The sequence below is a fragment of the Protomyctophum bolini genome, assembly GCF_963924005.1.
Source record: "Protomyctophum bolini genome assembly, chromosome: 2".
Taxonomy (NCBI): Eukaryota; Metazoa; Chordata; class Actinopteri; order Myctophiformes; family Myctophidae; genus Protomyctophum; species Protomyctophum bolini.
Window position 1 is genome coordinate 9,075,140 of NC_137863.1, and position 71,502 is coordinate 9,146,641.

The 71,502-nt window shown below is 42.4% G+C and overlaps 5 protein-coding genes across 6 annotated transcripts in view; all 5 read left to right on the top strand.

Annotated features, from left to right (window-relative positions):
• Positions 1-6,348: 6,348 nt before the first annotated feature.
• Positions 6,349-13,507, top strand: rae1 (ribonucleic acid export 1; the record flags this gene model as incomplete). Of its 2 annotated transcripts, XM_080793602.1 has the most annotated exons (13): positions 6,349-6,451; positions 7,298-7,405; positions 7,809-7,913; positions 8,557-8,649; positions 8,764-8,850; positions 8,942-9,028; positions 9,820-9,891; positions 10,042-10,149; positions 10,351-10,457; positions 10,615-10,690; positions 11,617-11,811; positions 11,933-12,018; positions 13,115-13,507. In XM_080793602.1, coding segments are annotated over exons 2-13 (1,107 nt in total). In that variant the 5' UTR covers positions 6,349-6,451; positions 7,298-7,315. The 2 variants fall into 2 exon arrangements, with proteins under 2 accessions (XP_080649728.1, XP_080649727.1); XM_080793601.1 differs by lacking the exon at positions 13,115-13,507 and having other exon boundaries at positions 11,933-12,022.
• A 1,842-nt stretch (positions 13,508-15,349) lies between these two features.
• On the top strand, positions 15,350-25,879 carry LOC308335387 (RNA-binding protein 38-like). The gene is made up of 4 exons (XM_080792409.1): positions 15,350-15,775; positions 17,987-18,110; positions 18,741-18,795; positions 23,897-25,879. The coding sequence occupies exons 1-4, from the start codon at positions 15,563-15,565 to the stop codon at positions 24,219-24,221; spliced, it is 717 nt and encodes a 238-aa protein (XP_080648535.1). The 5' UTR covers positions 15,350-15,562; the 3' UTR covers positions 24,222-25,879.
• Positions 25,880-42,661: 16,782 nt separating this feature from the next.
• On the top strand, positions 42,662-47,788 carry ttll3 (tubulin tyrosine ligase-like family, member 3). Its single transcript, XM_080788933.1, has 14 exons — positions 42,662-43,035; positions 43,205-43,308; positions 43,446-43,584; positions 43,690-43,745; positions 43,839-43,967; positions 44,205-44,319; positions 44,788-44,862; positions 44,952-45,147; positions 45,321-45,469; positions 45,560-45,803; positions 46,011-46,270; positions 46,399-46,493; positions 46,697-46,777; positions 47,232-47,788. Exons 3-14 carry the CDS (start codon positions 43,446-43,448, stop codon positions 47,769-47,771), a joined length of 2,079 nt encoding a protein of 692 aa, XP_080645059.1. The 5' UTR covers positions 42,662-43,035; positions 43,205-43,308; the 3' UTR covers positions 47,772-47,788.
• A 495-nt stretch (positions 47,789-48,283) lies between these two features.
• On the top strand, positions 48,284-60,221 carry LOC308332837 (cytochrome b-c1 complex subunit 1, mitochondrial-like). Its single transcript, XM_080788942.1, has 14 exons — positions 48,284-48,412; positions 50,656-50,790; positions 51,423-51,509; positions 52,404-52,533; positions 54,501-54,699; positions 55,279-55,358; positions 56,541-56,656; positions 56,822-56,965; positions 57,587-57,747; positions 57,861-57,946; positions 58,658-58,746; positions 58,854-58,929; positions 59,558-59,645; positions 59,993-60,221. Exons 1-13 carry the CDS (start codon positions 48,350-48,352, stop codon positions 59,620-59,622), a joined length of 1,431 nt encoding a protein of 476 aa, XP_080645068.1. The 5' UTR covers positions 48,284-48,349; the 3' UTR covers positions 59,623-59,645; positions 59,993-60,221.
• Positions 60,222-65,411: 5,190 nt separating this feature from the next.
• The window catches only part of LOC308324350 (bone morphogenetic protein 7-like), an 11,691-nt gene continuing 5,600 nt past the window's right edge, over positions 65,412-71,502 (top strand). The window contains exon 1 of the mRNA XM_080776392.1: positions 65,412-66,036. Coding sequence (XP_080632518.1) covers positions 65,628-66,036 — 409 coding nt within the window. The 5' untranslated portion in view covers positions 65,412-65,627. The remainder of the gene's footprint in view (positions 66,037-71,502) is intronic.

The window sequence follows — 71,502 nt, forward strand, 5'->3', positions numbered from 1 at the left end:
AGACCAATAGTTAGGGCTAGTTAGTGAAATTTGTGGCCAATCTGCAAAAGAAATGCATAGCTGTCTAGGGTCTACTATATATGACCTCTGAAATTGTTCCAACCCAACTCCCTTGGGAAACTTTGTGACAGCTGTTGAAAGAAGTTATGGGGTATACCATTAACAACCTATGCCTAGATGCAGGCAACATGTACAGTACAACATTTCTTTCTGCTTTAAGTAGCAAGTGACAGCCAACTAGGGGTTTTTCATGATTCTTGAATCCATTGCATTGCAAGCATTTGTTTTGCACGAAAAACACCCCTTAAATACGGAGGGAAAAAAAACTTGCGCTAGGAAAAAATAGGAAAACAATTAGGAAAAAAACAAAAACTCAAGCTAGGAAAAAATAGGAAAAAAATAGGAAAAAATATAAGAAAAAAAAAAAAAGCTTAGTGCGTCAGAACCTCAGGCTTAGACACAGGACTGATCAACGCACAGCCTCAACTTGCCCACTGTGATCTTCTCACTTGCGGGTCAAAGTTGTCAGTGTGGGGTGTTAGGTTAACACCTCCGGTGTCAGGTGTGTGATATCTTTTTATGGATCTTAATTATCTTACCATATAAAATATACCACAGTCCACAGCCAACTTGACCAATGTAGAATGTATACTCATTTTCATGGAAATCCAATGTGCATGTTGCTTTGTTGGCCAACTCCACATTTCACGCTGGCTTCAGGGAGCAGAGATGACTCATGCCATCTCATTTTATATCATGTAATAACACCATTAAGCAAATTTATTATTTGCACAGTTTTGAGTCTTAAATCATTCAATCAGATTTTTTTTCCCAGTTTTATCAGTATTTCCGAAAGAGGAGATCCGTGGTATTGCATTGTTCTTGTCTTAGGTCAATTTCCTCCCCATTCTTTTGTCCCGTTATCAGAGATGCCTTGTTGTGAGTGATGCACATTGACTAGACTTGGGCCCATTCATTTGTGCTTTATTGGCCACTGATGCTTGTAATGAATAAGCGTGGCTGATATCAGTGTAGGCTACTGTAGAATGAAAGAAATCACACTCTAAAGAAGGAAACGGATTGTATTATTATATTTAATAAATAACATGTGAATTCTATGAAAAACTAACATAAACACAATAAATAGAATTTGAATTTGATAGTTTCATATTTAGCATTTTGTTCAGTGATATGAATTGTCTGTTAAGTAGCATTCTTTCTAATCAATTCTCTTTTTTTTTCCCAAGAAGCAATCTGTGGAGTGCTTTATAGAATGAGGTATGAAATTATCTAATTGGAAGAACAAAACAGAGCTGAAGTCTAATGACAGGAAGGATACACTTATATGTATTTTTTGTCATTTCTGAACTCGTGTGGCGTTCTTTTCTAAACCGCTATCAATGCCACAACGTGAAAGGTTTACCCCAAAGTGAATCGCCTGGGACCCCGACCTCCAAGGTCCTAGTTATTATTTCCTCTTGCCGATGCGTGCCATCAGTTCTGCATTGGCTGCTGCCTTGGACCTTATGTCCTGGTTCTTGGCCAGGTCTATGAGAACACTGAGGATGCTGGTGGGAACGTCAAGGGACAGGGCAAAGCGTGAGCCCTGCTGAGCTCTCTTTGGGACCTGGGAGGATGGGAAGCGTGGGGCTCGCACTTGACGAAGAAGAGGGTGATATTCTGGAGGGAACAAGGAGCTCAAGATACCTCTCCGATTTAGAACGTCAACAGCCAATATGTCTCTCTTGGTGTCTTTGGCAGAGCTGCCCCTCTGGCCCTCGATAGACCAAGGCAGGAGTAGAGCCAGACACAAACATACACACATGCCTCTCATGATCCGATGTCTGTCTGCAAGGTGTGGACAATTGAGGAGACACATTAGTCATTGGCTCAAAGAGGAGAGTTCAAACATACACAAAATGCATTATGCTGCATACAACCTTAACATTACTACACATTAGAATCTCTTTCCTTGGGAATATCATTAATATTACATTTCAGTTAGTGAAATATGTATTATGCAGGATTTTCTTTTTATAAAATTGGTAGTTTTAATATATGTCAGTTAGTTAGATCATGCTGCTACTATATCACCACAATTTCAAGAAAGTATCAATAAACTGTCTAACAGATTAATCATTTAGTTTTAAATGTCTATAGCCCAGGTGATCCTGACAATATTTGCTTCCATTTAGGAATCTCTAACAAAGGAAGCATGAGTTCAAGTCTGTTGCTCTCCCCTTGTCCCCATATATGGGGACTAGGTTGGTGGAGGGTGTGTAGAGCCCAGGATCACATTAGATGATTGACACAGGGGTGAAAAATGGGTTACAAAATCGTGGGATAAAAACAAAATATATATATATATATATATTTAAAAAAAAAGGAATCTCTAACAAGTGATTGTCAGTTATTTTTCTAGGTGCATGCACCATCTGATAAAGATTTAAGAGACAAAATCAATGCTAATTGAACTTACTGTAAGTCACCAGTATGGATTGATGGTAATTGGTAACTTGACCAAAAGGCTGCTCTTTGTGCTGTGAAGCAAGGCTGGACAAGGCTTTGTCTTTGGTGATGCTGTCCTCTGATCTTCTCTGTCCTCCAGCTTTGGTCTCCTGCTATGTGTTGAGTGACTACTGTATCAAACAGCCTGATGCTCAACTGGACTTCTCTCTGTTTGTGGACCAAGACTCCCACATCCTCCTTCACGTCACACTTTCCCTCCACTCCTTTTACATCTCTACCCCCACCCACAGCCATTTCATCTCATTTCCTCTCCATTCATGCAATTTGTTTCTTTGTCTAAAAATAACATGATGTTAATTACAACATTTAACCTATTCTGATTGTACTGATTTTAAGATGACAATCTCTAAAGCATTTAGAAGTCTCCATCTAAACCTTTGGGGTGGTGGGTGAGGATCCATCGAGTCGCAGGTGCGGAGAACATATGCCAACACACAGTGATGCATTAAACATATTATGTTTATTACACACACACACACACACACACACACACACACACACACACACACACACACACACACACACACAGACACACACACACACACACACACACAGATAAATGTATACAGTAGGACAGTGGATCTATGTCTGACGTCCCTAGTAGATTATGGAAACCATGATAAGACCTACGTCTACACTCTTGCTTTTAGTTGAGCTTTTAAAATCCTTGTTGCTATTCATGTCCTCACTGTGTTGCATTACTGCTATTATTTTAATGTTGATGTTATTTTTATGTTTTATGCCTTTCATGTCATGAAAGGTGCTATACAAATAACGTTTTTTTATTTTTATTATTATTATTATTTATAATAATAATACTATGTATTAGGTATGATAAGCAATATGAGGCAGAGACAAAGATGCACTTTATTGTAAAATGTGACAAATATTAAGGACCTGCTACTTTAAAGGAGAATTCCATGCTAGAAGGCTTTCTTCCCTTTATTTGTAGTTGTTACGTCCCCACCAAAGAGGTCCAGGTGTTATTTTATGCAAAAGCTTCTTATTGGCTATTTCCCCTACCACAAGCCCTAAATGAATTGCATTGAATTGAATGGGAATTGAATGGGGCTATGGGGTGTTGTGCTAATTCACTTATTTCCATCGCTCAAAATTATAATTTCTTTGTATATATCCTCTCTTCATAATGTAAATAATATCCCAAGCGGCACACTTTACTACTTCTTTCGATGGAAATAAGCGAACTAGCATAACACCCCATAGCCCCATTCAATTCCCATTCAATGCAATGCAATTCATTGAGGGCTTATGGTAGGGAAAATAGCCAATAAGGAGTTTTTGCACAAAAAAACACCTGGACCTCTTTGGTGGGGACGTAACAACTACAAAGAAAGGTAAGAAAGATAAGAAAGCATTCTAGCATGGAATTCTCCTTTAAGTAATTTGAAAATAATGATTAGGAGCTGTACTTCAATAATTTTGATGGTGCTTCTAATAGATTGTTTGTTTCATAATTCATACACATTGCAATGGTATAAGTTGAATCATTTATTATTGTCGTGTTTGTAGTCTTACTGCTTTAACCCATTCTGAACGGGAACCCATTTTGGTGTTAGCATTATGTTATGCTTTAGCTATTGAAAAATAGCAGATCTACAAGCTCATAGCGCGCCACCGAGTGGCGCGCTACGAGCTTGTAGGTCTGCTATTTTTGAAAAATCGACGACATAGAAGACATTTTTAGAATCTGATCTCAGGTCAGAATGGGTTCATCAGACCAGTGTGTGTCCAGTGGAAAACCTCGTATGAATCTGATCTCAGGTCAGAATGGGTTAACAATATTTTAAATACTATAGTGCAATTTATTTATTTTAGCTGTTTTTTTTTTTTAAATAAACATAAACAAATCAATACATTTGATTGCAGGAGCACGAGAGGACAAGGAGGAAGGGGCTGTCAACCCCAGGAGGAAGTAAGAGCAAGACAAATGTTTCCTCATTTCCTGAGTCATTTCTACTCTGGCCCATCAAGTCATGGGGCTCATCTAACTAATGATAACCACGTACTGTTTTAACATGACTTAAACAGCCTAAACCTGAGTACTGGGCCCTCGGGGGCCCTCGAGGATGAGAAGCCATCTCAGCAGTGACCTCTGAATAACCATTTGACTGGGTTCACATGAACGTCATGCAGCCTTTTTACATCATCATACCCTGCATGAGTGAGATATGGTGTAATGTGCAGAAAATACACAATTGACCATATTAACCCTGTCTCTCCCTGGCATTCCCTATATAGAAAACAACAGAAGATCTAGGAATAGGGCTTAAGATAGGAATCGGCAGAAACTACTAGACTACAGAAGGTAATAATTCATGCCCAATGTAATTGAGCAACTATTGTAATTAAGTATTGCCCTAAGAGAGGTAGCATTGGTAGGATGATAGGTTGAGTTGAATTGCGTTGTCCTGAGCCCCAACAGCACTTTCACTGCCACGAATACAGAATGACGACATTGTAAGAATGTGTGATGATCTCACACATCATAATTATGATTCAAACTGGGTATATCCTGTTTTGTGCCCAGGGTTAATATACTGTATTTACTCATACATAAGATGTGTCAAACAAAATGACCTGAGAGAACAATAATCTTGTAGGTCTCTTCTGGTGCTTGGATTAGAGAGAATTGATCTCTTATAATTATTACATATATTATTCTATCTAGTATACATAAAAATCTTAAAACAAAAAAATGCTACACGTGGAACATGATTTGTATGTATACCGGTATAAATGTGCAGTTTTTAATTGCAAGTCACAGATTTAGCTACCAATAATTTTAAAGTATAAAGAAAGCATGTGAACACAATTAGTAGGTACAATGTGAAGTGCAGTTGTGAATAATCCTGGCATTTCACTTGAAACCGAGACTTGTACCGTACAAGTTGTACGGTACAAGTTGTACCGTGTGAAAGGTAACAGGGAAATCATACAGAGAATAACTATAGCCTACGGATCAAATGAGGCTGAGAATGTCCTTTTAAGCGAGAAAATACAATGCAAGCACTATGGTAAAGTCTGGCCTTTAGATATAAGTGCTTTATACAATGCTGGATTTTTTTTTTTCTTTACTTAATGGTGAAAAGTGGTTTGACACCAATGGTTTTGAAGTGCTGGGCTGACTCACATGGAGCAGTCTTTTAGGCTGTGAGGGGTGCTCAAGTTCAACACATGGGGAGGGGGGTCGGGGGGTCGGGGGGTCATGCTTTAGGATGGATTCAAGGGAGGGATACAAGGGCAAGTTTTCCACAAGGTGTGGTGACTGTGGTCATGTGGAGGTTAAATGTACAGTAACATTTTTTGAGCGGTGGCTCCAAGCCTCCAACACATCAGCGTCGGAGAGAGGAACAGGCACTGTCAGATCAGTGCAACTTTTGTGGAAAAAAATCCCTTGGAATCCACATGAAAGAAATGCATTCTGAGAAGGAAGACATGGCAGTGTATCCCAAGCCGTGCATATCCACGGCTTCCCAAGCTGTGCATGCCTATTCCCACTATAGGCTGAGGAAGAAATGCCACTTGACAGTTTTCAAATCAGCCTCATGGTGGCGCTACAACAGGCCAAGTTGCGACACACACACACACACACACACGCACACACGCACGCACGCACGCACGCACACACACACACACACACACACACACACGCACACACGCACACACACACACACACACACACACACACACAGTCACTTTGGGACAAATAGCAGCTTGCAGTCATGCATGCACTGCCTCCTTGTGGTCATTTGTATTATTTCATCTAATGAGCAACGAAACGTGACGTCATCCATCCGCGACAGATTATAGGACGCATGCGCCGCAGGTTTGTCGCGCCGGATAATTGTGCTATTTATCTGTTTACTATTGAGATTACTGAGATTTACGCACACATTTTGGGGTATGTATATTGCATCTAATTATAATGCTATGTATACAGTGATGTCCAGCGCTGCATAATAACGAACGTTTTGTGATAACCGCCTGTACAAGTAAACCAATCGAATGTGAGCACCGCAGCCAGCGATGCCTCATTCCGTGGGTTGTAGAGAAGATAAATAACCACACAATCCAGCAGCACTGGTTGTGAAATTGTGATGTGAGGGTCCATGTGCCATTCCAGACTAGTTCATCGTTAAAATAGCCAACGTTAGCTTGGTGTACAGTGTACAGTGAGTGTTGCGGCTTTATTTGCTTACAATGCTAGCTTGTTGACAGCACAATCACAGGCCATAACTCTCAGTCCATTGAAAGCATGTTATTATGGTGTGACAGAACCTAAGCAAATCATTGTGAGAGTCCTGCACTCAACAATTAATAACCATACCCTATACCTATAGCTTTTATCTTAAGATTCCTGACCTAATATCTGAGCTAGGTTACCTAACTGAGTTGACCCTACCCTAGATGACAGTAATCAGCTTTTAGTGTTATGAAAAAGGGGGCTATAGCCAGAATCAGTGACCCAAACTCTAGAAATAAAACGTTTTTGTTTTATTGTCTATAATTGATTGCTCGATTCATGACTAAATACAGCAACAGATTGTGGCTAGAATGTTTAAACTTTACATCCTCAAATCAAATGTAACACTTTTAACATGTGAACAAATTCTGTATTGAGCCTTTCTTTAACAACCTGACAAGACAGATGGAACAAACAATGTCTACCTCAACTAGTAATGTGTACATCATGGCCACCACTTTTACCCAGCAGATGTGGTTTTATAAGTGTCTTCCCTTGCTTTAGGTTACTGGTTGGTCCAACATGAGTTTATTTGGGGCAAGTACTGGGTTCGGAACAGGAGGAACCGGTGTCTTTGGAAGCACGACGACAGACAGCCATAATCCTATGAAGGTAAATTATGTGATTGTGAATTTACTATACTCCAAAATGGCTCGCACTTCACCAAAATGTAGACCTGCCTCGTCACCACAGTCACCCATTGTAGAAATTAACAAAAACAACATGATTTGTTGTTGATATTGTATTTTGGCGTTATTTTTATGCTATGATGATGAATTGAATACATGGAAACAAGTCCTCAGTCAGGACTTTTTTGGGTTATCCTTTTAGAGTCCAAAAGGATAACCCAAAAAGCACAAGTACAGTCGTACCCTTGGTCTAAAATTTAGACCAAGGGTACGACTGTACTTGTGCTATTTGCATGTCTATCTAATAAAGTATTCAATCAATCAAAACAGCAGTGTGGTTAGCTTGCCGTTCTCATTTATGTTTCTGACTTTGTTTTGTGCTGCAGGATGTTGAAGTGACTTCTCCACCAGATGACAGCATCAGCTGCCTGGCTTTCAGCCCTCCCACCATGCCAGGAAACTTCCTCATTGGGGGGTCATGGGCCAATGATGTGAGTGCAATGAGTTGAACACATTGAGAACTGCTGACAGACTAATTTTTGAGGGGTGCCACTGCTAGCCCCTCCAACATCTGGCTTTTGAAATGACGTCGTATGGTTGGAGAACTAAACGTTACGTCATGTGGCAGTCAATTTAGTTTTTATTGAATTTTAATCAAACATACACGTAAACGAAACGACTATGACAATTGACAATACATACAACCGAAACAAGACAAGACAATATACGTACAATACACAAAAGGGGAGATATCTGCCTCTCTTCTCTATTGATGATCATAATACAGAAGTACCTCAAACAGGTGCATCTGCTTCTACAGGTTAAACAGATTTAACTGAATTTAAACAAAATCTGGTCTTATGGTAGAGAGTAGAGACATGAGTAATCCATCTAAACCAGTTATCTGTGAAGACTTCAACTTGACCTCTGAAGCTGAATGTAATTCTCTCCATAATAAATATACTATAAATTAAATCAATCCATTCATTTATAGTTTATATAACATTTGTAAGCCACTTTTTTGACCAACTCTATGGACTTCTAATGTTTGTTTACGGCACTTTAAACAAACATTACCAGGTGCCCCTCACTGTGATTTTTTTTTTACTAGTACTGTATATCATCTTACCTTAGGTGCGATGCTGGGAGGTGCAGGACAATGGACAGACCGTCCCCAAGGCACAGCAGATGCACACTGGTCCAGTGCTAGACGTCTGTTGGAGCGATGTGAGACTTCATTGTCGTTCATCATCTGTCATCATAGCATCAAAGAAACATGAATGAATGAGCCATCCATTGCACTGTATGCAGTCTCAATGTTATGTTGTTCTGTTTGAGCAGGATGGGAGTAAAGTTTTCACAGCTTCCTGTGACAAGACAGCCAAGATGTGGGACCTGAACAGCAACCAGGCGATGCAGATTGCACAGGTTAGAGTTTTAGATGGAAGCTCAAAATAAGTGACTGTGCAAGTTCAACTTGAATTATTATGAACCAGTTTATCTGTCTTTCTCATTTTAGCATGATGGCCCAATCAAATCAATCCACTGGATCAAAGCCCCCAACTACAGCTGTATCATGACTGGCAGCTGGGACAAAACACTGAAGGTACAAGCTTCTGTCTAGTTATTACTCTGCATACAAGGAGGGAACACTGTATTATCTGTCTGTGTGTTTCTGCATCTGTAAAGTCTTAGGAAAACCAAATCCACAATAACCGTTACCTAACTATAATATAATGTAGTGTCTTGTGTACTAAGCATTTGGTTGGTTCACCATTAACCGTTAAGGTCATTACACACTGGCGAATTAGCGACGTGAATAAGCGATCTGAAAATGCGAAATATTGCATGTTGCAGTTCGCCTGCGAATCTCTGCAAAATACGACACCAGAGCGAACAAATAAAGAGCGAAAAAGGTCGCATTTTCGCACATTCGCCACTGATGTGGAAGCTTGCATGGACTTCAATTGATTTTTTTTAAATGTGAATTATTCGCACTAATATATCGCGTCGCTAATTCGCCAGTGTGTAATGACCTTTAGTGTTACAACGGTTGACCGTCACTCCTCCGGATGTATTGATTGATAGACAAGCACACCTATAAATGAATTAAAAAATAGATTTAATTGTCTGTGATGCTCCAGTGGCTCATTCCTATATTTTTGCTGATGTGTCCTGCTGCTTAGATGCACCCGTAATTGCTCCTGATGTGCTGGTTGGTGCCTTGCATGGTTTCCGCCACCATCGGTGTATGAATTTGTGTGTGAATGGGTGAATGTAATGCACATAATGCTAAACTATGTAAAGCGCCTTGGATAAAGGCGCTATATAAATGCATCATTTTACCAAACCTATTGGGTCTTCAGGGTCATGAGTGATCTGTGTTTCCTTGTTCAGTTCTGGGACACCCGCTCTCCCAACCCCATGATGTCTTTGCCAATGCCAGAGAGAAGCTACTGTGCAGATGTGGTAAGTTGAAAAGACATACAATATGTGGTATGTTTTTATTTTGAAATTTGAGCTTTTGGGTTTTGGGTGAGGGATGTGGTTTAGAAAGTATAATTAAGCTTAACATGATCCTGGCAAGTTGTCGAGTGTCATTTAATTTTTCATTTCTAGGTGTACCCCATGGCAGTGGTGGCTACAGCTGAGAGAGGACTGATTGTCTACCAGCTAGAGAACCAGCCCTCAGAGTTTCGCAGAATAGACTCTCCTCTCAAGCATCAGGTGAACAGCGGTTATTTTGTTGTCTTGTACTCTTTGCATTTCTCTGTATGTTGGCCAGCCTGTTATCCTTTTATATTAGTATAAAGCCTGATTCATTCGTTGTCCTTGAAACCATGCCAAGCACAAAGGCAATCCTTAAGACAGCTGCTGTTTATGCATGAAAGGCCTTTGACCCATGTACTGTATGCGTCCATCCTGCAGCACCGATGCGTAGCCATCTTCAAGGACAAGCAGAACAAGCCCACAGGCTTTGCCCTGGGAAGCATTGAGGGTCGAGTGGCCATCCATTATATAAGCCCTCCCAACCCGTAAGTGTCGACTTGTGATCAAATATAATGGATTTTTACATTTGTCCTCTTACATTGGTAAATTAACACTGAGAATTTTACTGTTTACAGTGTGCAGTCATTTGATCACATGATATTTGTATAGATACATTTGTACATGTCTTTCAACTCTTAACAGAGCCAAGGACAACTTCACCTTCAAGTGCCACAGGTCTAATGGAACCAACACAGCCACCCCACAGGACATCTATGCTGTAAGTGGCACTTGCATTCTGACCCCGCTGGTTATAATTTTATTTTAGGAAAAGTGACTGAAATTAGATGTGATTAAAACTTAATATTTACATCATTGACATACCTATTTTTGATCATTGTATTTGTTACTATGTAGTATGTACTTACTAAATCGCAGGATGCATTTTGAATTTATGTGTTTCTTTTGAAATATGAATATCAGAATTAAAGGGTGCATTTACTGTGTATACTGTAGTGGAATCAATCTCTGTAAGGTTGGTGTGTTACACTGAAAGGAACAGTGTAGAATAATTGATCAATTACTTATCTATTAATATGAATTTAAAGATAAGCAAAAAGTAGATGTTAACTACATGATTCAGCAGAATATTGTTGGGAGTTATTTAGTTGATGTGTACTTTTACTGTACAGGCTGCATAACACTTGGACAGTAACGTACATAGGTGTTTGAACATTCCACACTTATATGCTTATTGCATTTTCAGAAGAGACAGATGTTTTCTCATAGAGAAAACTGGTTTTTGGACTTGTGTGTGTTGTCTTTTCCTGTGTTGCTGGTTCTCGGTCAGTGAGGGGTAAACAAACAGGATTTTCCAGCTGGAGGCAGCAAATATACGTTCGCGTCGGCTCATTCGCGTTACTTGATGCAACGTTGTGCCAAGTCGCGTCTTTGAATTGACTTTGTATGTAATCAGTGGGAACGCACCTTTACATTTCACAGTTGAAGAGTAGGGAGTGTGTGTGTGTGTGTGTGTGTGTGTGTGTGCGCGCGCGCTTCTGAATCACATATAACAATACAAATGATATGTGGTCATGTAGCCTAGAATGAGCCTATTATACATTGTTTTGTCAGAACATTCAGTATGTTAAAGCAACTTGCACTTTACTATTTCATTGTATTTTAACATTCGTATCACTTGGGCAGGTAAATGCCATATCCTTCCACCCTGTCCACGGCACGCTGGCCACTGTGGGCTCTGACGGACGCTTCAGCTTTTGGGACAAAGACGCCCGCACCAAGCTGAAGACATCCGAGCAGCTAGACCAGCCTATCACCGCTTGCTGTTTCAACAGCAACGGAAACATATTCGCATATGCCTCCAGCTATGACTGGTCCAAGGTAAGAGTTATGATATAATGATTATATACAAAGGACTCATATTTCACTATTCACTACATATTTAGGTTGTAGTTGATGGAAGTCTACTCTATATTCTACTCTGTTCTATTCTATTCTCCAGGGGCATGAGTACTACAACCCCCAGAAGAAGAACTACATATTCCTTCGGAACGCTGCCGAGGAGCTCAAGCCTCGGAACAAGAAATGGTGAGAGAAGGGCAGTTGTTGTCCATGAACATGGAGACCACGGTTTGCACAGGTGGAGCTTGCCCTGCCAGTGCTTACTCAGTGCCCATGTGTTAGGCCATCCTGGAATATATGGATAATTGGTAGTAAGAAAGAATTGTGTCATGGTTCCGATTTCAGTGCTGCAGTGTAGAGCCACAGCTACAATATCATTTTCTGAGATTGTTGCCACATCTTGATAGGAGAAATGTCAAGGTTTGCAGCATGATGGCCTGTATTATGGTGCGTTCACACGAGACATATGCAAAGATCACAAGCACCATGTAATATGGTTGTTTGCTTTGGACAAATTAATACATGACAGAATTTGGCTTTGAATTTTATAACTTGTGAAGTGGTGAGGACTTGCTTTAAACAATATATTTATTGACATTCTTTTTCAATTATATAAAACATTACAGTTATAGCTCTCTTGTTAATAAAATGTCCAGAAAAAACAAAACAAAGTCTCAACAATCAAAAACAAATAAAACGGATATGGTCCCCATTTTCCTCCCCACATTACTGTGGATTATCTAATACAGGTCACCTAATGGATTGCTGTTCATAAAACGCATGGACTGTCCCCATATTTCTTGAAAGTCATCAGATTTCCCTTTAATGGCTAAAGTCAATTGTAAATCTAGTGCAAGACAATTTGACAATTCTTGGGTTGTCTGGGTTTTTCCAAAAGAGTGCAATTGTATGTTTATCCTGTAGAAGAGAGTAAGTAATTATACTCTTCTTTTTACAATTAACTTATTTAATTAGGAAATATACCCAAGATACACATTTCTGTACAAATAGGAATATCCTCTGAAATTATCTGAGATAATATACCAAGTACTTCTCCCTTCTCCACGTTGCACTTTACACATTGGGTTTGTGATCAATTTCATGGAGAATGAATACACTGTGGACTAGAGCAAATATTAGGCTATAATTGAAGGAACACTATTTTTCTATTAATTGAGCTTGATTCTTTATTTTTATTGAATGAGACATTTCAGAAATAAAATAGAAAACAAAACAACTTTGAAGCTGCTCTTTGTGACTGACTGCTCCCTCCTGTCTCTAGATTCACCATGCCGAGTTGCATCTCCTGTGAGGAAACATGGAAGACCTGCTGCTTTAGTGTGTGTAAATGCTCAAGACAGAGACTCCCTCCTTTTGTCAAACACCTGGACCAATGCCGTGACGCTGTGTTCCATGCATTGACCAATCAGAGGGGCCTACCCAACCCAGCGTTGATGACGGCTGCATGACCATTTGTCTCAGAGGTCATCGTGGAAAGGGGTGTGGGGTGCTTATTTTGTCATGAATATGGATGTTTTATTTTGCTTTTTTATCGTGTTCACTGTTCAGCTCCTTTTTGTCTACAGCTTTCCAAAGACTTTACATTCTCTGATTGCTGTTACTCTGTGGTTCCAATACTAAAATGTATATGTGAAATAAATAATAACATAATCTCTTAGGTCTTTACACGTTGGTTCCAACTTGAGGGAGTCTGTGGGTTAATAAGGAAAGCTTTGTGGTTATATGTACTTTCAGTGTTCATTGGGAATTTACTTGGGGAACCTGTGTTGTGCATGCCCTTATGTTTAATGGACCAGGGTCTCATATCACTGCTGTACATTTCTTCAGTCATGTGGGCCTCTCCTGTACATTAAATTCGTCATGGGATGAAATGGATAAACCTTGAAGAGCAACCATGATGATGACCCTGTTCTTTTGTGTGTTTTCACCCTAGTCCCCAGCAGATGGCGCATTCTCTCAGGAGTAGTGACCCTGGGCCTGCTAGTGCTAGCAACCTGTTAGAGGTGGTCAGGGGGTAGTCAGACAGGATCAAAGCAGGGCAGTTGAATTCTTCATGCCGGTATGGGCGACAGGGAAAGAGTTTGGGATTGGGGAGTTTATCAGGAGGGTATGAATAAGTCACTGTGAGAAGTGAACCAGCTCATACAGAGGAAAGTGAGAATTAAAACCCTTTTTTATTGAGGTCATTAGGGTGTCACCTCACTGTTAGCCTGGCCCTGGGTACTTAACAGTGGAACTCCAAGGAACTGAGGGTGAGAACTGGGTGGGAAGGTGTGGTTAGATCTCTGTTGGAGCTAGCAACCCAGACAGCTACTTTACAACCAGGGCATGTATCAATATTTTTTGGTAAGATTCTGCTTTAACCCTTTTAATCATTGATGAAAATGGAGTTAAGTTCAAGTGCTGTACTAAACTATACCAGTGTCCTGGTTCCAACAGAACATAAATGACTGGCTTGATGTATCTGGTTAGAAGCAAGGTTGACACAGTCTTTAAATCACTTAATTTATTTGGACTAGAATGTTCTATGCTTTGGGTCCTGAGAGACTGGTGTTATTTGACAATGTTGTGGAACTTTACTGTTAGGGTAATATGTTGCTAAGGAGGATCATGTCGTGTTTGAGTTATTTGCCTTCTCTGCGGTTCATGAATGCTAGAGCAAATAATAGTATGTTTTATGACATGATCACAGTTGAAGGCGGCCTATAAGCAACAATACGTAAAAGCTATATCAAATAGTCAGTGCTTTAATTCTGTTCAAGTCACCATCACACTTACAGACCCCCTTTCCCCCTTTCCAATTTTCATATTTTATATTTTGCATATTTTCCTACATAATGCCTCATTTGTGTATTTAAAAATGTAATATGTTATATTAGATTGTTATTAACAATCTAATATAGGTATGGTTGGTTTTGCTCACTCAATTCATAATTAATGTTCCAATTTTGGAGCTCTTGCTCATGGACTAACCAAAAAGAACTGAACCGGTTCCCATTTGGAACCAACCAGTGGAAAAGGGGCCACAGATATATATATATATATATATATTTTTTTTTTAATAAGACTCAAATCCATGTTTGCCTCGCAGACTCGCAGTAACATTTTAGCTGGTTTATCCAGCCAAAACGGTTCATATGCAGTGACGGAAAGATATAACACTTTTTTAAATGGTTTACCGTAATTGTTTTTCTATTGATTAATTTAAAACGTAGTCACCGTAGCAGACTAACTGGTGAGACAATAACTTCTTTATTGCAGTGCAATGTAACGTGCCTGAGGCGCGCTTTCTATGATACAACAGCAGAAGCTTTTCTTTGTGTCGTAAAGGACAAAAGCAGGTGCACGAGAACGCTGGTAGGCGGGGGCAGGGGAGGGGCTAAGCCCCAGTTGTCACCCAGATTCTGTGTTGATTGGCCAAGAGTCGACAGTGGGCGTGGTCAAAGTGCTGGAGTATAAAAACTTCCCGGAACATTTCTCACAGAGGCAACTGGTTTTGACGTGACAGTGCTATTTGAAGCAGCGTGATGCGTAGCTAGATGTCATCAGGTTGCCACAACTTTTAAGGACTGCAACGCAGAAGGACAAACGAAACTAGAACGCACGCTGTACTGCGCTATCTTGGTGCCTTATTGATGCTGGGAAGTTGAGTGGTTAATTTCTTTTTTTTAAAAGCAACTGGTTTTGTGTTGCGTTCCCGGGGTGACCAATGCTTCTACACCAGTTCATGAACGGAGCCCTAGAAGTCATGCATCCTAGTGCCATTCAAAAAGACACTACTTTCACCAAGATATTCGTGGGTGGCTTGCCTTACCACACGAACGATGCCTCCTTGAGAAAATACTTCGAAGCCTTCGGGGACATAGACGAGGCTGTGGTGATAACGGACAGACAGACCGGGAAATCCAGAGGATATGGCTTTGTAAGTAGCAGGGGGAAAAAAAGAAGTCACCATGATTCCACTAATGTCTGTCATAAGATTGAGACGGAGCGGGGCGCGTGCTCTCTGCTCCTCTCCTCTGTCACAACTTTGGTGTCGCCTGTATGTTTGTCAACTTGTCTTGAAAGCGCAGTAATGTTTATATATAAAATGTGGCGATTTTTTGGGGGTGGGGGGCAGCATGTGTGGACACTACACCTACAAGTTGCGATTTTGGCTAATCATGATTCAGATACTTGTAGAATTTAAATAAATCCTCCATCGAGTTCTAGTCTAATATTGCAGTAACTCACAGCCGCACGGTCTTTTGCCGTACTGGCTGTTATTTTAGCTTAATAAGGATGAGGATGAGGGATCACGGGTTGATGGACAACTAAGACTAAGAAGATTATATCTCGACATATGTCTATGCTCCCCCAAACCCCCTAAAGCGCTCCATCCACACTGGCCTGTGACTGAACAGTAGGCCTACGGCTTATCATCTTGGAGGTGTGCGCGCGTGCATGTAGACCTCAGTTCACTGCTTTATATGGTTGTGATGGTGATTTTTTTTTTTAAACTGTGGTCGACCTTGCTCACTTTCAGTCTGCCATTACATGCAACAAATAACTGATTTTTGAATGACGTCGGTTCTACCTAAAACATGTAATTGGCTACACGTGCTCTTAGAGCAGTAGTTTATTTTGCACCCTGCCTGCTGCAACACCACACCACCCCGTCAGATGGTCAGACAGTTTCCCTTTGACTCAGTTTCTCTCAATAGTGAGGACTGTCCCAGACTCGCAGGGCAAACAGAGTAGTGTCTTTGGAAGGTCTGGTTAAGTGGTTGGATAGAAAATGATAATTGAGAGGAGCACGTCTGTGACCTACATGTTGTCATCTGATCTAGAGGCAACTGTGGAGGTCACAGCATTGACCATAACTTGATTCTTGGCCATGGCTGCTCCTAATTGATGAAGGAACTGCTTGATGTCTTTACTCTCCCCACTGAGAGATGACATTTCTTTGAGACAGATAAAGAACTGTCATACTCTCTGACACAAAGAACAGAAGCATAACAAGAAATGCAAATATTTACTAGAACGTTGGAGAGATGCATCAGCCCGGGCAGGCCAAAGATGGAATGGAAAATTGTTATGTGTTTACATCCAACTAGAGAAATGAAAGACAATTGCCCTCTGTGTTTACACATAAGCTCCCCAACTCCCAAGGAAAACTGTCTCGTGAATCTAGTTGGTGTCAACGGCTGCTGAGTGGGCCTGGTGTTTCAGGTTGGACAGGCTCACAGCAATGTGGGCCTGCCTTCCTTGGGGCCAGGAAAGACTAATTCACATACTCATACTGAGGTGCTCTGCAACGTGTGCCGTACAGCCTGTCTAGAAGCAGATAGTACCACTTTTTTCATTGCTAAATAACCCACAGGGCAACCTGTTAATCCTGTTGCGGAGTGCTCCCTTCAGACAGTGGAAGTGGTTGATTGAATGTGGGGGGGGGGGGGTGCTCCAGAGACAAGGTTGCTTAAAAAAAAGACAGTATGGATTAGTAAACCACCCCCTCGGCAGTCAACACAGTTCTTGACCTCCCTTGGAATCCTTTTCTTCCGTGTTGTTCACACAACACATTGTGGTCTCATTCCTCCAACATGAAGTGGTAAACTGCCTCTGAAACAATGCAAGACATGGCTGCCAGCTTTAACAATATGTTGCACGTTAGTGACGTTACGCAGTGAACCCACTGAGTTGGCAGAATAGGGCAAGGGATTATCTAATGCCAGGAGGACACTCTTCTTAATATCTTTTCCCTAATTGGATAAGCCCCCTGTTATTCTTCTCAGATCCATATTTCAGCAGGTCTGTATGTCCATTGCTGAGCTGTCAAGTGGCTGTCTGACTGATTTGAGCTTTCATGGGTCATTTCCAACGGCTAATCATTGTTCTTTGTTTGTAGTTTCCTCTTTTATGAAAAAAGGGAGAGGAAAACCTCTAGGCGGGGGGGGGTCTTTTATGATGACATACAAATGGAGGCTGTTGTCATTTTCAAAGCGTTTTGTTCTTGTGCCTAGGGGGTCAAGGTGACCCTAGCCACAGCATGGTGCTATTCTCTTGTTGGCGCTTCTTCCTCAGCCAGTCTTGATTTGAGAGGAAATGTTTTTTTTTTTATATATGCTGATGAGCACGTCTCGCTTTCTTCCAGGTGACAATGACAGACCGAGGGGCAGCGGAGAGGGCCTGCAAGGACCCCAACCCCATCATCGATGGGAGGAAAGCCAATGTCAACCTGGCCTACCTCGGCGCCAAGCCTCGCAGCATGCAAACAGGTGTGGGAAAAAAACAGACCCACATATTCAGGCCTGATGTTGAAAATTTAAAAATGTCTTTTAAATCATGACCGTTTTCTGAAATACCTATGTTTCTATATCAGTGGTGCTCAATATTTCATGTCAAGGACCCCAAAAAGTATATGTAAAATATGTTGTTCAAAGGACCCCTCAGAAGCAAAGATTTGAGTAAAAAAAATAGCAGATCTACAAGCTCGTAGCACGGCACAAGCTCACAGCGGCGCTATGAGCTTGTAGATCTGCTATATTTCAATAGCTAAAGTATAACATAATGCTTAAAACACAAAGGGATTCCCGTCCTGAATGGGAGCTTGTAGATCTGCTATTTTTCAATAGCTAAAGTATAACATAATGCTTAAAACACCAAAAGGGATTCTTGTCCTGAATGGGTTAAATATTACCATCTCTCATTATGCATTTTTAAACAATTGTTTAGTGTGCATTTTTTAAATTAATCTACAGGAAAATAATCATTCTTGTAATTTTGTCATGTTTGAAACGAGCCCTGGTCTCTGTTGAGTCTCTGTTCGTGGCCTCTGTGCATTGTTCTGCAAACCTCCTCTGTAAATGCAAATGTGTGTCTGACTGCTGGCTTCCTCTGTCTTCCAGGCATATCTATCGGAGTACAGCCCATTCACCCAGCACTCATCCAGAGGCAGTATGGGTAAGCGAGTGGGAGTAGGCACTCCCTTGTTGTGTTCAGTTGTACTACCCTCTGTAGAGCCACTGGGCTGTCTTTTCTCTTGACAAACAAGGCCGTTGGAAAGTGCACGTCAATTTCACATCTATGTGAAACTCCACAAGTACTCTATTAACACATTTGAGCATTGCAGGGGTTGGGCAATTGTTAACATATCTGCGGTAATAAGATAAGTTAGATAGGACATTCCTGAGGTGAATGAGTATACAGACTTTTGTTTTTTACCTGTGCTGTACTGGCAAAAGGGCTGCCCACAAATGGAAGTGTTGTAGAAGTTGCTTGGATGGAGATGTGTCTCAGACTTACATGGTCTGCTGAGCAGTTAATGGCCATGTCACCACAGGAGAGAGGAGTCTAATTGATGCTTTGGCAAGCAGCAGTACTATAAACTAGGCTACAGTCTACCCGTATTCTCTGACGTCTTCCCCTTATGGTAAAGGTCCAAAGCAAAACAAACTCAGATCAACCTCAGTGGGGTGGGCGGGGGTTGGGATGAGAGGTTCAGGATAATCATTTATAATTTGTTCCTGTGGACCTGGCCCTCAGTAACAAATTATAAATGCGGATTTGGGGAGACCATAGAGTTGGATGAATCATGACATTCACAATTTGGGCATTTGGAAGATGCAAGATCAGAGTCAGCCGGCAAACCAGTCATGTGAGTAGTGGAAAAGAAAAACAATTTAGTGCTTCAAAGAACTACGATACCATGTAATTGTCAAACCTAGAATCTGTCTAAATGTCATGCTATCTAAATAACATCTTTAGCATTTGTGTTCAAGAAACCAATTTAATATCTTAAATGGCATAAAGTATGTGTATGTGGAAAAAGTTTCAACATCTGGCATCATCGAATACAACTAGCCATCTATCTAAAATATGCAACAAGAAAGGATACATGGTTCATCTCTCCAGACCTGCTGGGGGCTTATCCATTTATGTTCCAAGAGTTTAAGAGGGCACCAGGAAGTCCCTCCGTGCCCATGCTCTCGTTGCCATAGTAACAAGGGATGGCGCCAGAGCCCCGAGGGTTTGAAGGCTGCAGCAGCAGTGTGCCGCTCAGTGGCATGTGTCTGACAGGTGCTGGCTCTTATTACAGCCTTTTACACCCCTTAATCTCCCATGACCACCGCCCCAGAGAGAGAGACACAGCACCTGTCTGCCTGCCTCTGAGGTTCCTCTATGCTGGTTGACAGACACGGCCCTCACGGAGACATAAAGCACACAAATGGCCTTTCTATCAAACCCCACTCCCGCCAGAAACCCCTGCGACATGTGGCGTATGTAAGGGGGAGAGGGGGGAGGTTTTGTACAGTGGGGTTGTCGATCAGTGATAGAGCAGTGTGTCCTGTCTAGTTTGTTCTGCTCTGTGCTCAATAGTGAGAGAGCGAGGGGAAAGCATAGCTATGGTCCGTAGAAGTTGTGAACCGTGAGGGCTTGAAGGCGTCACCAATGCTAGGTGACACTTGTGTTGATGGAGGAGAAAGTAGAACGCCTATGTCTCTTAAAATTAGCATTCATCTTTCACAGTCTCTTCAACACTTTTCTCAATACAGCAGCTGTCACAGCAGCTGCCGGCAGGCAGACAGGGAAACTTGGGGCATAGAGGAGGAAGGATCCGCAGCACAGGACACTGTTTCCTGGTGCCCATGGAGGAAGGAGCTGTGTTTTCTTTAAGTCCTCTCCTAGCAGTGTTCTGTTCCTACCGGGGTGTCAGAGAGCGATTTAGACAGAGCCACTGAAAACTGACACCTCTGTGACACAAGGAGGAGGGTGGATTCAGGGGGGGGGGGCAGCTCCTGTAGAAGCATTAATGTGCTTAATGAAGCAATGGTTCTCAGGAGACATACAGGTGTCAAATAAAGTGTTCATTATAACAATCCTAGCAAAGGAGAGGTTTTTCAAACAATCTCCACAAATGTAAAAATTCCTGCAGCGGAAGTAGAGAATATTGAGCTCTTGTGCAAGCATTGTTCTTTTCCTAATCTCTTGGCTCTTTGCTAGCACCTCTCTTCACGCTTTGCTTTTGTGTTTCAGTGAGACGTAGCGCACCGAGAGGTATTTATATGATCTTCTAGCAATATTTGCCTTCAGGGTGCGATAACCGTGCAGATTCCTCGGATTAGCTCATCATACAACCACAAATGTCACAGCCACAAATGCACATCAACATTGATGATGCATAAGTATGTGCTGGTAGCTAACCAGATCAGACTGTGTTGACCACATCATCATAATCTCTGTGGTTTGAGTCCAGCTGGAATGGCAGTCTTTTGACATGTTGACAGCCAACACTCTTGATCTTTTGGTCATCATCCACATTCTCCCCACCGCCACTGTCGCACAGTCCAGCGCTACCACTGCACTGTCAGAGATCCTTAATTGACCCAGCAAGTCACCCTTGTCAATGTCGTTCCCCATTCTCTTTTCTAGCTAGGAGACATTTCTCGTTTTGATGTATTTGACAGTACAGCCATTTTGTCTGTATTTAAAATAGTAGCATGATATCTTCTATCCATTCTGTTTCTGTTCTGTTGGTCTGCTTTTGTGCCATCCACTTCTCTATTGCATGTTGGGTCACTTCATCTAAAGCCGAGGTCAAGTAAAGCTGCCTGTGGACACGGACACACACACACACACACACACACACACACACACACACTGCTAACAGCACAGAGAAAGCCAGCTCATTATACATGTATGTGAATGTAGGCTAGATGTGCCTCACAGCACTCATGTATGGTCATCTTTGAAAGCTGTGTGTGAGAGTGAATGCTTCTTTGTTAGTAGCTTGGTAGCACTGCAAGGCCAAAGTGTAGATTGTGTATGTGGGTGGGGGTTGCGTTAATTTGCTTACTAGTTGGAAGTCAGAGTAGTAGTATGTAGACTGTAGTGCTGTTCCAGTTTCAATCATATGTATATTGCCTATCTCTGCAAACTACAGAAGGCCTCTTTAACACGGCTGTATGCCCCCTTGTTTTGAGTGAAATATGTATGATTTAAATATTCCACTCCACTGCTGAAAAACCTGACTGTTTTGTCTGGGACTCACTCGGCATCATTATTTTATTCTGAACTGCTACAAAAGTGTGTGTATGCACTTGTCATAATTTATTTCCCCTGGATGTTTAATGCGACTCCCTTGCAATCACTAATGGGAGTTATTTTTCTTTCTTTTTTTATTTTATTTTTACATGTCTAACCCTTCAGTCTTTTTTAGTTATTATTCTAATCTTATTCCTGTGTCTTGCATCACACCCCTGTATTGACTGATTGATACCGGTGACCTTTTGTGTCATTGCTAACTAGTAATAATCACTATTCTCCTATCAACTCCTTCCTGTCTTGGTTACTCTGTGCTACCAGCTGACCAGTCCACCGTCCAGGGGGGATGGAAGATGCCCGCAGTGCAGGACATGTTTGGTGCTTAGTCCAGACCCAGAGGAGGGTTTGCAGAATTTGTGTGCCCCCCCCCTCCCTCTCCAAGGTGCTAGTCATGGCTTGAGAGTGCAGTGTGCTGTGATGGATTGAAGTGACTTTTATCTTTCGTGTGTGATATGAAGGGAAGAGCTTATACTGATTGTGGTGGTAACTCTTCCCTATTATGGCATGGTTTTGGGTTTGCAGTGGTGACTGTGGGTGCTGCTGGCTGGAGTTGAAGTGTGTCAGGGTGGGGTGGACGGGAGTAATTATGTGCTGGCATCCCTGTCCTTGCATGCTTCCACCTTTTGCTGTGTTGACTTAAAGGGCAACATTGCTTATTTTTAACCTGAATCCCGTCGTCCTATAATGTCTTAATTTTTCCGGTTACTTTTGGGATTAAGTTCTTGAGATACAGAATGCACTGGGAAGTATACCCTTATATGTTCACATGTCACCCTGCTTGCAATAGAACAATGTGATTCAGGTAAAAAAAAAAGTTTCCCTTTAATAACTGCCTCTCATTACATGTCAATTACAATCCTCATTTGCTTTCCTGCCCACTAATATGACAGACTGGTGATATATGGTGAAAACCTACCCTGAGAGAGGAATGTTATATTGTTTTCCCGCTGTACTGAGATGCAGCTCTATAGTGTGATTCAGGGTGACATTTGTGATGATTTCCCTGTCTTTCTGTGTGTGTGTTTGTGTGTACTACTACTACTACTGCTGCTGCTGCTGTTTGCAGTGAACAGGATTCTGTCTCTGTGGGTGTTTTCCCCCAGCTGTAGTACCATGGGTAAAGGCGCTCAAAGCAATAAAACTTACATCATCCTTTATATGGAATTGGGTCCCCTGCTCTCTGCCACCACCATCCCTCCCTCAGAGCAACAATCCCAGGAGAGGTACTCAACGTCCTGGGTAAAAATAGACCCCCCCCACACACACACACACCCACACACTTAACTCCATGGATGGAGTGGCAAAGTGAAGACAGAAGGGAGGAGAGAAATTACAGTCCCCAGACCCCCATAGCTCTAATCTGGGAGCCTGTCCGTGAGGCCCAGCAGAGACTGACACCTCGCCCCGATAAGCTCCCCTCATCACTGCTGGCTCCATCATCATAATTAGGCTTTGACAGCTAGTACGTATGAGATTTTAATTCACCAAATGCGAACTACAATTCTAAAATTTCTCGGCTGCCTTTAGCACACAGCCACACACTTCCCTTTTTTCGTGTGCGTGTGCTCCGCGACTGAAGAGTAGCAGCTGTTAAAACACTTGGATGGTGCCTGAGCTTGAAAACCTGTCAGTAACGGCTGCCTCTATCACCCCCCCCTTCCCTGCTCTCTAGGGGCCGTACCAAACAGGTTTTGTAGGTTTTTCTAACTGACAGAGAGAGTTGAGTCACTTCTCTTCCTAACCCGTTCTTTTTTTATTTACACGTTTAGTATTGCAGGGTGTGATTATGACACGGTAGATTCAAGACAAAGAAAGATTAATGCTGGTCCTGTGAGAACGTCGTCAAAGAGATGGAATCCAGGTTTTCTCTTGTTCTGCAATTTCAAAAACTAAAAACCTGTTATCTTTGTGTGTGTTTGTTTGTGTGTGTGTGTGTGTGTGTGTGTGTGTGTGTGTGTAGGTTGGCTCAGCAGTATGTCTACCCCCAAGCCTTTGTCCAGCCCAGCCTGGTGATGCCTCAGGTCTCCTCCTCCGTGTCCAGCAGCCCGTACCTGGACTACAGCGCAGCCTACAGCCAGTACGCGCAGGCCGCCTTCGAGCAGCAGTACCCGTATGCCGCCTCCCCAGCCAGCTTCCTGGGCTACAGCTATGCTCCCAGCCCAACTGCCGCCACGGGCCCAGCAGCCACTGCCGCAGCGGCCGTTCACCCCTCTGCGCCTGGCCCAGCCCAAGCCTTCCTCCATTATGCCCCTCAGCAGCACGTCCAGCCAGACCGCATGCAGTGAGGGAGCGAGGCAGGAGGGAAGGTGCTGGTAGTGCTGGGAGCGGAAAAGTAGTAGTAGTGGTGGTGATTGAGCCTTGCACCCAGGATGGGGTGAAAAGGGCCCTACAAGTTGAACCTGCTGCCATCAGCAGGGGCTTTCAGGAAAAGGGTTGGACTATTGCACTATACCATCAGGATGAGCCCCTTCCCCATTGGTTGGAGGGCAGGATGGGAAGGGTTTTTGAGGACTGTGTCAGGGTTTCAGGTTGGGAAGCTAAACAGCCTAAAATAATGTGGTTACTTCCAAGGGCTTCCAGAAGCTGACACTTTATTGTTATTTTATTATTATTATTATTATTATTATTATTATTATTGTATTAATGTTGCTGTCAATGTTTGTAAGTACCCTATTATTACCAATGTTATGTTTCTTATTTTTGTTACTTGCGTTTAGAGGGATTAGAGCCCGGAAGCGTTCCAGCATGGGGTGACATGAAAGGCACTGCTGCTTTTAGGACTTTGAAAAACAGACAGAGGTGTGCAGGAGAACCGGATGGTGAGTTGGTAGCCTCTGCCCGCTGCTCACATCATCTACACTATGTAATATGTAGGATCCCATCTACTGAAGGAACGGAGAAACTGCTCCTCATCCCCATTATCCAACTCCACACAGTGGGATGATAATGACAACTCTCATTGGGATTGTTGATATTCCAAATAAAAGGACAAAATTGAGCGTTTCAGTGGAAGACTCCCAAGACAACCCCTCCCCACACAGTTAACATTTTGAGACTGTGATGTCAGCACTACCTTTTTTTTATATTTCTTTTTCTTTTTGTAATTGAAGAGGCCTTAATAAAACATTTTTATTTTCTTATTTTTTAATCAGTGCTCCTCACACCCCAACTCTCACAGGACTTGCTTTAGATGCTTACTGTTTCAGATAAAAAAGAATAATCAGATGAGACACCATATCTGATTCCGAATGGATGTATAGATAATCATTGTGTAGTATGTGAGCGAATGGGGCCAGGTTCGCTGGTTATTGATGGTGGAAGGTAGCGGACACTGAGCTAAAAACGGCAGTGTAGGTTTTCCATTTTTATTTTGCTATTATTTCCTCTTTTCTAACTGTTAATCAGAATTTGTCACAAACTATTGCTCTGAAAAGGACATTCATGTACAGCATTTTTAAAATATTTCAGTTAAAAGTACATTTACAATATTTATGTCTAGGTATTTATAGGAGATACTAAGTTAAAAAGAAAAAGGTTTTGTTTGGTTAAATCTAGAGTGTTAATTTAACGCAGAGTTGTGAGACTCTTACGGGTCATTTGTTTTACACTTTTAGAGTTAACACTCTGGATTTTACTGTATGTTTTATAGCTGTGGAATTGAAGCCACATAACTTGCAAGAGGCATACTTGACAGATCTGCGAGCATGGTTTCTTATTCATTTCATGGACTGCGTATAGTTTATTTTCATTTTTTTTACCATGTCACCATAGGTATCTGTGGATCTGCCTGTGTGCTCGGTATCTAGATGCTCATTTGTAGGCCTCTAGTATGAGTGGCTGGAGTAGAAATGTTCTTTGGACTGCTCCAGTGAAATGTATTTTTCGGTCCCTTAAAGGAAGCCATACCAAAAAAGTAAATAAAGAATTTGTATTTAAAAAGAAATGTAGTTAAGACTTGTTCCTTGATGTAGTCTGTGGAGGAGAAATAATGCAATCCGGCTATTTAAAGAAGGGAACATTCTGTGGTGCCTGATCGCTTTGATTGAATACTTTTAACAGTACAGTCAAAGTTATGCTAAAGGTTATAATGCAAAAAGTGTTACATCTAACTCCTAGTTGTGGTCCTTGCTCAACCAGTAGTTACTGAACACATGCGTGCATGAGTTGCAACTCGCGAGGACCCGAGTTCGAAACAAAGTCCGATTCCTGTCATGTCTCGCATGTCTCCCCTCTCTGCCCTTGGATTCCTGCTGTCTATATACTCCCTCAATTAGACGGTAAATGCAAAGGTACCCTTCTCAGCTTTTCATTTATCTTTAAACCTGTTAAAACACAATGGTGCATTTGTGTGTATTGTGTCTCACAGGTCTGTGCAACTTTTCTCATAAATCCTTAGCCCCTTTAAAACTAAAACCTTTTCACAAAAGAAAATGCATTTATTTACTGCATAATGTGTATTATGTCTCACATGGCTTTGTATTTACAACACAACCAGTCTTTCCACCATGACTCTTTGGAACATGCTGCAGGGTGAGAGGGTTCAGGCGGGGGACTTCATGGCTGTGTGTGTGTTCCATGCTTGTTATCAAGCCGCCTGCCTGTGTTCAGCCGGCTGAGGGGGGAGGGGGGGAGTCAGGGGTGCGAGAGGCCCATGCTTTATCAGCCCACAACACCACCACCTGCCAGGGGCACAGGGTGTTCCCTCAGCCCAACACGCTGTTGCAGGGGAGAACGTTGTGGAAGAAGAGGAGGGACCCGTTTGTTAGTATGTGGCTTAAAGCTCAGTCAGCCAGAGCTGCCAGCAAGCAACACTTCATTTTTATGCTCTAACAAACAAACGAGCTGAGCTAGCTTGATTCCTAGTAGCGGCTTCACACGTTTGCACTTGACATCAACCAGTTTATAAAATGTGTCACATAACGTTCTGTAGCAGCGCTAGTGCTAGAGTGCTTCTTGTGTTTTGCTGTAACTGTTACTCCCTCAGAACATTTCCATCTATGACCTTGAGTTTAATAATGCTTGTTATGCTTTGTGTTTGAGTTTCAATGAAACTTAATTCCAGTAGGCAATACAATTTAATTAGCCTACTTAGAAGTTGTTTTTTTAATGGTGCTAGTCATGGAGGGTCATCAACCCTGCATTCAATGTCCCCGGGATGGCATTGATCAGTGGACTATGTGGACTATCAGTGGATAGTGTACAACAGACTATATTTGTTTGTGTGTAGATAAAGTGTCTATTTCATGTCAGGAGATGTTAGTGGTAGGTATGTGTACGTGCGTGCATAGATGTGTGTACTTTAAGTGCTATGTAGCATAACATAGAATGTTGTTATAGTTAAAATAACTTGGCATTATGTTCCTGTGTTAAAATGAAGCAGACGGAGGCTAATGGAATGGAACCGTTTTTAGCTTGCATTACTGGCTTGTGTCAACGGTTTTTATAACACACTTGTGCTGAAAGAATTGATGTCCACAGTGTTTGCTATGTTTACTGAACGTTACAAGGTCTCAGTCAGCTCTGGACTATGTATCATTTATATATCTCTCCTTTTTTTTTGTTTATCCAACTACCTCACCTCCCTGTTCTGTTGTTGCGTTCTTTCGCATACATCTATTTACACAACCTGTCTCCATGTCCCTGACACACACACTCTGCCGTGTCGTCTGCTGGTGCTGCTGTTTCTCCTCATGGGCTGGTGTTTCTCTTTCACTCCCTCCACTTTCACCAATCTTCCCTCCTCCTCTCCCAGTATCCCTCCTCAGCTGCACCCCCCGCTTCTCACCATCTCCCTGTGAATCGCAACAGAAGGGAGAAACAGAGCTGAGTGTCAGCTTGAGGAACGAGGTCATACAGGCCCAGCGGAGCATGTTATGCTTATGCTGAGTCACCATAGGCATCTCTCTCTATATACTGTGTCTATCTATCCATCTATTCTTTAGTATCTCATTCTGTTTTTCTTGATCTCTCTTTCATGTACACATGTTTCTCCTCGCACTTCTCGCCCTGCAGTGTGATTCTTGACATGGAAGGAATCTCCAGAATTATCGTCTGCTACCACCCATTTGGCACTGTATCAATAACCCAAAAAAACCATCATGGTTTCTTGGGCTGTGGCTCAGACCCCAGTTATGTCAGATGAGATCAATCCAAGTTTTAATTATTTTCTGTTCAGGCATTAATTTAGTTTCGTTTCTTATTTCCATTTGACAGGTTAGGTGTTCGATGCTGTCAGAGACACTCAAGCTTTGTTATTTGGTCCTATCTATCTGGCTCCATGTGGCCCAGTCTGCAGTGGTCCTGTCTGTTGTTTGGACCTATCTATCTGGCTCCATGTGGCCCAGTCTGCAGTGGTCCTGTCTGTTGTTTGGTCCTATCTATCTGGCTCCATGTGGCCCAGTCTGCAGTGGTCCTCCTGTCTGTTGTTTGGTCCTATCTATCTGGCTCCATGTGGCCCAGTCTGCAGTGGTCCTGTCTGTTGTTTGGTCCTATCTATCTGGCTCCATGTGGCCCAGTCTGCAGTGGTCCTGTCTGTTGTTTGGTCCTATCTATCTGGCTCCATGTGGCCCAGTCTGCACTGCAGTGGTCCTGTCTGTTGTTTGGTCCTATCTATCTGGCTCCATGTGGCCCAGTCTGCAGTGGTCCTGTCTGTTGTTTGGTCCTATATCTATCTGGCTCCATGTGGCCCAGTCTGCAGTGGTCCTGTCCTTTGTTGTTTGGACCTATCTATCTGGTTCCATGTGGTCCTGTCTGTTGTTTGGTCCTATCTATCTGGCTCCATGTGGCCCAGTCTGCAGTGGTCCTGTCTGTTGTTTGGTCCTATCTATCTGGCTCCATGTGACCCAGTCTGCAGTGGTCCTGTCTGTTGTTTGGTCCTATCTATCTGGCTCCATGTGGCCCAGTCATCAGTGGTTCTGTCTGGGCCTGGGGACTGTCGGCTGCCAGGTCAGATTGGCTCCAGATACGGGCTATATTTAAACAACAAGAAGTGGCCAGGTCTGACCCCAGTAAGCCACTAGTCCTCTCCCATGGCCCACAATTCATTCAGATAACATGGACATATCTGGAGTGGAGAGGATTAGGATGTTAAGAGTGGTTATTTTGGGGATACAGAGAGGAGATATATGTGGATGCCTTGATTTATTGTTAATGATAGTCATGAGAGATGAACAGGGTTACGGTAGCCTGAACATTAACCACATGAACCCTAGTCTCTCGAGACAGACTGTTGACTCCGTCAATAAAACAATTAGAAGGAAAATAGGGCACTGTTTTTCCTTCATTTGCTGATAGAACCTTAACATCCCTATTCTGGATATGTCATAGGGGAAAATAGCAAATATGCAAGCTCACAACGCATCACATTATATTGGAGCTTGTAGATTGGCCATTTTCAGCGAAGAGATTCGGTGTAGACAGACAAAATTAGGGGCCGAGGATAGACTCCTGGTGGACCTCGAGCAATAAAGTATATACCGGTACTATATATATAGGGTTTAAGTGGTTAAAAACCATTCTTGTGATTGGAGTTTTCTGAGCTGGTCAGGCGCCATTACTCTACAGAGATTACCGGCCAGCTAGATGTGAATACATGTAGCCTAACTGTATGAGAATGTAGGCTGAGGGTGTTGATGAAAGATTGCAGTCAGTCGATCAGTTCTTTGAGGTCTAGAAGTTCTTTGAGAAACAAGCATGAGGATGGAATTCATGAATCACAGTCAGAATGGGTTTCCAAGGCTGGGACCGGAGAGCACCAAAAACACAGACTTACTCATTATCAGCTGTGCTAATGGCCCTGCACTGCATGCCTTTCACACCTCTAACCCCCTGCTGGCGTGCACTTCCACTGTGAATTGTGATAATGAGAAAAACCAGACCAGATGTGACTATGGAAGTGATACTGTTGGCTATATGTATCAAAAGCTGTTACACTAAATGGAAGTGGAAAGTGCAGTTTATTGGTTTGCAAAGAGAGGGGAGGAGAGTGACATTGTCAGTCTGTCAGATCGTATTGATGTGTGTGTGTGTGTGTGTGTGTGTGTGTGTGTGTGTGTGTGTGTGTGTGTGGAATAATTAATTCAACCAACTCTCACTGTTATAACAACAGATCATCTCTCTCTACGAGTCTACGTCATCCTCATACAATCCCTCCAGTCATCTTGCTAGTGCTTTCCGCACCAGCAGCTGTAGTTACTTATTTTGAAAGACAGCTTAGTTTATCTCAGAAGGTTCAAGGTTGTACTACATCTTGTGTACAGGTACATAAGACGAGTAAAACTTATTTTTTCTCCATAATTCCACAAGCTTTGCTGACACAACGATCGTCGGTCGTACAGGGCTTCGATGGGGGGGAGATCACATCCGCTGATGCGTTCGGCTGTTCGCACAACCCTCTGCATTGCTTTGCGGTTGAGGTCGGTGCAGCTGCCATAATTATACCAGGCCGTGAAGCAGCCAGCCAGAATGCTCTCTGTGGTGCCTCTGTAGAAAGCTTTTAGGACTTTGGGGCCCATGCCAGCCAAGCCATGCCAGCCCATGCCAGAAGAGAAGGCTAGTTAACTAGTAGCTGTTGTCCATGTCCCGGCCTAATATGATCGGCGGTTGTCTTACCGTGTTACAGCCTGCGGAGGTGAGAACACAGAGCTCATATTCTCTACACAGAGACAAGCCCTATGCTGACTGTCCAGGTCTTTAACTTTACATCTTGAAGAATGATTTATGCTTCATCATACAACTGATCTAGCAGTGCTTACACACGGCGCACACACAGGACAAACCAGTTCACACACGTGAATCAATTTGTTCTGGGTTAGAGAGTAAGCAATGAGGAGGGGAGGAGAGCAAGAACAGGATGTTATGTTGTGATATTGGAAAAAATATATAAAAGATGTAAAAGAAAATGTGCCCTCTCCCACAGAGGACACATTTTCCCTGTGGTCCCATGTTCACCCAATATTAGAACCCTCTTGATTGAGAGAGAGAGAGAGAGAGAGAGAGAGAGAGAGAGAGAGAGAGAGAGTGCGTGCGTGCGTGCGCGCACGAGCACACGTGCTCACTCACCACAGGGGGGTTTCCTTGTCTGATTTGCTTATCTTTAAGCAACATGCTCACAACGAGGGGCAGGGCCTCCTCCTCCTCTGCCCCAAACCTAGCCTCTGAGAACTACTGTTTAGGCAAAATAGAAGGGTTGGGTGCATGGTGGTGGTTGTTTGGGGGAGGGGGGTGATGCAGGACAGGAGGAAAGGTTAACCACAGCATGACCAACCAGGACAGAGGGAGAAAGCAACGTCTGATGATTTGTGACAGCTGAGTTTCCTCTCTCAGCGGGGCTTTTATGACCACAAACTGACACATGCATACATACCACACACACACACGCACGCACACATGCACAGTCGCACACACGCACACGCACACACACACGCACGCACACATACACACACACACACACACACACACACACACGCTTCCACCCCCTCAGAGAGTCCCCGAGAGTCCAACTGTAGTCATGCACCAAATGTTGACATTGAATGTCAGACTACTGCAGAGAAGCAGAGTGTTGATGCCGGATGGATGGATGGATGGATGGATGGATGGATGGATGGATGTTCTCAGCTAAAAGATGGTCACAAAAACATGACTGTGTGTGTGTGTGTGTGTGTGTGTGTGTGTGTGTGTGTGTGTGCGCGCGCGCATGCGTGCGTGTGTTCGTTCGTGCGTGCGTATGTGCGAGAGAGAGAAAGAAAAAGAAAAAGAAAAAGAGTGAGAGACCTTTTGTCCTCACAGTGTGTGGTCACATACAAGGCAGGAGAGTGTGAGCAACAGGTGTGGAGGAGACATTTAGCACGCATAATGAACCTTGTCTCCCATTGACTTCTGAACCTTTGCTGTCATTTGTCAGCAGATGGGGACAGCTGTATAGATAATACAGCGTTTACTTCAGAAACAGTAGAGATGTGTCTTGTGTGTCATTTATGTGTGCCTAGTACAACTGTGTACAACTAGCCTACAATTTATAAACTAAGCATTTAGCATATGTTTTTATCCAGAGCAACGTGCAAGATCAAAGTTGCATGAAACCTCAGTTACCTCACCAACAAAGACTGTAAATTGTCACATAATATTGACAGACAGACAGACAGACAGAGGATGAAACAGTCAAGGATAACATTAGCAAAGAAAATAGGGTAACAACATAGAAAAGATGATCTCTGATGAGGTCAGATCAACATGGTGTCCATGAGGCCAGTTGTAGAGTTGCTGGCCGGCTCCATGTATGCAGATCTAGATGTTGATACAGTCTTCCCCATGTATGGCTATCCAGGGTTTGATGAGGTCAGTGTCATTAATTTATCAACATTGCATGGATGCACCTGGGACGTATCCTCAGTGATGCATAAAAGGTCCTCAGGGTTTCGGGTCTCGCAACATCATACCCTCACTCAGGTGATCAAGTCCCGACTTACGTCCCAGTAGCTACCCTCAATCAGTCCCATTAGGGAAAAACCAGGGCCACACAATCTGCTGCTCCAGAACTACTCTGGAACTGGGAGGTAGAACCATCCGGCCCGTGGAGGAAAACACTAAATGTCCGACCTGGCCCTCTGCGTATATGGACCGATCAGGTCACATCATTTGGTGAAGAATGTTTTTTATTAAGATGATTGATTGGAAATTGCAGGTCCGTCTGTTGAGAGCCCTAGCTACAACTAAGGAGCAACCACACGGCAGAATCAAACTGATTAGAGGACTTCAAACACACACACATCAGTCAGGAAATCACATGACACCTACAAAGGATCGCTGGATCAGAAGGGGAAGTGCCGTACTTCAATTTACTTAACAATAATGTAAATTAATTTATGACTCCTTGTTTTTACTTTGAACTTTTGGGCTTTTTGAGATCAGTGTGTAAAAGAACAAAATATCGTGACACTTACAGTATACATGTATGAAGCTGTCTCTTTCAACTTAGATGTAAAAGAGGGAAAATAATGAGATGGTAATATGTGGGAGAACAAAGGTGGTGGGAAAGGAATCACTTAGGACAGAGCTATAGTTTGACAAAATGACTCCTCTTTGGATCAAGGTTCATCACTCCAAGTGAGACAGAGGTTTACACTTGTGTTGCAGTATGAGGGCCAGCTAGGACCATGTTTTGGATAGAGATTAGAGATTATGCTGCCATGAATATGGATATTATAATCCACACAGGGATATTTGTGGACAGAAGTTCATGTGAAAGTCACTTCCTAATCTCCCACATTATCAGGACAGCACCCATTCATCCACTTCACTGCACCTTGCATCATTCTCTTTTGGTGGTTTCCTCAAACCACTCCTATTTTAGTATGTTTGTGCACTGCAAAGATAAAAATCCTGTTAAGAAATATCTCTCTCTCTCTCTCTCTCTCTCTCTCTCTCTCTCTCTCTCTCTCTCTGTTAAAGTGGCTTGCAAAGTGCGTGTGTGTGTGTGTGTGTGTGTGTGTGTGTGTGTGTGTGTGTGTGTGTGTGTGTGTGTGTGTGTGTGTGTGTGTGTGTGTGTGTGTGTGTGTGTGTGTGTGTGTGTGTGTGTGTCTGTGTCTGTGTGTACGCGTGTGTGCATGCGTGCGTGCACTTCTGTGTGGCTGTGTGTTCTGTCTTCCCAGTCGTGGAGGGAGTGATGGTCTCGCAGCAGAGCGAGGAGGATAGTCCACATGGATTCACTAGAGCAGCTCTTTATAAGGACAGGGGGGAAAACTTGCTTGCCTCTATATATAGACAGACTTTATTGGGCCTCTTGTCTCCATCCCCTCACCCCACCCCCACCCCGTGCTGCTGCTAGGAGTCTCACCAAAGCCATGTGGGAGGCCCGACTCTCCTCCAGAGCATGTCCAAGATGAGAGTAATGGCTGATAATGATCAGTGTGATAATAACAGAGTACAGTGAAAGAAAGAAAGAAAGAAAGAAAGAAAGGACGACACAGAGAGAGAGAGAGATCATGACAGAGGTGAAGAACAGTTTGTTTTCAATGTGCCTTCGCAACCAGCCAAATGACTGTATTTCATGTGGACATCATGGTGTCGTCTCCCTGTCTTACTCTGTCTGTCCCACTGCTTTCAGAGAGGACTGACGGCCCCCTGGGGTCCATCCTGTGGCCACTAGAAATGTCCTTTTCCTTCCTCTTCAGCGGTCTTCCCAGCTCTTGTCTCCTGCCCACCCTCTATCTATATATTGTGTGTGTCATGAGGAGCTAGGCCATAATTGTTGAAATTACGAGTGGGCTGTGTGTGTGTGTGTGTGTGTGTGTGTGTGTGTGTGTGTGTGTGTGTGTGTGTGTGTGTGTGTGTGTGTGTGTGTGTGTGTGTGTGTGTGTGTGTGTGTGTGTGTGTGTGTGTGTGTGTGCGTGCGTGCGTGCGCGCGTGTGTGTGCGCTCCCAACCATGCATGTACAACACCATACATAGTCTGCCTGAGTGTACGTATACCGAGACTCTTCAGCCTACAGCCACCCTCTACATAACCCTGATATATTCTCTTATCTACACAGCAACCCATATTTCTCAAGAGGTCTGACCTCTGTCTGTGTCGGCCATATTTACCATGTGTGGCGCTCTGGCATGCTCAGACCTATCATTCTCTGTTATCTACATTACCTGGTGATGCTAACAAACCCTGTGTAGTGGTGGTAACTGTAGTCAAACAGCACTGGCATCATGCCAGCATACTACAAGGCTCATTATTGGTCCAGAACCACCCTGATGTAGATTAACTTCAGATAAGGACTGGTCATGGGGTTGGCATGAGTCTTCAGGAAACACAAGAGTCATATAAACATGACGATAAACATGAGCTGACAGTTAAACTTCTATGTGTTATCACCACATCATGCCAATTTTTGTTGTGGGTCTTTTACTGTCACTGGAGCAACCGCTTTTGTCACCAGGATGTGTCTATAATATATCGCCCAGTTGGGAGATATAGAAGATCCAAAGGAAGATTCTTTGTTTAAACACAACTTTCAATTGTCAAATTTAACCACTTAACCACACTTAAACCATATATACTTTGTTGACCGGGGTCCCCCAGGGGCCTATACTTGGCCCCTTCCTTTGTTGTTCCCACTTCAAATCTCTTCACTGAAAACAAACGTGCACAGCGCGTGTTGTGTTACGCGTCACAATGTGAACTTGAGTGGCTATTTTTTGCCTATGACATGACCTAAATAGAGTACAGTATCAGTTTTGTCTAAAATGTCTGTTGTAGGGTCTTAGATGTAAAATATTTATTGTTGTATATTGACAATAATAAACATCCTACAGTCAAGCCTCAGAGGGTGCATTGCCTGTTGAAATGCTATCGCTGTCAGTGTATTGCATATATCATCTGTGACCATATATCATCTGTGACCTGCGTGGTGCAGTCATGATTAATAAAAATAACTTTTAAACATCTGTACAAACCAGTCTGGTAGGCTGAACGAAGTAGGAAAAAAGTCTGATTTGCATCTGCTGTCAAGTTCAAGAATTAAACAAGACAAGCACTCAACTGCCATGCAAATGAAATGCAAATGATATTCAAATGATGTGTGGTAAAGAAAGGGTTAGTAAGACAAAAGAACCATGAGAGCTTTTCTGTGTTTGCGATTTGATGTCTTTCACACTCACTGCACTGTAAAATCCACAAATGGGGTTTATTTAGAGGGTCAATTTTACTCTGAGTTAAATTAAGTGTTTTTATTGTTGTTAAACAGTTTTGACTAGTGATTCGTCATTACTGTGAGAGGGTTATCTAATAGTCCAATGAACAGGCTGTACACATAAATCATGGATTCACAAGATCTGGCATTTAATGATTGCCCATATTTATCCCAAATTGAATGGTCATGTGATATGCATATGAACAGCAAAGACATTATATGAAAGCAAATACGACCTGTTACATCACGAATCAGATTCGATCATATCAGTCCGCTGATCGGGGCGCCCCTCAAAGCGCAGGCCAGAGGTTTGTCTGTCCTGGAGAATTCTGACGTGTCTCTACTTTTTCAGACACTATATAGGAATCTTTCTGTCACTCTGTGACCTTGCTTGAGCACAGCTCGGGTGCACACTCTTATAATTAATGGTACCTGCTTAAAGGGTCTACTTTCCCCCATCACTAGTCTCATAAGTACAAGAGTTGCGCTGCCTGCAACTGCAATAAGTGCACGTGACTGTGAAAAGAAACCTTGAACCTCTTGCACCTTGAACTTGATATTTGAAATGAGCAAAACTGGATTGCCAGTAAAGCTGCCGTGTCATAGCATTACATCATATCATAAGACCCTTCAGAAGCATGAATTAAGAAAGAGTTATTCTATCAACGATGCTTTACCCAGTGTGTGTATACATTCTCTTGTGATTTTGACTCCACACTCTAAAGTGTTGGTCAGTCTTTTACCACAGCAGCCAACAGCAGACCACTGGGGAATGACAAACTACATTACATCACAATAGCAGAAGCAGTGTTGAAGACAATGGTTGTCTGTGAAGGAAAAGGAGCCAAGGCGTGGCCTAGCAGGACAGAGGCTTCTCACACTGGGCCGGCCGGCCGGCCACAGCAGCTGTCTCAACCTCTCTCTTTCCCCCTTCTCTCTCTCTCTCTCTGTTTCCCCCCCCCCTCTGGATCTGGAACGCAGGGACAGAGGTGGAGTAGGAGGAGAACCCAGAGAGAGAGAGAGAGAGAGAGATGGTTCATACAGTCAGCCAAACAAAGGTACAATGGACAGATGCACCCCCACTTGGAAACGATAGGGCGAGATAGACGAATGTCGATAGGTTATAGACAAGCTGCGCATGCAATGGCGTGTGCGACTGTGCACACAAACACAAATACAGTCCACCCAGCTGACAGACACAGCTATGCACTATGCGTCCGTCCACCCTTCAACCCCTGAGGGGACATTCGCACTTCAGTGCTGGGCAACACACCTGCCACGGTGTGCCTCCTGCCATAATGTTGTGCCAGAGCTAATGTTCCAGTATAAAAGAAGAACATCTCTACTGTATTTACCCAACATGCTGTTCTTCCTTAAACACCCATAAAGGTTTACAAGGCCATGATGACAGGGAGGAGTGAATAAGCTCACCTCTGAGCTGAATTTCACATTAGAGAAGAGATAGCTATGTGTGACTGCTGAGGTCAAAGTAATTGCCTTGTGGACATGACAGCTCAGAGGAGCAAAGCACCTGGGTATATAGTCAAAGAACTCTGTCTAGCATTTAAAAACAACTCACTGTGGGGCTGGGCAAACAGCGGATGAGCATCATTGAGCATGTATATGAGGCTCTGAATCAACACAAAGCCCACCTGCCCTTCAGTTTACATGAGAACAAATACAACAAAAGTGATACGCCCAGCCTTGAGGGGCCTCTGACACATGCAGTCACCTGTTCAGACTCACATAAACCTTTGGGCATTCAATGGGTCCACCTGTTATTAAAGCTTTCATAATGATGGCTGCTGGTATTATGAATTTGCTTATACAGGAGACAGATCTTCACAGAGGATGATTTACATGCCATGGTGGTTAAGCCATGGGTTTTCAGCTAGAGCATGTTACCTTCATTGTATAATTCCACACATAAGGCCACACATAAAATAAGTTAGAATTATTTCATTAGGGGTGCCCACTGGCCTAGTGGTCCAGGCGCATATACCACACAGGCTCTAATGCAGCCTGACTGACAGCGTGATTGGGTTCGAATCCCAATCCTGAATGTCACTCCACATCTCTCTCCCCGTTTCCTGTCAATTTCCACTACTATCAATAATTATAAAGGCAGAAAAAGCAGCCCCAAAATATCTTTACAAAAACTAATTATTTCAATCATTAGGGCGTCTATTTCATCAGGTGTCATCATCAGGCTCAGAGCAGACTACTGTCAGTCAGTAGCCTACTGTGCTACCATATACCAGCACAGCTTGTTTAGTCCCTCTGATCCTGTAGAAAAAGGAACAGCATGTGCTTCCAGCTATGTGACTTGATTATAGCCTAACCACCTCTTCTGTCCCTGGTGATATGCATCCCTAGATCATGGATGGCCCTGGGTGCATGATGCTGCATGGCTGCACTGGCTTCAGGCCCCATAGTTGATTGTGACTGTCAGTTAGGCTCCATATGACAGACTGACATTCCACAGTAATGCCAATCTACAAGATCACAAGGCAATTGGCATTGCAGTTGCACCATCGTACGACGAAGCATAAAACCTGACTCTAGTCTGCTTCCACAGATAGCTGGGGAGGGGATTCCCTCGTGTTATCTTTTAATAACAATCAACGTCGTCTATAAAATAACGTCATATGACTGCTCCATTATACGGAAGTCAACCATGTTCAAGTTCAACGACGGAATTACTCTATGGAATTACGGAACACTGAAATGGTGGAAACAGGCGGTTGTAGCCTATATGGATTTGGCGCCAGTTGGGACGTTAAACGGGTATTGCCTGACATCTAGTGGTCAATAGGCAAAAAAAAAGTGTTTCCCTAGAATCCCTACTCAAATCAAATAGATTAATAGAAGATACCTTACGGTTTGAATTTGATTGATTGATTGATTGATTGATTGATTGATTGATTGATTGATTGATTGATTGATTGAAACAGTATTCTGCAGAACGGGTGCATTTCAAACGAAAGCGCATGTCAATAAAAAAAACTGACTACTTCTACTACGCAAACGAAACCACACCTCAAAGTTTAAAGTGACCTTCTTTAAAAATGTCCATAACAACGGATGCAACAATAGGCCTATTATTGAAACGGAACATGCTACGCTAGTAACGCTACCCTACCCTGGCTACAAACAATTAGCCTACTCAGCCTTTTTAAAACGATTCCAATCCATTAATCCATTCTATTTCCATTTTAAGTCTTTCACCAATAAGATCTCTCGCACCCATGCGGCACCATAGATTTATAAATAACTATATGTTATGATATGTAATGAAAAAGAAGAAAATGATTTTTTTTACACGTTGTTATGGAAACGGTAAACAGACTGACTACTGAGGTGATAGCCTAGCTAATGGCTGATCTACCGTGGGAGCGCTCGCCTGGTCTAGTGCTAGCCTGGGTAAGTCTAGTGCAGCAGCGTGCCGTAGGCCTACTACCCACTGTACTGACCCACTGACTGCACTGAAGTTGTAACCGTTCATTTGGGTGAGTATAGGCGCAGCGGCAGGTGTAAGCAATTTTAGTACAGTTGTAAACAATGTTTGTTTGGTTTAATGTTTACGACGGTCGCTTAAGGTGTGTTGTTTGAGAAGTAGGCTAGTGTCAGTGTGTCAATCAGGAAGACTGAGCTATTTTCTTATCTTTGGCAGGTTGCGATTTATCGCACGTCACGTTCCCTACGATACTTTCAATCAGATGATTAACATAATAAATTGACCTTTGTATAAAAACGGCACTGTCTGGTGGTGTATAGGTGATAGGATATAGTCAGGCTATGCGAGGGGTTGTGTACACAATGTGCAGCTCTTTCTCAAGGGCATGTATTGTAAACGAAGACTAGTTGGCTGTTTAAGTAACTAACACTATAGGCTACTGTCCAGGGCAGACAGGGGTGTAGTAACGTTACAGGTGCACGAGCTGTCTCCCGCACAGCATTTTGACCCCTTTTTGACCCCATTTCATTTATTTATTTAATATATCTTATTATTGATTCATAAATACTATAGTATTACATTGAAAGATCACAGCTGAAACCTGTATTTGAACAGAGTGGAGGGAGTGATACTTATTGAAAAAGAACTCCACTAGTGTTTGTGTTCATAAATCAGTCCTATACACACTGTACATTTTTCTGTATTTATTCTCTCATTGCTGCATTACTGTATTGCACTTCTGGCTAGACGCCACCCTTCATTTAGTATTTGCATGTATACCCTGTGCAGTGACAATACATTGAATCTAATCTAATCTAAATCTAATCCTATACATCAAGAATGCTGAATTAATCATGAAGGTCACACTTACAAATTCCTGCAGGTGGTCAAATGCTTGATGCAAAGGCCATGCATTAAAGTTTCATAACCATGCTGTTTTGGACCATATGAGCTGAAGAGTTCAAGGCTTAAGCTTCAGTTACACTCAGACTCTCAGTAGTTTTGTGAACACTGACTGCAGTATATATTTATCTCATTACTGTAGAAACCCTGTCAAAATGTGTATGTTTGTATGTTGTGAGTGTGACATGTAGCCTACTGTATTAATGGAGTGGACTATCATCAGTCATTCAGGTGCACATGCGGTCAAGAATGCATGCGTCAGTGAATATCTTTCTATTTACAAGAAACATAACAATGTGCAATGTTTTTGCAAATATAGTTAGATTGCTCAATGAGCCTTAAACACTTTAGTGCATGCATGTCTAACTTCTCACTTTCAGTGTAGTATACTTCCAAAAAGCAGGGTCGAGGAAAGAAACTATAATTACAAGGACCCTTATTGTTACTGTATTTGCTGACAAATAAAGTAATGTTCTAATCTAACAGACAGTAATTCCGCTTCGCAGGCAGACTTTTGATCATTTTACTTGACTACTTTAGGAAAGGCAAGAATGATGCTGTCTAAAATGGTGACTTTGATGCATTTGTCTATACTGTGGTGTCACTGGTGTGAGTGACTGGTTTAAACAGTCCATTTATTAGATCTATCTACAAGTGCAAAACTAGATTCACTAGTTTGACCCATGACTGCTTAAATCAGCCACACCACGGTCACCAGTAGAACGCATCACTGAATTGGAGAGGGAAACTGGCCCCCGTAAAATCTTTTCTCCTTTTCTCCCTCACTGTATATGTTTCTTTTCCCTTTTTACCTCCTCTATGATGATTTCCTGTTTTGACTATATAGTTGTGTTATACGTCTCTAATTGTTTTGATCAATTGAAAATGGTGGGCCCTATTGTAAACAAGTGTAATGCTTTATGGTGTCGTCCACTCACAGTTAACAGTTGTTGTATTGAGTTGTACTTGAAATGTACTGTAATTCTGCAAACTGTTAATCAATCAATCAATCAATCAATCAATCAATCAATCAATCAATCAATCAATCAAAAGTAGACCAAGGAAGAACTGCAACCTAAATATTGCAAATTGGCCTCATGGTGGTGCTATAACATGTCACAACCACACAGCCCTGGTAACCCAGCCTGGCACACAGTTTAGTTTTTGTTGTGATGACTTGATGATGATTTGTTGTATTCATCTGATCTTTTCTCTGATCTGTCTCTAGAATTGGCCTCTGCTGGAGAGATGGGAACATTGGGAAAGCCCTCTAAGGATGAGCACAATGTAGTTATTATGGGTCAGCGACACAACGAAGCCCCCAAGAGTGTCAACAGAGACAAAAGCTTACAATCAAGTATAGTTTCTCTATATTGCTTCATTTTTGTAGTAGATACTAGCTATCTACTTCTCTATTTTACTATTTTTGATTTGCACAACAGGATGTATACATAATAGGCTATACTAGTTCTTTCCATTGGAAAGATGATTGCTCTACCAGCAAAATGTGTTAATATAGCCTACTGTATAAAATTGGTTTCACTACTTTAATCCTATATACAGCCGATCTACAAGCCCCAATGTGTTGCGATGCATTTGTGACATTTAACAAATACTTTTGAAACATTTTAACAACACAAACCTTTATGGGGGTCAGAGGCCAAATACATACACAGTATTCATTTGGCGGTCCTTGACATGAAAAAGTTTGAGAAACACAGCTCCATATTAGCCTACTATAGATATACCGTAAATCCTCTTTTAGGAACCCGGGCTATTATTTGTCTCAACCGATCCCGATACCGGGCTTTTATTGGAAGGAGGCAGCTATAAGAAGGAGGAATTTTATTTCTAATTTTCAAACTGATGATAATGAACAAATCACATTTTGGGTCAGTTAGAACACAGTAAAATGTATTGGGCTCATAGCCTATTGAAACCAAGTCCTCGTGAAATATTGAACAGTGCAGTTGCAGGTGCTCAATGGTCATTTTAACTGTTTTTCCATTATTGGCATATTGCCTATGGTAAATACCATAATAACATCAACACATCAATTTAACTTGAATAACCAATGTCATTTGAAGCTATATGATTCCCTGCTATGTCATTTGAAGCTATATGATTCCCTGTTATGTCATTTGAAGCTATATGATTCCCTGCTTTCATATGACATGAAACAAATAAAAATACAATGGCAGTCCCTCAGTCAAATCTGGTCACATTCAATATACCGGTATATAACTTCAACTGAGATAGACTACCACAGTACTGTGGTAAAGGCCTACAGTTAGGCTACTGACAAGTTCAGATGCAAATAATAACATAAAAATAAAATGTATGATAGGCTATTTCATATACCGGTAATATCAAATCAGAACAGTGCAACACTGCAGTGCTTCAACGGGAGGGAGAGAGAGAGAGAGAGAGAGAGAGAGAGAGAGACGTGTTAGAGAGAGTGTCTCTCTCTAACGCGCGCGCGAGAGAGAGAGAGACGTGTTAGAGAGAGCGTCTCTCTCTAACGCACGCGAGAGAGAGAGAGAGAGAGAGAGAGAGAGAGAGAGACGTAGAGAACGTCTGAGAGAGAGAGACTTGTTGCTAACGGTGTCCCGTTAGCGTGCGTTAGCAACAAGCTAACAGCATACCGGTGGTAGGCTACGTTCGTTCCATAAAATGAGAGATCCAAAAGGCGCATGGGGCTGCGCCAGGCTGCAAAACCCCCCATGCGCTCATCGATCTGCCGTTTATAGAACCAATACGTTCGTTGCATGAAGGGCAGATCTGTGGGGGCTCTCTCCCGAAGTTATTAACTTTGTTGTATTGTGTGCGAGCCGAGCACCGCGGCCACGGCATCTGGACAGTGGACGCCGACGTGACAGGCAGGCACAGCCAGCCAGAGCAGCGAAAGTAACAGATACGGCACTTGGGAAAAAAAAACAACACAAAAAACCCCGGCTCATAAAAGGAGGCCGGAATTTATTTACTTAATTCAACGCCATCACCGGTGATTAATAGGGGCTCGGTAATTAATAGAAAGGAGGAGTTTATTGGAGGATTTACGGTAGTATAGTCTACAAATCTACTAATTTAGATTTATCACTCTCATTCTATTGTATTTTGCTATCAATTTTCAAATGTGTTATGAACAATATTATGTTAGCCAGAAACAGTAGTATAATTTCATTGAATCACTTAATTTTCATTTTTGTATATTTGTGGGACTGTGACAGCGGGAGCTACTGAGAGCAAAGCATGTCATAGCCTTTCCGGCCGTACAGTTCTTAACCCAGAGAGGCTGAGAACAGCCAAGTCCCTGGTCGACAAAGCAGTGAAGGTAAACTATCTGCATGTACTCAGCTTGCACAGTATGTACAGCACAAGTACAGCACCACTCACTTCAGAAGGGTCTGATTTCTCTGTGTAAACCACCATTGTTCCCTAGTCTATTGCTTTCTCTCCCTCTCTCCCAAGATGCATATGATATTCTCCATCCAGGGCCCCTACCCTGTTGTGGGAGCAGCGCTGCGGGCCAGAGGCTGGGTCGAGCGCCGTATCCTACACCCCAGCCAGCATACATACCGTCACACTAACGCCAGTGATGATGACGACTGTGAGCTGGTTGAGTTAACACTTACATTTTCCATTATATATTATGTGGATATTTCACCCATCTGTCTAACCTTTCCGTTTCCTTATCTGTACTCACTTTCCATAGACAATATGGAAGATGTAGAGAAAGAGTTTGATTCCGGTGGAATGTATGACATAATGGTAAAATTTCTTGTGTTCTTTGCCGTTCTTTTGGTGGATCCACTTTATCCCATCATGATAATTAGCTTTTCTGCCTCTCTTGTCTTTCTCCAGTCTCGCATGGTGCGAAATGAAACAGTGTATTTCTATTGGACAAATCGCAGAGATGCCATCGACAACCGCATGTTACACAAGGAGCAAATTACAAACCACTTTGCAAAAGCAGGCAGCTTCACCACTAAGGTATCATTACAAGTAGGACATTGTCATTACCATGCCTGCAGGCAGGGAGTTGTAATTGCTGTGTATCTTTTTGAACAAAATAACTGGAGAAATTATGGCTGGACTTTGATTTAACTTGGTGGGAATGAGTAGTTGGCTGCCCTGTCAAAATGTCAAGGAAATTATGGAGTGGGTTTGGAGGATGGTTGTGGGTGGGAGGAAGCGAATATACTCCGTTGCCCTCTCTTTTCTTCCCAGGTGGGGTTATGTGTGAATCTAAGAAACCTGTGCTGGTTTGACTCAGCTGACCCAGAAACCTTTTTCCCACGTTGCTACAGACTAGGAGCAGAGGATGATAAACATGCTTTCATTGGTGAGAACTTCATCATCCATCATACTTCCTCATTTATCAACCATGAAACATTGAAACATTAGAAGGTGATATGATGGGTTTTTTTATGCTTTATTTCAGATAGGTGTGTAATTCAGTTTAGAGAGACAAGGGGAAAGATAGAGGAGGGACATGCGAGACAAGCCCTTGGTCAGGTTCAAACCTCATTGTCTCTGCCAGGCCAAAGGCTTGGCGAAAGAGTATGTTTTGCAAACCGTCTGCTTGTCGGTTCATTTGTCTGCGTACAGCTAATCTCCGGCACTGTTGGCCTTTTCACATTGGCCTATTATAGTGCCACCAAGAGGCCACAATAACCTACCTGACCTGGCGGAGACCTGTGCTCAGAGAAGCACCATTTCTAGTGTACTCTGATCTTGCATTTGTAAGTTGCTTGGGTTAAGAGCGCCTGCTAAATACCTAAATTGTAACTGTATAATTGTCACTTTGTAGAGGATTACAGAAGGACAGCCTGTACCAGTCTTTTGCAGTGTGTTGTGGAGAGATCGCAAAGCAAAGCAAATCAGAGTAAGAATCTCTGTCTCAAGTCTTAACTCACTGAGAGCAATTGTTTAAATATATCTCCATGGATTTGACATGTTGTTCCTCCATCTAAGATAAGAAGAAACAAAACAAGCATTGCCAAGACACACCTTTGGTTCCCTCCAAAATGATTGACTGTGCACTGAAGGTGTGCCGGAACTTCCTAGACAGTCTGGAACACAATGACATAGACATGAGCCTGGAAGCATCACAAGCACTTACACATGAGCAGTGGTCTGAGTTGATCAAAAACTACTACCTTGCTGTTCAGTAAGTATTCTGTGTTTGTGTGTGTGTGTGTGTGTGTGTGTGTGTGTGTGTGTGTGTGTGTGTGTGTGTGTGTGTGTGTGTGTGTGTGTGCGCGCGACCGTGCGTGCGTGCGTGCGTGCGTGTGTTTTCAGTATCATGCCATTTCTTTCTTTCTTTCTTTGATTCCATTCTAGTGATGGGGTGGAGATTGAGGACAGTGTTCACTTTGTGAACCGCTGCCAGGTGATGCTGTGCAGGCTGCGGGAGGTCAGCCCACAGCTGGACACCGATGGCATCCACAACGTCTGGATCATCAAACCAGGAGCCATGTCCAGGGGCAGAGGTATGAAGGACGGAAACAGCGGTATAAATACATTATAAAGCAACCATCCAAACTGAGCCTGACTGAGCTGAGTTTTATTGCTCTCTCTAGGCATTGTGTGCACCAAACGTTTGGATGAGATCCTCCAGGTGGTGGAGAGTGATCCAACCCTGATCAAGGACAGCAAATGGGTGGTGCAGAAGTACCTAGAGCGGCCCCTGCTGGTCCATGATATCAAGTTTGATGTGCGCCAATGGTTCCTGGTCACAGACTGGAACCCTCTGACCATCTGGCTCTATAAGAAGTGCTACCTCCGATTCTGCACGCAGCCTTACTCTCTAGATACACTAGACAGGTGAGACAACAACAATAACGTAACAACAGAAAAGGAGAGAAGGCGAAAGAGAGAGAACAGTATTGAAATATTAAATATAAAACTTTTTCTCCCTCATCCATTTCTCCAATCATGCCTCTCGTTCTTGTCCTTGTTGCTATACTCTCTGTTACATTATATATTTATATTTGACTCTCTGGTCTTGTCTGCTCACTCCCGTTCCATCAGCTCTGTCCACCTGTGTAATAACTCAATTCAGAAGCACCTGCAGAACTCCCAACGACGCCATCCAGATGTGCCTGCTGACAACATGTGGTCCTGTGACCAGTTCAGGACCTTTCTGTCCAGTCAGGGCAGAGCAGCTGAGTGGGGGGCCATCGTGGTCCCAGGAATGAAGAAGGCTGTAATCCATGCTCTGCAGACTGCACAAGACCTGGTGGAGTCACGCAAAAACACCTTTGAACTCTATGGCGCTGACTTCATTTTAGGTAGAATGGGATGGCGTATTCAGCTGTCAGCCAGTTTCCAATTCCAAGAACCAATTATCTCTCAAAAAGTTGTTGTTTTTCTTATAAAGGAAATGTATTACTTTTTTTTCTCCTTTCTGCTATTTTAGGCCAGGACATGTGCCCGTGGCTGATAGAGATAAACGCCAGTCCCACCATGGCCCCCTCCACCACTGTGACAGCTCGTCTGTGTGCTGCTGTACAGGTCGATGCTTTAAAGAGAGGACTAAAAGACTTTCCTTTTTAATAATGCATTCTGTTAGCTATTCAGGTTTTCTTTGCCCCCCTTTTACATTGTTTTTATGCAGATATTTTTCATTCTGTACTGTAGCACTTTGAGATTTGTTTCAAATGTAGTGCATGCATTATAAACAAAATGTATTATTATTATTATTATTATTACTACAGGAGGACACACTGAAGGTTGTTCTGGACCGCAGACAAGACAGGACAGCAAATACTGGGGAGTTTCAGCTCATATATAAGCAAGTAAGGAGGAGCTGGACTGTTCTTATGATCAGTAAAGGTTGTCACAGGTTGTCTATCCCTCTTTCCCTGGTGGCCTGGTCTCATCTTCCTCCTGGCTCACAAGCTGTGGAATGACCTCCTTGCATTGGTCAGGAGTCAGGACCACACTTAATTATTTTTGCAAATGCACTCCCTGCTTATTGACTATATTAGTGGTGTTATATAGATAGATGCTAATTATTTCGTTTTCTTGTTGGTTTGACAAAGGTTCATGCTTGCTTAACTTGCACATAGCAGAGCATTTACTAAGTGCATAAAAAATATTTAGTTAACTTTGCAACATGTATGAATACTGTATAATTATGATATATCCTTGGTAATATACTGTAGAGGAGATGTGTTTCTTGCCATTCATTATTATTTAATTCAAATGTGCACTCTTTCATTCACGCACTCTTATTTCTTTGTTATCCAGGCAGCAGTGGAAGTGCCACATTATGTCGGAATCAACTTAAATGTTGAGGGCTCCCGAATCAAATACCGACATCCTGCTCCTCCTCCAAAACCTTCCCACCCACCTGAGCATTGGCCTGTACTTCCTGCACTGAGACGCTGGGGCCCTGCCAAGGTCAAGGAGTCTTGGATAGAAAAAACAAGGTCTTTAGAGATTATAAGGCTTCAGCTGATGCCCATGGGCAAGGTCGACTCCTTCCACCTGCCAATCAGTGCCCAGGCAGCACGGTCACTGGATAGCTGGAGGAGGCCTCAAGTATTGAAACATCGGTCAGGGAAAGTTTTCCATCTCACCCCAGAAAGGCAACAACACTTTTTACCTCTGGGGCTGATAAACCCTTTTCATGAATCAGACAAGGAATCACGTTCCGCCAGTGTCTCCAGAGCGAGAGTCTCAGTCTCACACCCTATGAACAGTTTCAGAAACCTCCCACGACATCAGAGCTTCCATCAGACACAAATCAAGACCCTCCTGGGTAGTGGAATTAACAAGCACTCTTGATGTAAACATTTTTATTTGCTCTCTATTTGTTGGTCTACCTAAAAATAAAGGTGGTATTTCACATGATGTATTCTTGATTGTTTTGTGTTCTGTCGATAGCCATACTGGTTGGTCATTTCTGTTTAATCAATAATTGTGAGCTTGAGGATCGCCTATTTTAAATATGAAATATTTAATCTTTTGTGGGCACACAAAAAATTCTGTACTTAAACATACAATTGTATAGTACAAAACACTGAAGTCCTTAAACCAGAAATCTAACCTGGGGAACATAGGGATGACCCCATGTTATTCTAATGCTGAGGGGGGCATGTTATGTCAATTACATTTCTCCATGCATTTATTTTATTTAATTTTTCATATTCACATCCACCTTTTAACTACAATAACATACACCCACCCATGCATCCACAGACACATCAAAGAACAACAATTAACATCAGGTCTCTTTTTAGTACCCTACTTCGCATCATCACCAGACTGTATCCTGATCAGTGCTGCACTGCAGCCCCGTCTGCTGCTCACAGTGCTCAGTCAGTACCACGTGACAGGAACACTCTTCCAGTTTGACAGTAGAAATGGCGACGTCCGTGTGCCGAGTCGGTAGCACTCTGGGTCGAACCCTCTCCAGAACCCGCAGTGTAAGTTAACAAAATAATAACCTATGCCTTTTGTAATATGATTTTGGCCGATGTTTTGGTCATGAAAAACGTTCTATAAAAGGCTGCTAACGTTTATCGAAGTAGATTGAACTGCTCGCTCGTCTTTAGCAGCTAGCAATGCATAGCGTCTAGCATCACATCGGCTAGCCGGTTTAGCATCAACTTGTTAGCCACAGTAGCGAACACAAGGTCAACTGTGAAGGAACATGCTATGTTCTTGTCTTCAATCACTTGACATGTCGAATACTCCTTTCTGTGGGTGAAATGCAGACCAGGAGGTCATTGCTTTGATCGCGTTCATCTCATAATGTTTGTTAACGCCAACCTTTGTCAGTTGTCCTCATTTGCCCTCCCACCTTAGCTAAGCTATCTAGCCAACTCCATCTAGGTGACTTCTTGTTGTGACTAACAGATGTCGATAATAACAGTTCAAGTTTAGAGCACTGATTCATTAACGTGACTTTCTAATTGATAACGGCTTTATGAAATTACTTCATGTGTGGACGTGTGAAATGTCATTTCAAGGTGACAAAGTACTTTTCTGGCTAGTCTTTTTTTTTGGCAAATGTCAGGATTTGTTAATGACATCTTAAAGGGTTTTCAACAGCCTTTCAAACAGGGACCCCCAAGGTGATATGTATCCCCTAAATATTTAATGTTAAGTACAGAATTCTACTACTGTCTGTCTGTAGGTGTGGAGAGAGAAACTATTCTGAATACCGTATATGTAGTCATTAGTATATTCTCATTGGATTCCCTGCTAGCTGGTGCAATTATAGTGGAAATTTCAACCTAGCATCCCTATTTTATGCATATCCTATGCTCACAACACGTCCCACGCAAACCATCACACATTGTGAGCTTGTAACTTGAATATTTTCACTTTCTGAAATAGGACTGGTTAAACTGTCCCTATTTTGGCTGGGGAGCAGTGACCCCCTGGAACACCCCAAGGACCCCACTATGAGAACCCCTGTACTAATAAACTACTAGAGCAGGGGTTCCCAAACTGTGGTGTGTGCACCTCTTGTGGTGCGCCAACGTCCTCTAGGGGCTGCGTGACATGACATGAAAAGGGTAATGGCGGTTTGATGGTGTTATTTAACACAAGCGGCAAAATCCCGTAAAACAGGGGTGTAAGGAGATGTATAGAGCATCTGCGGGAGTATACAGCATCTGCATGTCTCTTGCTTTATTTAATATTAATATGGTGCATTGGAGTCAGGAAGACAGTCTTGAGTTATGTCTGTTAAACGTAGAAGTAGCTGGAGATGTATTAAACAATAAATTACATGAATTAAAGCTGCTCAGATGCCTATGTATTCATTTCCCCTGTAGCTGCCTTGATAATGGTGGCCTGTAGTCACCATTATCCCTAATGTCCTATGGACATTTCATCAGGCAAGGTATCATGTTTGTTGCTGGTGTAGATTAGAGATAAAAACCTCATTATTAACCAAAAGGCCCTGACACACAGAGCATCAAATGACACTTGCTTCAGTGACATGTCATGCAAGGCCATTTCTTCACCAATTTGAACCTCACTCACTGACCCAAATGGACCGAGGGAGGATTTGTAACACACGGATGCATGCACGGGAGCTGTTCTTTCTTCTTCTTATTTGTCTTTTTGAGCTTACATTTTGTATGCCTTTATTGATGGTGAAAATGTGTTAGACAGGAAAAAGAAACGGGAGAGAGATAATGACACGTAGCAAAGGCCGTCGGGAACGGGACTCAAACCCGCTACATTGTAGCCTGGTGTACTTACTGTACTACTACTGTGTACTACTTTTCTCTGTTCCCCCTTCACTACGACCGGCAAATTGGTGGCATATACAGTAGAACAGGATACTTTAGTACTTACTTTTCTTCATTATAGTTTTGCTGTTTACATCACTGATTTCACTAACTAAAGTTTAAAGGGAAACAGCTCCCCTGTCCTTAAAGCCGTACAGTGGGTCGCGGGTAAAAAATGGCAGATCTAAAAGCTATTTTCGGCACACAACCCCATCTTACGACAAAGTATACGACATTCGGCTGTAACACATGCAGTGCCAGACTGCCAGTGTCTGGTTACTACTACAGTAACTGACTGCACGCTGTCGATAAACCGAGATGAGACGACACAACTTCCTTTCGGCCGCCACTCACAGCTTTGGTTTACATTTCTGTTAATTCAATGGCATTGTGTATTAACCTTTGACCATTTCTGACTTCAGCACCTCCTCCTGTCTTTGAGGCGTGGACACGTTGGCTATGCCCAGAGCCTGATAAGCGCTCCAGAAACCAACCTCACTGCCCTGGACAATGGCCTGAGGATTGCCTCCGAGGAGACCGGACATGCCACCTGCACGGTAAGAAGTTGAACTACTACAACAGCATATATATTACCAGTAAAGTTCCATAATCGTGACAGCCCTACCTCAAATAAGATGGTCTGTGGAGAGCATTTAACACTTAGACTGCGGCCTGTTGGCCACAAGTGGTAAATAAATAAATAGCAGTTCAGGCCGGGAGATTACTACTCAAGTACTTTCATTTTCCCCGCTCCCAGCTCTCGCAGACCCTCCATTGTAAGAAAAGGCTAATGTTAGCGTTACTCATTTCCATTGAGATGCGATGAAAAATCAGTAATCGAATCCAAATCTCGGATGTCTGATCAGCACAACGGACAGCGGGGAGTTATGAGCCAGAGAAGATCCTACTTATAACAGTCTACGCATGCGTGAGCATGCTCCGTGCATGCAGGGGAAAGCAAGGCTTTGCCTAGCAACCGGCTAAGGGCAAAACGTTTTTGGTTCCGTATATAAGCGATATAAAACTGTGTATATATTCGTCAATCGCAGACAACAGATGGCTATTAAAACACGTATATATGTACTGTACTCTGTAGGTGTTGGCGTGGGTCTGTTTAATGTGATGATGTACTGTTGATATTGAATGGATGTTATCTCCTATGATGTTAACACCTTCCACCCTGTTTCAGGTTGGACTGTGGATCAATGCTGGTAGTCGGTACGAGAGTGAGAGGAACAATGGAGCCGGGTTCTTTCTGGAGCACATGGCTTTCAAGGTAGATATTCTTACAAACATCTCTCCTAGATATATCACCAAGAAATTTGACTTTTGTTCCTTGGTGACGCACACGTCTTATGTCTAACATCTGCAAGGACCCATTCATCTTACTATCCAGTTATGGGATGCAGGATATGTTTATGTTGATAATACTGTATTTATTCAACACGGCACGTCTAATAGAAAAAAAGTTCAATAAATTAAACGATTATTACTAATTACTTCACTCTCGTAAAGACAGTGGTGTCACTGAAATGGAGACTAGTTGTCTGTCCGTCTCCCCTCTGCTGTTAACATTATGGGTAACCTTACCTAACCAAGTGGCAAATTAAATGAGAAACACATTATCTATTGAGACAACAATATGACATGTTGACAAAGACACCCCATACATTTGGAAACATATTTTTATTCAAATCAATAGCGTCTCCAGTTCATGTAGGATTATTTTAAAAGTAGGCTAAATTATAGTTTAATTACAGTGGTTTCTATGGGATGGCCTGCAGTACACGGTTCTCCCTTACACCGAGTAATTGCTCAGTTGTAGGCGCCCGTGACTTGCTTGACTTGTCAATATGGTACATTTGTGAATAACGCATGATATAATGATGACGCATAATGCATTTTAACCAGTTTTGAAAATTTGGGTTGGGTTTCATTTAGTGATGCATAAAATAAATTTTTGTTTATCTAATGGTCAGAAATAACAGGAAAATGCATAGATTTCTGTCAAATAAGGTAACACACTGCCTTAATGTTGCACAGAATTGGATTATTATTACAACATAAAAAAAATACAAAAATAGATAAAAATGCACTTTAATGCACTCCTCCTATATCCATGTCATTCCTTCCATTCTGCAATTTCCGTATTAATGCCTTGTCTTTCTAGGGAACCAAGAGCTACCCCCAGTCTGCCCTGGAGAAGGAGGTGGAGTCCATGGGCGCTCACTTGAGTGCCTACACCTCCCGGGAGCACACTGCATATTATATGAAGACACTGTCCAAAGACCTGCCCAAAGGTGAGACAGACTTAAATGCTGCATGTATATATTGCCTTCATCCAAGGTGCTTTACATAGATTGTGCATTACATTCACCCATTCATACACATACACCGGTGGCGGAGGACACCACCATGCAATAGGGGTTCAGCGTCTTGCTCAAGGACACTTCGACAGTAACTCTGGGGGAGCCCGGGATCGAACTTCTGGTTCCCAAGCAGCCGCCATACCTCCTGAGCCACTTCCGCCCGCCGCATGTGAAATAACATGAAGATTTAACCTTCTGCACATTTATGATGATGAGGACTTTTATTATCCCAGGGGGGAAATTTCTCTTTCCATTGGCAGTCAGATGTACAACATTCATCAACGTTCATATTCCTACTACATAATTCTACTGTACTCCATTCATTGGTGCTATACTGTCACTGACAGACATGCGCGTGTACACACACACACACACACACACACACACAAATATTATACAACAGCCTGTTTTTATTAGCGACCTAGTCATGATTGACTGCCCCCTAGCCCTAAGTAGAGATGTGAAAAAAGTAGATTTTCGACTCATGCTCACCGTGACTCAAAAAAGTATGAGTCGTAAAATCGTTTTTATTATTATATTTTTTTGTAATGGCTTGTTATAAAACGTTATAAACGTTTTCAAATGTTTTCCAAATGGGAGAGGTACGTGTGTCTGTGTGTGACACTGCTGTGCTGCTAACGGCTAACTGCGCCGCTCGTCACATCATACATGGTAGCTGTTGTTGTGGTTTGAGCAGAGCGGCTCTGGGTTTGAGAATAGAATGGACCCCATCGTCCCAGCGTGAGGGGGGTATCTTAGCAACACTGTGCCATTGGTCGTGTGCTCGTGTCATGAGCCAATGGCTGCAGCTCTGATCCTTCCAGTCTCAGTGAATTACGGGACTTGTGACAGGCTGCAGACACTTGAGAGTTGGGACATCGCCGATAGCGTCGCTGCTCCTTCAGTGTTGTCGTTGTTTACAAAATAAAGTCTATTTATTATTGGGCTTTGATGCAAATTCTAAACATATGGATGCAGCTGCAGAAGTTGTGTTGCTTAGAGGAATGCTTAGTTGCGTTCTGTCGTTGTCGTTCTCCTCAACTGCTGCGCAGCAACAAAAAAAAAGGGCAAAGAATCGATCGACACGTCGATTTGCGGCCTCGATTTATCGATTTTCCTAATATGAGTTGTTTGACATCCCTTCCCCTAAGCCAATGGGAGTCTGACCCCGTACTGCCTAAGCCAATGGGAGTCTGAACCACCCATGTAGCCGTTCGCGTAGTAGCGACCTTGTCATGATTGGCTGCCTCCTAAGCTACAGTATGACACACGCACCGCGGAAGTCACTGCAACGCGGAGTGGAGCCGAGCGGCTGACAACAGCGGCTAATGTTATGAGCTAACTGTAGAGCAGGACAGCCATGACAAAACAGTGATTTAACCAACAACAGAACGTTGCAAACAAACGAAAACAACGGCCGTGAGGTAACGGAGAAACATACACGTTACAAAAAAAGCAAACGGATGCACAACAGTATAGAGCGCACTTGTTTCAAATAGTCATAATTTCTTGTTTACTTGGTAAAACTGTGATGTGACGACAACAATGATTCTGATTCTGTCTTCGTGCTGGTTTCTGCTGTTTTGATTTAGATTTTGGACTTCACAGCACTTTGTCAAGCATTGTTGTCATATATGTGCTTCACAAATAGTTTGATTTGATTCATGTCATGCCAACAATGAGGGTATCTATCCCCTTTTCAGTGTGCTAGACCCCTGGGAGATGGATTGCAGCACCCACTATCAGCTCCCAGTACTTACCAACCATACGTCATAAAGATTTGCTCTCCCACTTTAACTTTATGTTTGAATTCGATCAGTCTCGTGGACAGACATGCAGACATTCTGTGTATTTATGGGTCTTGTCTGTGTCCCCCTACCCTTCTTGTGTTTTCTTAGCTGTGGAGCTGCTGTCGGAGATTGTGCAGAGCAGCTCGTTGAGCGAGGCAGACATTGAGCAGCAGAGGGGTGTGGTCTTGCGGGAGCTGGAGGAGGTTGAAGGCAATCTGCAGGAAGTGTGCCTCGACCTGCTGCATGCCACAGCCTTCCAGGGCACCCCTCTGGGACACAGTGTGCTAGGACCCTCCGACAATGCAAGGTAGTGTGTGTGTGTAGACCGATGGAAGGATACATAAAGTAGATACAGATAGATAGACAGATCGATCAATCAATCAATCACACACACAGATACTCCCACTCACTCAGTGTAATAGATCAACATTCACTCAAAAGAGCTTTCAGCAACAACAACAACAAAAATACTTTACTTTACATTATAGGACCATTCAGGCAGTCTGGCATGTTTAGCCCATTGATATATTATATATTATATATTATTATATTACACAAATTATAATGATCTCCTTTTGTTCTTCTGACAAAGTGACGTTAATGCATTTTAAAGTGTGGATTGGTTGAAAAGTCTAGCCAAATATAGTCATGGGAGAAAAGATCGATGTTCCAGCAATATTTAAGCATCAATGACTTAACGCCACAATGACGTTGTAATATAAAGATTAAGGGTAAAATGGTTGTGTGTGCCATATATATGAGATCATAAACTTTAGATTTCATTATTTTAATTTGCAGTATGTTCCTGTATATTCTCAGACTCACATAAAAACATGATGCCAGCGTGAGAAAAAGCATAGTAATATTTGTTTTGTTTTCCACGTAGGAGTCTGAGCCGTCAGGATCTAGTGGAGTACATCAACAGCCACTACAAGGCTCCCCGCATGGTGCTGGCTGCTGCTGGAGGTAGGACCGTCTCACCCTAGTAGTGTCTGTCTTGTAGGGATGAGTATCTAAGGACCTAATAATACTCTTTATTGTCCCGAAGGATATTCTTCTTCACAGGTCTGTTCAAACACCCTCATCAAAACAACACATGGCACCTAACACCAAGACAATACAAAGACATGAGGTCCACACATAATATAAATATATATATATATATATATATATATATATATATATATATATACACACACAGAACCATCCTATCGGCCGGCGGGGCAGTTTGTTTATGCCGCAAATCCCGCGATTGGCTGAGGAGACAAAACTCCTACTAAAACGGACCTAGTTCCAAATGACTTGAACCCGGAAAATCAGTAAGGTCAGAGATTATCAATACTGCACTTAGCGGGTCTTATAATGTAACATCATAAGAAGGGAGTCATGTTATTGAAATCGAATCACAAACATAGCAACTTTTTATTTCAGTTGAATTGCCTGCTGACTGCTGTAAACGTGATGCATGGTGTGCACACACTAACTTTGTATCATTAAGTGCCTGCCTGATATTCCCTTGTTCCTCCATCCTCACTTGACCCGGAAGTTTAACTCTGTCTGCCATTATGATGGTTATGCCAGGTCTTATTCCTGATCCAAGGAGCAAGGAGTTTGAGTTGGATCTGATACTTAAAGTGCGAATGGCCTAATGTGCACTAATACGCTGCAATAAATAAAAAATTGCTGACTTCTCTTTGAGATTTGCGCATGGCTCCAAGAGGCTTTTTCTTTAAGTCTGGACATGATTCCTGCTGTGTGTACTGAATTCTGTACATATACACAGGTAAAACCAGAATGTGGGGCTTCAATTTAGAAATTCTTTAGGGGGCACTGTTGAGCCATTTTGCCTTTCCATTTTTGAGTTCAATGAAATATGTAATTTTTCAACTTTTGCAGCAGCTTTTTGAGCACATTCAACAAATGTGATTTAATATGTGCACTTCTTTTTATAGTTTTATTTTTTTCATTTCAATAGGGTCTGGTACTCTCTGGCCCTAATGATAATAGTCTCAATAGGTCTTTGTACTGGTCCAGTGCTCGGCCCCTTATATAACGTACAATCGACATACAGTGTCTTCACTGTCTTGTATCTAACAGCCTGTGTGCATATCTGTTTTTCAATTAACTTTAATGAGTTTGTCTGTGCAGGTGTGAGCCATGAGGACCTGGTCGGCTTGGCCAAGACTCACTTCAGCAGTGTCGGTTTCGAGTACCAGGATGATGCCGTCCCTGTGCTGTCCCCCTGCCGTTTTACAGGCAGTGAGGTAAGACGTGTGTGTGTGTATGTGTGTGTGTGTGTGTGTGTGTGTGTGTGTGAGAGAGAGAGAGGGAGAGAGAATATGAGGAGATTGGCGTAATGTAGAATGTGCGAGGGCTATATTTTTGTCACCATTGCAGAACTCTGATTGTTGATGTATTGTGATTCTCAGGTGCGCTTTCGTGATGATGTTATGCCCCTGGCGCACGTCGCCATCGCTGTGGAGGGAGCCAGTGCGTCCAGCGAGGACATTGTGCCGCTCATGGTGGCCAACTCCATCATCGGCAGTTTTGACATCACCTACGGTGGCGGAAAGGTTAGGTTCTTTCTGTTGATGCTGATTAGGAAAGGGCAATGAAAACAAAAGGAGCGTACTTACTATTATTTATACAACAGGTCGTTTTGAGGAAGCAATTAATTGGTTGAAACGGCTTTCTAGCTGTGCTTAAACCACGATATAGGAACCGCTAATCAAAACAAAGAATTCAGCCGTGCTTTTCTCTCAGAGTGCAGCAGACTCTGTGGCTAAGCTAGCTAGTTTATTGGGACATTTGTGGTCGTAGTGGCTACATCTGTCATTGAAAAAATTATTTATTTCTCTTAGTTTTAAGAGTAACTTGTATAATTGCAATATTACACTCAAGGATGTTCTTTATCGTCATTAATGCACTTCTGCGATACCTTTCAGAAACCGCAGGCATGCATTAATGACTATAAAGAACTCCCTCTCGTGTAATATTGCTTAAATATGTATTCCTATGGTTTCCCCTTCAAGCTTTGCCCACTCAAGGCAGAGTTTTTTCTTGAGTGATGGTTGTTGTAGATCTAACTAACAGACAAACCTAAACCACTCATGGACAGAACATTGGGTGAGCATTTGAGGCAAATGTTCATTGATGAATTGAATACATTTGTGTTGTATGCCTGGTGTTTGCAGCATCTGAGCAGTCGTTTGGCCCGCATAGCAGTGGACTACAACCTGTGTCACAGCTTCCAGGCCTTCCATTCCTCCTACAGCGACACCGGCCTTCTGGGCATCTACTTTGTGTGCGACAAAATGAACATTGAAGACATGTTGCACTGGTCACAAAATGCCTGGTTAGAAACTCACACACAACTACACTGATATGCTATTTAAAAAATAGTCTTATTTTATAGATGATAATAAAGTTTCTGATGTGTGACCACTTTATCTTCCGCTGTACATGAAGGATGAATCTGTGCACGGCCATAACGGAGAGTGACGTTACCAGAGGCAAGAATGCGCTGAAGGCCAGCCTGGTGGGACAGCTCAATGGTACGATCTGTCTTAATCTCTCACATTTTAAATATTTATTTATCTCCATTCTCCACATAAACATAAAATAAAAAATACGTAAGAATACCTTGCACAGAGGACATAAACACCGATAATGTAGCCAGACAATAGGAAAACGGCCAGTTACAAAGTGGCTAGACGGCCGGGCAGAACTTTGTTACCTACAATATAGTTGACATGGTCAAACACAGCAGGCGTAAATGATGGATAAAGGAAACGACGCCTCCTCCAAATTGAGGAGCGTCCTATAATTGCTGAGACTGAGCTGTACCTTACTAACTGCTTGGCACTTTTTGTAAGCCCCCCAAAACCAATTTGTGCACAATCTGCACATGCCCTAGGCTACCAAAGATAAAAACTAAAAGTTTACATCTGTACTGTAGCCTAGCTGTGAGACTGATCCAGATGTTGATATTTTAGCACTTTGGTTTGAAAGGCTTCCTCTCTAGCTGTAATCAAAAGTACAGCTGACCTCCATATGGACAACAACGACAACAGTGGTGTTACACAGGCTAAACATGCTTCACAGTAGAATGCTTATACAGTATGATGGTGCACCTGGAAATGGAAGAGATGATTTTTTTTATATCAAATCCACTATTCTGTTATGTCAACCATCTAAGAAAACACACTAACGGGCTTCTGCCAGTCACAAGTCTCAACATTATCACATTCTTATTGCCTTTTTAGGGACAACACCAATCTGTGATGACATTGGAAGGCACGTCTTGAATTACGGTCGGCGTATTCCACTGACAGAGTGGGACGCCCGTATAGATGTGAGTTTGCACTTTAAAGAACAGTCATTCTAAAATAGATATGTTTTTGACTGTCTGGATTCAAATAACTTATGAACACTTTTTCGGTGCCACTTTTCTCCCTTCAGGCTGTGACACCCAAGATGATCCGTGACGTCTGCTCAAAGTATATTTATGATAAGTGTCCAGCTGTGTCCGCTGTCGGTGAGTTCTGTTAGGACTGGGTCAATGAACACAAGGGGCTGTATTTTGCGCGTCTTAAGTAGCAGGTCTTATTCCCTAACTTGAGTAAACTAAAGACCTGGAGGCGTGATCAATGCCATTTGGCTATTCTGAGTGGCCAAATGGCATTGATCACGCCTCCAGGTCTTTAGTTTACTCAAGTTAGGGAATAAGACCTGCTACTTAAGACGCGCAAAATACAGCCCATAGTCTCAGTGGAACCTTAACGTAGCACTTGTATTATTTATTATACGTTGGATTACTTCATAATACTTCCCAACATTATAATCCCAGCATTATAATCCCAACATTATAGACTGACTTATATCTATAAATCCCTTAAAGGGATAGTTCACCCAAAGAAAATACTTATTTTCTATCAATTGCACACCCCATGAAGCCTTTGATTCACGGAGATGTTGTTTTTGTCGCATCCAATAATTTGATGAGCGGAGGAGACTAAAACAGTCTCCAGTCGTCAAATGATTGACTTAGGAATGCGACAAAAAACAACAAAGATTCTCCATGAATTCATGGGGTGAGTAATCGATAGAAATAAATTGGGCTTCCAACAACATCTAACTGTTTGCCCTTTGCCTCTCTCCTTCAGGCCCAGTCGAACAGCTACCTGACTACAACCGTGTGAGGAGTGCCATGTATTGGCTGAGATTCTAATTTCTCACACACATTGTTGCTCTGTAAGTGTCCAATGTTCGCTCCGTCCCCCCATCCCCCTGCTCGCTTGTTCTTAAAGTTACTGCAAGGGAGAAGATCTGAGAATTAAAATAAAATAAAGATCGTGTCCCCTTTAGTTGTTGTAGAGGTATAGCCACGCACATTTGCACATGCCAGGATTTCATCCTCTGCATTTAACTAACTATTGGGATCTGTGGATTATTTTATTTTAATGGCACCCACAGGTTAAGTCCCCTCTCTGTCTCGCCCTGGCACAGTAATCAACCAATTCATTCAGATCATTGTGAGACAGAGTCTTGTAATTAGCAGAGATTGATCATCAAAGATGTACCATTTCATTGTATTACAGTGGCCCTGGTCAACACCTGGTTCTGGATATGAGCGGCATGAGGGGCAATGGCACTTCAACTTGTAACGGTCTGCAGTTGATATCGGGACACGGTACAATCAGTACATAATACAACCGTTCATTGTGGAGCAGAAATATATTTATAAATTGCTGTAACATGTTGTTTCTGTCCTCTATTGTACATAACAGAAGCTCTCATTCCGATAAAAATAAAAAACTATAAACATTTGAGTTTGTTTTGTGTTCATTGTGATACTGCTACCCGCGTGTGTCTGTGAAGCTGTTCATTTGCTTTGAATAGAGGTACTGTATAGTACAATTGAGAAGAGCACACCGCGTGGTTCGGTTAATCAAGTGATAGACTGTGACGTATGCGGAAGTGCCGTTTACGCCTGCTTTGTGGCTGTAATATGTCACTGACTTTACCTCTGTGTTTTCAACCCAGCTTTGTGGGTGTTCGCAGTTTCCCTTTCCGTGATGCGACGGACCGATTTCAGCGCGCCCACACAACCTGCCCAGAATGGAAAATACATGGTCTGTGCCCAAAGATAAATCGCTGTCTACCTTCGTTCAAAATGTACGTGTGTGTCTCACTCGGATCGCACTGCGACATAGATGCGTGGCGTTAGACATGAGCTCGTGTGCTAGTTGTGTACAGTGTCCTTTTTTTAAGTTTATTTTTAATTTTGTCCCAACATTTTAAGTTTTAACATTTGTATGACATGTTTTCCATTTGTTCAGTACAATGTCCACCTATCTTGTGTGTTGTTAAAACAAAAGTGGAAATGACATGTTCAACCACAAGAGAGATGAAATTTGAAAGAATTTAGCAAGAAAATGCTTTATCCATGAATACTATGCCTGCCTATGGGCATTTCCTAGTAGTTTATGGCCAGTTATGCAATTTACCACTTCAGGCAAGTGCAGCTTTTGTGATGTTACAGCTGACTCATACATGACCTTATGATATAAGTAAACATGGCAAATTACGTCATGTGTCTGAGCAAATCGGCTATTTTTGTGTTCACACAAACATTAAATGTCATTGACAGTGAATGGAGAATTTACATATGTAGACGAGCAAATCGGCTATTTTGTCCTAACAAAGATTAGATTAATAGATTCCCATTGACAATATCATACATCATGAAGTGTATGATAAGAGTGCCCATCACTTCACACGGGTGTTTTTATAGATATGAAAGCTGTATAAAAACACTTTGTGTGAAGTGAGAGGTGCTCTTATCTTAACAATCAAATCACATTCTGCTACACACTTTGGAATTGTTAATGTACAGTAAGTACAGTGTATGTACAAAGCAATTGCCTCTTTAATACCTTATTGATCATATTACATATCAAGATGAAAAAGATTATTCCTTATATTTTTTGGTAGTGATCAGTTTAGTAAGTAAAGTAGTAGTAAGTGGTGTCCTTTCTGGCAAATTAGGATTTTATTGAAGGTTGAAAACTTCCTTTTTTGGTCTTTTCAATGTTTATTTTCAGTAAATAAATCAATCGCATAAACACTACCATACACCAAGACATCCCCGCAATATAGGGAAAGGGGAGTTAGGCACACCAGAGCTTTCTTTTGATAATGTCTTTTAAAGTCACTTTTTGAGCCTTTTATGTGATCTTGTCTAAGGATAAACATACTTTAATGTGGCTACAATGGTAATTGATGTTGGGGCGCCCGCTGGCCTGGTGGTCCAGGCGCATGCCACATGTGGGCCTGACGGCGCGGTGCGTGTTCGAGTCCTGTTCATGATGGCCTTTGCGGCTTGTCTCTCCCCTTCTCTCTCTCTCTCCCTCTTTCCTGTCCATCAAAGTCAAAGTCGTACGATTTGTCACATGTTACCGCAGTGAAATTTGTTCTCTCTTGGAGCAGTGAACCGCAGGCAAGGAGTGGTGAGCTGCAGCCGTGCCGCGTCCGAGAATCATTTGATTAGTTGCTTTGACCCACCAATCCAACCCATTGATGCTGAGTGCCAAGCAGGGAGGCATTGGGTCCCGTTTTTACAGTCTTTATATGACCCGGCTAGGGATCGAAACCCTAACCTTCCAGTTTCAGGGCGGACACTAACCACAAGTCCACTGACTGGTAAAGAAAGATCTTCACTGTAACACTGTAAAAAAAAAAAAGCCAAAAACAAATCTTTAAAAGAAAAAGGTACTTGATGTTGAACATTTTTACTCTCCACAGGGCAGAATTTGAGAATGCTACAATCTATAAAATGAAGACTTACACTATCAAAAATATATCAAAATAGGCCTATTTTCTGGCATTGACAGCACATGCATCTAAACAGAAAATCTGATTGCATTAAACGTTAGACTCACTTTGATTTGCCACCCACTTTATGCATGCGCATACCGCACCCTCTCTAGAGTCTTGCATCAGAAATCTCACGCAAATGATTATCTTTCATTCTGTACTGTTTAATGCTTCACTATCTTTCCAGATTTTTCTACTTGAACACAATGTTTATTTCTGTCTGGTCTGACAGAAAACTAGATTGGTCTCTTGTCTTGTCAGCCTTAATTATATCTACATAAAGTTGTGAGATTGATGCATGACGATCTGATGTAAAGGTCAGGATGTTATTACAGGGTATTTCCTCTCTCTTTTAGAGAAATACAAGATCTGTACTCTATCCCTTCTACTCATTTATTTCGTTTCCTTCAAGTTAGGCACATGGTCTAACCATCTACGGCGCCATGGTGAGACGTAGATGGAGCCCGGACAGGAGTCAACCCACAGAGTCTAATCCTTCCCTGGGCCAGATTGATCTACCTCCCAGTCCCAGCAGAGTAGTTCCGGAGCAACGGATCGTGTGGCCCTGGTCTTTCCCTAATGGGACAGATCGAGGGTAGCTACTGGAACGTAAGTTGGGACTTGAGTGAGGGTATGATTTTAAGTATTAAAATACATTAATCACAATTTAATAATGAGATTTTTATTTTGTTATATTTGTAAACTGAAGCCGAATCAACATAATTGGGGACATGACATTAATTAGCCTACTTCTACTCCGATCATATATTATTGAATTCACCCCTAGATATATTGTTGTGTTCTATGGTAGAGAGGATTTAACAGTGTAAGATAAGCAAGCCTATATGAATATCCACATGGTTACGGCGGTTCTCAACTTTTTCTGGGTTAGTATAAACATCCCTGTCCTCCAGTTTTACTAGCCTGGCGCGGCCAGATTCATAGCGAGGATTCACTTCATATGCGGGAGGAAGCGTCAGGGAATCCTTGCTATGAGTCTGGCCATGCCAGGCTACAGTTTTACTGCTGTGGTAGCAGTGCTCTGGTCTGCAATAACATAGCCTACATAACGCTGTATATGTGTATTATGTAGGAAACGGGGGAAAGGGCCCAGAATGTGGACTTCTACATGTTCTTTGGAGTCCCTGTGGGGGGCTTTTTGTGCCATACAGTTGTCCCTGTTGTAGATAGATATGCATCTTGCTTGCAGTTCAGGCAAATAGAAGTAGTGCAGATATGCCCAATCCTTGCCAGTGGTCTTGGGCACTTCATGCATGCACATTAGGTGCCATATATAGTCTCTCTCGCTATCTCTCTGACAAATTGATGATTGACATTACACACAGTCTCTCTCACTTGTAGTAGATTCCATACTGGCTACTTCCATGCACTAGAATGATGACTAGATAACCTCGCGGTCACATGTAGTAGGTGAGATTAGCTGCAGAATCACAAACACACACATGCATGGACAGTCTAACACACACGCACGCACGCACACACACACGCGCGCACGCGCACACACACACACACACACACACACACACACACACACACACACACACACACACACACACACACACACACACACACACACACACACACACACACACACACACACACACACAGCCATGATAATTTGGTCTCTAGCTTTAGATCAGTGGGTAGAGTTCTAGAGTTTCTAGATCTATCCTTATTGAAAAGAATGACAATCACCATTGGTGGAAGCTTGTGTAGTTTCTCTAGTGGAAATAGTGAATTCAGAAGCCATGGGTGAAACATGATTATATAACAATACAAACTGTTTGTATTCAGTATGCATTTTAATAATAGACATTGTTTATACTGAAGAGACCATACACCCCCCCCCCCCCCCCCCGACACACACTTATTTCCGCCCCCAACTTTCCCCTTATTTCCATTCAAATGCTTTCTGTGGAGTGCTTTCCTCAAGTAATTAATTCAAGACATTGGCATGTCCCCTCATGTGTCTCCACCACTGCTGTTGATCATTCCTAAAACCCTCACTAACAACAAGGGTGGGCCCAAATCCATTGTTCGTGTTCCAAGGTGTCTGTCTTGAACGAGGGATTAGGGGATTATCCCTCATTACCTATTGATTGACCACAAAGGAAGAGCGGGTGTGATGTGTAAACATCACATCTCATGCCTATCCTGGTTTGTGCATAGTGCAGACACATTTGGCAGCATGTTATATGCACACTTCGAACTGAACCATGTCTGCAGAGCTGAGTGTACAGGTCACAGCAGACTGTTGTGAGAGACCTGTTCTTGAACTGAACTTTCCAGATGGTACATTGACAAAGCGCGAATGATACAGAGCACTATTTCTATTCAGCAAACGAGAGACCCTGTTCGAAGCGGGTGCCGGACTCTTTTGACCTTTGAGCTAGGGAGTGAGGGCAGAGGAATTCCCTGGGGTGGTCACAGGGCAGACGAGGGCACAGGGTGGGAAACCTGGCACTCACAATAGGAAACGAGACATAGGCACAGTGGGAGATAGACGGAAGGCTTTGCTTGCATCTGGCACATGCGTCTGACACACGGTTTGGTTAAAAATGTAGTCTGATGGACTTCTGCTTTTGCCTGTAGGTTGCAAGTTATAGCCTGTTGTACATTGTTAAGACGTGTGTGTGTGTGTGTGTGTGTGTGTGTGTGTGTGTGTGTGTGTGTGTGTGTGTGCGTGCGCGCGCGTGTGCTGCATGGGAGATAAAATAAATGTCCTGAATACTAGTGATCAGCCAACCCCTACATTAGCCATTAGAGCCCACTTGCATCATTGCTTTGGACTCTGCACAGTCATTTTCCAAACAAAGACAGCTCTGATAGGATACTTATGGTTCGAAATGTTATCGCGGGGAAAAGACCAGCCCACCTATCTCATTACCGAGATAGAGGAGAAAACGCCATTACAGGGACATTGATCCACTACATTGATCCCTACTTTCTTCAACTGGTCACCTCACTCCCCTGTATCCTTCAGAACCACCCAACCACTGATTGCAGAATGCAGACATGGGCTATCCCATCCTAATCCCCCCCCCCGCCCCTCCTCCCCTGGCACAGTCAGCACCTCAATAAGAAACATTCACATTCAGTCATTCACAAGTTCCTACAGAGAGACACGAGCGCGCGCAGCAGTAGCCTACTACGCAAGAGGGAATTTGGGGTCGCCCTGTTTCACAGAATAACGAACAGAGTTCTACCATCTTCCTCTTATCATTTTCTTCCCGTCGTTTGTCCTTTTGACTTGTTTGGTTTGGAAGTAGTTTGAAGCCTAATACAGGACAGGTTCAGGCAATCAATAAAACAACCGCGCGTAAAGTCGCAAAAAAAATGGTGACCAGCGCAAGCGCATCGGTGGTGGTGCTATGGCTTTTAACATGGTGTTACTACTGCATACTGGCCGAAGTCACCTTCTCCAACGTCTCTCTTGACAACGAGGTGCAGTCCAGTTTCATCCAGCGGCGGCTACGAAGCCAAGAGCGCAGGGAGATGCAGCGGGAGATCCTGTCCATCCTGGGGCTTCCACACCGTCCGCGGCCGCACATCCAAACCAAAAACAACGCAGCGCCGATGTTCATGTTGGACCTGTACAACACGATCAACACTAATGGAGAACCGCTGGGCTATTCTTATTACAAGCCTCTCATTACGACCGAAGCGCCACCGCCGGTGATGGTGACCCCGCAGGATAGCCGCTTCCTGCAGGACGCAGACATGGTGATGAGCTTTGTCAATATGGGTATGTGTCCAGTTATCTGGAGGATTTATTTACTATTATCACTCGAATGCTTGATGGACCTGGTTGTCTGTAGGCTGTATGTAAGACCAATTTGGTTTATGAAAACCTGATAATTAAAACATTTATTAGTTCATATTTTCATATCAGACAGAAGGTGTCAATTACTCGTGCAAAATTAATTACAACTTAATCCCCTTAAAGTGTGTTTACCAAGAGATGAGAATATTAAAGTAACAACATCCTCTAGTGACCTCAAAGAGGTCAGACAAGGTGAGGTAGTAGCAGGCCTATTGTACTGTACAGCTACAGCCTATTCAGTCAACTGTCTGTTTGCAGAGGAACGGCTATGATAGGATGGTGAATGTTGTTGCTTATTATTATTATTATTATTATTATGTTAATTATTATGTTTGTACAGGGTCAGAATGAGAATACAAATCAGGGCTGGAATGTAAATGACAGCAGCCCCTTGCCTGTCCAAACTTATAAAGTAGAGTGCACAGGCCAATGACATCCAGCTGATCAGTCAGTCTATGAAAGCAGGCTAATACAATCTTCATAATTCTGAGAAATTATTTTTTTCCCCCAGCATGAGCTTTTTATTATTGATGTATTATGTTAAATTTGCTGGGGGAAACATCAATTTAAAAGTAGTTTAAAGTTTGTTTCTATGTGTTTTTTCCCACTCCGGAAAAATAGGATTGCTGCTACCTTTACATTTTGAACAGTTCGGAAAATAATTGGGCATTTTTGCCAGTTGATCTGCCCAATCTCCCAATTCTCAGTGTTCATTTATTTAATTCTTGTCTTGCCATCAATTGTAAAAATTAGAGTTAGGTTACCTGTTAGGTTTCACGTCAGTGTCTCACTGTTTGTTGCTGGGGTCCACAGCACTAATAGTAACAAAGTGCATCAGCTGAAGTGTTTGTGTCTTTGTGATGTTGGAGCTTTCAGACACAAGAGGCTTTCAGGTCACTTTCTCTTTTCCTTGAAATCGAGCTGTCCTGCATTCCAAGTTATAAATGTTATGACAACATGCCTATATCCGATTTCCCCAGAATCCCTTCAAAGCCCTGGGAGAGAGGCTTTAGCATGGCTTTGTTTCGCATGACTACAATTTGGATGGACATTTTTGAACCCCTAGGGAGTTGGATGACAAGTTTTGACTAAGATTGGGACTCTCAGACAACTATCTATCTAAACTAATTTAATTTCTCAATGAATCGGTGTGTGTGTGTGCGTGTGTGGGTGTGTTTGGTTGTGAATCAAATCGTCATAGGTGGGATTCAGGGGTCTTCTTATTCAGATATTGCATTTAAAAAGGGCAAATCCTGCTTTTGTTTCCTTTGGAGATGTTACTGTGGCTCTGATATCACTATGGTGAAACAGCAGACGGCGTGGTGGCCTGCAGCTCTGATCCGGATGTGGGGTTTCATCCAAAAGCAACCGTCCTCTTCTGCACTGGCCTCCTCCTCCTGCCTCCAGGCTTGGAGGAAGGTTATAGGTCATCTTCAATATGAAGCCTGTTCATCCAGGAGATGTGTCTCAATTTGACCCTTAACCTTACTCTCTTATGGGAGTGCAATTGAAGACTTACAATAAACAAACATAACAACAAACATGATAGACCATTTAAGGAAATTAGTAACTACCATATGATTGTGGTATGAATCCAAATCTTTTAAGGTTGAGGTCACTTGTGAAAATCCTTAATAGGCTTAGACTATGTGGTTCTGCATCTGAAACCTCAATATAGAAACGATGGGGGGGGGTTATGAAGAAAGACACCCTGAGAAGATATTGTTCCTCTGTCGAGGCAAGCCCTCCACAGCACCTCTGCTGCTGATTGGCAGTGGGGAGGGGAGGGGAGGGGGGTCTCTCACCATCATGTTGGAGTGAGTCTCTAACTTGGTGGTCTCCAGAGTGAGGCTTCAAGACCAAAATGGATATAATGGTATTTCCCCTTCATAGACCACAACTTCCACTGTGAGGGAGAGCACTGCTCAACTTTTTTCAACCTCAGTGCCCAATCGCGCGCGTGCACACACACACACACACACACACACACACACACACACACACACACACACATGCATGCAATATACATGTATGACCTTGTTTGTATGCTTTTTTGCGTTTTATGTCATGCTTGGTTTCCGTGGTGTAGTCCTATTTTTCTTCCGTGGCAGTTTTTGATCAGTCATTGGTTGCTTGGAGGTACACATTCTATGTGACTTGAACTATCCACATCTGTAGCTTTTAACTTTTGATAATAAATTATGGAGTATTAATGTAGTCCCCCACACTGTAAAACCAACAGGTTCAATTTAATCTGTAATCGATTGGATCGTTAAAGTGACACTTTTTTGCAGTCCATTTATTTTCTTAATAATATATGTTTATTGGCAACAGGTTTCAACAATTTCAGTTTAGTTTGAACATACAATTTTTTCCCTATTTTCTCCCTCACCCCATCCCTCCCCCCACAGTTATCATCATCGTTAAAACAATATAAAATAAATACCGGTAACTATAATAATTGAGTACAGACAACAACAAAAAAAAAGTCCAGTCCAATCAAACAACCATGCATAATTTTGACCAAGTGTAAACGATAGGACACAAAAAATAATTTAAACACATGACAAAAACAATATAAATTAACAAAAAACTAAAATAAAATAATTACAATTATGACTTGGGTTATGCAGTCAATTTCTGACTTTAAAACAGACATTAACTTTACAGATCGATCAATCTTTGTTCTGTGGCTGTCCGGCAAGTGAGCTAAACTGTTTGGATCTGCTGTAGAAAACGTTACAGCTCAAGGCCTCGCCTTCGAGAACACACCAATAGAGCATGGGAATAAAGCAGACTTCGTCGCACGATGGTATTGCTTTCTGCAATTTTCATACTTTTTTTTTTTGGTACTATACTTAGCCTATAAATCAGGCTTCAAGTTCAAGCTTAGTACCCTCCTATCTCTCATTGCTTTTCATTGGATAATGTGTCTCCTCAGGGGTTATTGTTTATGGAAGATTTGTGTTCTCTGCATGTGCATATTGAGTCTACTTGGGGTGAATGTCTGATGTTAATGCTGCATTGCAAAATAGTATAGTAAGAATTGACCTGTAAGGAGGTGTAAGAGTTAAACTGACACTTTGAAATTGGATTTAGCCGTGTGGACACTCAGGAACAGGGGCAGTATTGTCATTCTGAGAAGAAACAGGTTGAAATCTCACCGTTTTCTTCCTACAAAGCTGATCTGTTAGGCAGCATAAGGAGATCACATTAAGGTATTTTTTTTTACTTCCTCCAGAAAATCTCATTATCCTTCCAATTATTTCTTTTACATCCCCATGTGAAAAGATGTCTTTCTTTTCCTAGTTAAAGCCCCTTATAAAATACTGTCCCCCAGTTACTGCCGGCTGTATGATATCATGTGATTCATTGAATTGAAGACTTTTTCTCTTAAATTAGAAGCTCTATGTTCAGATGGTAATCATTGCCATAATATAGAGTGTTTGTTGTTCAGAAACAGGGGTCTCCCCATCTCTCCAGCTCTTTAGTAAACAGAAAATATTTTTTTTAGGTGGCTTGCATATTTCATCCAATCAGAAAAGAGTGCACGTATCCACTTCAATTTTTATAGTGTTCCAGTTAATTGTTTTTGTCTGCTCACATTTTTGGTTCATCACTTCCAATTCCTGAACTGAAAATGTGTTTTGTTTACTAAAACGCTAGAGAGACGGGTAGAATCAACGGGTAGAATCAATCAATCCAGAAATCCTATCATTCTATTGTGAGGATGTGTGAATATATGACTTCTCAATGTGTTTTGTTTGTTGAGAGGAACTGGAAAATCCCCACCAGCTGACATGAAACAACTCGTTTCAGCACGTTTTACAAAAAAAGAAAAAAGGGAATAAATCTGCAGAATATTTCCCTTTTAAACTACAATGTGGGACTTATTTTAATGAATTGAACCAATCTGTATGTTTGAGTATGTTACATAATAACTATAGCACATCTGCAGTGATTGGAGTAAGTCTGGCCTGACATTGACAATGGCTGTAAAGTTATTTGAAGCAGATGGCAGTTACACCGGATAGGACACTTATATGGCCTTCCATCTTTATTGTAGTTCGGCAATTTCCTCTTTCCATTGAGAGAGAGAGACACACTCAATTGATATAACCACTTTAAATATGACAGATTAGTAGTTTTTAGTTTTAGAAAATTGAGTTGACAAAAGACACCCACATTGACTCATTAAAAATTGCCACTGATTCTAAACTTACAGTAGGTTAATGATAGTGCTGTGGTAGTGTGTCCCAGCAGTGTTCAGGAGTACTCTGAAGTGTTGAAATGCCTCCCTGAGGGAAGTTTGCATATCTGAGGTCTGATCTCTGGAGCTAATGGTCCCTAACGTAAACACACCAAGTCCTTACAAGCAATTATTTCTTTTATAAAACGCCCCCCGTTCACTTCCAGCATTTAATTGCGGTTAAACAAATGACTTGCAGGGTTCAGAATGCACTCTTCTCCATGAGTGGGTTGTGTGTTTGTGTGTGGTTAGGAGGGAATTTAGAAGAATGCGTGTGCTCTTTTGTTTCTCAAGGCAAATTTATACTTAAACACATTTAAGTATAAAGTTATGTATTTTCAACTGATAAATGATGTGTGAGAAAGTTTTAGGATTTCCGTGTTAAGCTTTGATTTGTGTGTAGTATATTGTCGCTGTAGTGTCTGGACCAGAACCTTGTCCAAATCACTTTTCATGAAAATTGAAAAAAGAACCTGTGTTCCAATGGATCCAGTGTAGTTATTATATTGTCACAAGCTCTTGTTAATACTTTTCTTGGGTCGATATTTATAAAACAGAACAGACACACACTTAACCATTCCCTTTAACTTATGTTCAAAATTTGCCCACCTATTAGCCGACCTAAAAGCTCAATGTGTCACTTTTGTGCAACTTCTTTATGACAAAGAAGAACTTTCTCCAAAAACGTAAAAAGTTGATGTATGGCGATACAAGGTTTCTGCCGACAGCAACGATATGCACATGTGTGCCTGTGCATAAATCTGTCTGTGTGTGTGTGTGTGTGTGTGCGTGTGTGTGTGTGTGTGTGTGCATGCGTGCGTGCGTGCGTGCTCAATGAGCCACTAACTAAAACAATAGAGGGCCAACATTGAGAAGGCGGGGTGATGTCATGCTGATGTCATGGTCTATGCCAGTGGGCAGGATGTGTTTAAGGTGGCTAATCGCTGCTCCACTCCGCACACCGTTTGCGGAGACCTCCTCGGCTGTTTCCAAGGACAAACACTTTGGGCAACGCTGTCAAAACACAATACTGGAAAGCTCCAGGAAACCATGGGGTCTGCCTAACCACCATTCTTCTGGAAAGTTTGAGAGCTGTAGTGCTTCAGGCTGCGTGGAAATCCGCAAAGCTACAGTTAGTG

Excerpts from the sequence above, each read along its gene's own strand:
- LOC308335387 (XM_080792409.1), top strand. The coding sequence starts at position 15,563 with ATGCTTCTACACCAGTTCATGAACGGAGCCCTAGAAGTCATGCATCCT. Across the intron at positions 18,111-18,740 it reads GCCTCGCAGCATGCAAACAG|GCATATCTATCGGAGTACAG; the intron begins GTGTGGGAAAAA and ends TCTGTCTTCCAG. Across the intron at positions 18,796-23,896 it reads CTCATCCAGAGGCAGTATGG|GTTGGCTCAGCAGTATGTCT; the intron begins GTAAGCGAGTGG and ends GTGTGTGTGTAG.
- ttll3 (XM_080788933.1), top strand. The coding sequence starts at position 43,446 with ATGCATATGATATTCTCCATCCAGGGCCCCTACCCTGTTGTGGGAGCA. Across the intron at positions 44,863-44,951 it reads GCAAAGCAAAGCAAATCAGA|ATAAGAAGAAACAAAACAAG; the intron begins GTAAGAATCTCT and ends CCTCCATCTAAG. Across the intron at positions 45,470-45,559 it reads AGCCATGTCCAGGGGCAGAG|GCATTGTGTGCACCAAACGT; the intron begins GTATGAAGGACG and ends TGCTCTCTCTAG.
- LOC308332837 (XM_080788942.1), top strand. The coding sequence starts at position 48,350 with ATGGCGACGTCCGTGTGCCGAGTCGGTAGCACTCTGGGTCGAACCCTC. Across the intron at positions 55,359-56,540 it reads GGTGCTGGCTGCTGCTGGAG|GTGTGAGCCATGAGGACCTG; the intron begins GTAGGACCGTCT and ends TTGTCTGTGCAG. Across the intron at positions 58,747-58,853 it reads AGTGGGACGCCCGTATAGAT|GCTGTGACACCCAAGATGAT; the intron begins GTGAGTTTGCAC and ends TTCTCCCTTCAG.